The sequence below is a fragment of the Anabrus simplex genome, chromosome 5, assembly GCF_040414725.1.
Source record: "Anabrus simplex isolate iqAnaSimp1 chromosome 5, ASM4041472v1, whole genome shotgun sequence".
Classification (NCBI taxonomy): domain Eukaryota; kingdom Metazoa; phylum Arthropoda; class Insecta; order Orthoptera; family Tettigoniidae; genus Anabrus; species Anabrus simplex.
Window position 1 is genome coordinate 449542377 of NC_090269.1, and position 72089 is coordinate 449614465.

At 38.9% G+C, this 72089-nt stretch overlaps 1 protein-coding gene across 1 annotated transcript; it reads right to left on the minus strand.

Annotated features, from left to right (window-relative positions):
* Positions 1-456: 456 nt before the first annotated feature.
* Positions 457-36663, minus strand: LOC137501075 (zinc finger protein OZF-like). Its single transcript, XM_068227984.1, has 5 exons — positions 36581-36663; positions 35394-35480; positions 25425-25520; positions 23431-23504; positions 457-2381 (listed from the first exon to the last, which is right to left on the minus strand). Exons 2-5 carry the CDS (start codon positions 35460-35462, stop codon positions 1652-1654), a joined length of 969 nt encoding a protein of 322 aa, XP_068084085.1. The 5' UTR covers positions 35463-35480; positions 36581-36663; the 3' UTR covers positions 457-1651.
* Positions 36664-72089: the final 35426 nt, after the last annotated feature.

Genomic DNA, 72089 nt, shown 5'->3' on the forward strand with positions numbered 1-72089 from the left:
TATTATCATTATTATTATTATTGATGTTCCGGACCCCATAGGAAGATGCAAGACCGATACTTGGCGGTAAATTACATCTGCTGCCACTGTCATTACTGACAATGTGACCAGCACCATCGTCGCGCGAGACTTTTCGCGACACGAGTGATATACATCCGTGCATTATTGACCTTATTATAGAGGTGAACAACTGCACGGTCACTATCATTCCTATCGTTTATTTCAATGTGTTTAAATTTTTATTTATATGCCAGGAAAATCTACAGTAATCAAACATTTTGTTCTCCGAAGGAAAAGATGGATCTTGAAAACGAAACTACGAAAGATTAAACATGATAAGTTAATGATCAGAAAAAGAACATTATGAACAGTAAAATCAATTGGTCTCAACTCGTTTTTCACCCCACCGCCGTTAAGTTGATTTACCCCCCCCCCCCCGCAAAAAGGCGTGTTTCTTTAGTTTAAAGAAGATTCCAAATAACAATGCTCATGTCTCTTACCTTCAGTTCCGGTATATAATATCCACATAAAAAGTATTCACCTTTTTTTACTTCCTTTCACACGCCCCCCTTAAGTGAATTTTCCGGCCGAAGATACTTGTTTCTTTAATAGTAAAGGACCGTCTAAATACCAATTGTCACGACTCTAACATTTTCAGTTTTTGAGATATGTGTCCTCATAAAAGGAATTCAACTCCTTTTTACCCCCGCTCCCAGGATGATTTCTCCCCAAAAACGCTGTTTTGCTTTTAAAAGGGATCCAAATACTATTTTTCACGTCTGTAACAACTTTAATTCTTATTAGATTTAAGTATATTCACACAATTAATTCCATTAATTTTTCAATTTTTCACCTCCTCTCCCTTCATTGGATTGTCTAAGAATACGTGTTTAATTTTAAAGCAGATTCCAAATACCAATTTTCACGTCTGCAAAATCTTTCGTTTTTGAGATAATAGTATCCTCATACAAATAATTCAAGAAATTTTTCAATTCCCCCCCCCCCCCTTTTCAGGTGGATTTCCGAAAACAAATAACACGTATTTCTTAATTTTTAAAGGAGATTCCAAATACCAAATTTCACGTCTGTAACATCTTCAGCTTTTGAGATATCCGTAACATAATTAAAAGAAGTCACTTTTACACCTCCACACAAGTGGTTTCCAGAAAACTAAAAATACACGTTTCTATATTTTTAATAGAGATAAAAATACTATTTTTCACTACGGTAAATGTTATGTTTTTGAGATATATTGTAGAAATACTCATTCTAATATGTCACGCCCTTTATAGTTTCCCTTAATTGGAGTTTCCAAAAACAAATCACCTATGTTTGTTTACTTTAACATGAGATTCAAAAATACCAATTTTTACGTCTGTAATATTTAAGTTCCTCATGTATACAGTAGATATAGTTTTTTTTTTTAATTCACCCCAATTTCTCTCTCCTGTTTAAACCCCGTTAATTGGATGTATACATCATCTTTACAAAAACATGACGGTCCTACTGGGTGAGGTAAGATATGTGTACAAAGAGAGTATTTTCGTGAACGTACTAATTGCAACTGTTAAAGTGGAAACGCGTTTCTCAACAGTGAATTACCGTTTGAGATTTCAAAATAATACACCGAGTAAAAGTACTGCAGCACTCCTTACAAAGCCATGGATTCTTTTCCGGAGTGTCTTGCCATGTGGGTTTGGAGATTACTTCGACGTGTAAATGTACCAGTGCAAACTCCACACCGGTACGGTCTCTCTGCGGAGTGAATTATCATATGGACTTTGAGATTACTCGCCCGCTTAAATGACAAATTGCATTCTGGACAAGGGTATGCCCTGTTGTCAGAGTGAATGAGCATATGTGTCTGAAGATAATCTTTTCTAGCAAAAGCACTCCCACATTCATGACAGCGGTGCTGTCTTTCTTGGGAGTGAGTTATCATATGCAAACGTAGTGAATCTTTCCGATTGAATTTAGCACTGCATTGCTTACATTGAAATGATCTTTTATTAGAATGAGTCATATTATGCTTACGTAGACTGCTTTCGTGTGCAAATTTACTGTTGCATTCCTTACAACGATAAAAATTTGGTCGAGAATGATTTAAAACATGAATTCGAAGAGAACGCTTTCTAGAAAATGAGCTGTTGCAGTCATTACATTGGTACAGTCTTTCTGCAGAGTGAAGAGCTATATGCTCCCGGAGATTGTCTCGTTGAGCAAAGCTACTACTGCACTCTTTACAGTGGAAAGACTTTATAACAGAATGAATTAACATGTGTTTTTTGAGATTTAACTTGTTTTGAAACATCATATTGCATACTGTACACCTATGCGCACGTACCCCAGTTTCCATGGTCGATACGACAAAAATCTCCACTCTGGAATAAAAACAAAACTAACTGCAATTTCTGAGGAATATATTTCAATCACAATTCTAGAAGAAAAATCAATATAGATACTAATGAATATGCAAATAATGCTTAACCAGCACAGACAAATATTGTTATTTGTGTTTTGGAATTTCCGAAATGCAGTATTTATCCTATCTTCCAGATGAACACCCCATGAGATACAAGCATACGGATGAAAGCTAACTAGCTGCAGTAAAGTACAATGGACAGAATTAGATGTTTATAACACAGCATACTTAAGCATGGAAGATCCTAATGGTAAAGGGCGATAAGAGCCTCTATAGCTAATTTCACAAATCTACTTAAAATACCAAGTCATTAAAGGCTCAAATAATGACATTTCAACTCAAATTTTTAAAATATTTGTCTCGCGCATGACGGGAATGAATAAGGTGCATACTGCGATCTCACATAAAGGCAAATCGATGACAGCCATCTTCCCTGTTTTTATTCATTGAGTTTTCAAGCAGGAATTTGAATATTCTTTGTTTTGGTGATGTTGTCTTGGACTATGACTGTTATATCTCTTTTTATGAATACCAACGTAATTCAAGAACAGAATTCTTATGCCCTGTATGTCCCCATATAAACTGAAACAGGAACTGTCTGTAATCGAGCCGGAAAATACACGGCGTGTATCATTATTCTGAATTTGTGCATTGTGTACATTGATGCTTTTCTTAAAATATGCTATTTGTTCGGGTCATCGACCCATGTGGATCTCTTGCCCATACTGGCAACATATAATATGAACCTGCGTGTAAGTGGAATGGTGGTAGTGTGGAATGTTGTGTGTGAGGAAATGAAGATTAAGGACGTCAGAAACACCCAGTCCTTAGGCCAGGGATCTTAATCCTTACAATTAGAAACCCCTGACCCGGCCGGAAATAGAACCCGGGGCCGCCGGGTGAAAGGCAGACGTGTTGCCCCCTACACCACGGGGCCGGACGGACTGTGATGCTATATTTCCTGCTAGCGAGCTCGCTGCAGCTTGCTGAGGCACGACCACGATGTCACGGAACATGCAACCCGCACGTCACAGAAAATAATCTTGATGCCTTTATATATCTCCACTTCGTGCTGGAATATCAATAAATAGATAACAAGACCGTATAGCTGGTGATAACAAATAGCTAGTGTTCAAGTTTCAAGTTGATCGCCGTATTACTTGAGGAGATTTGAGATTTTAAAATATCAGGCAATATTAATGATGTCTCCGCTCGGGGTCAAGCTCCGGTATACAAGACGAGCCTAAAATCTCAAACGACAATGCAACCGACAGCAAGGATGGTGATGGTTTGCTGCACGAGATTTTGTTACTAATCTTAGTTCGTGAGTGCCAAGTTCCAAAATTCGAACTCAGAATTTTAACTGTGACAGCGGTACAACTCTACATTCTAAAGTTTTCCGTCCTTTCTAAAGGACTCATGTAGGGAATTCGAACACTTAAACATTCTGTGTGGCATACTTATAAACAAAAGTGTCATATGTTGGACATTATTAATTTATGTCGCGTAATTTAGTGCGTGTCATTTAGGGTGCAATTTACAAAATGGTTTTGGACATAACATCATTTCATGAGAAAATGAGTCATGAACACATAAAAACTTTCAAGTAGTATGTATGCTACTCAACCCGTGTCAGATATTATTCAAGTGAATGCCACTCGTCTATGGGTTGTCTTCCTGTGAAGTCGAATTCTTGCATCTGCCCAAGACAACAATGGATACAAGTGTATTCTCATTATGTGCGGAGATTTGTTTAGCGGCAAGCTGACACGCAAGCTATCAAGTTCAAAAGATCTGAAGTTTCTGGAGAAATATATTTTACTAGTCACAGCCTCAGCTTTCTTTAGCGGGGACCTCCCCGTTTCATTAGACCTTATACATGAATTTTAACCTAATTAACTGACGAAGATAATGAACATATTCTCGAAACATGTACTAGATATCATGTAAATATGAAATGTAAATACATTTTTTGACACATAGTATTGACTAGGTTGTGATTACGTTAATACGGACCCAACACTGGCCATTACGGTCAAGATGATTAATAATCATGCAGAATGTTGACGTGTAATTTAAAGTCGTTTACACAACAAAAGCAAGTGGTGAATTAGTGTTAATTAAGGCTATAAGAATTAGTGCTGACATTATAATCACTTGAGCAGTTCTAAAAATCTACCATTAGTGACGCGGTAAACTCAGAAGGATATGTTGAAAGTGATCACTTATTTGTAATTTTATGTCAAGATTTAAAAGTGAATTATTAATTCATGTGTCTATGAGAAGTGCATTGAAATAATCCTCAAGATCAATTTTGGAGTGAGATAGCGAAATTAATGTGGCTTTCGTCAAATGAACATTATGAAAAGTAACATATTGTTGTACTAGATTAAGACTTAGTTGTAATCACCGAGCTCGATAGCTGCAGTCACTTAAGTGCAGACAGTATCCAGTATTCGGGAGATAGTAGGTTCGAACCCCACTGTCGGCAGGCCTGAAAATGGTTTTCCGTGGTTTCCCATTTTCACACCAGGCAAATGCTGGGGCTGTACCTTAATTAAAGCCACGGCCGCTTCCAACCCACTCCTAGCCCTTTCCTGTCCCATCGTCGCCATAAGACCTATCTGTGTAGATGCAACGTAAAGCAACTAGCAAGAAACAAAGTTGTGAACATCTCACATTGTAAATTTATTGCAATTATTACCGAAGTGGTAAGAATTTCTCTGTTGTATTTTAAGAAATAATTTGTGAGATATGTGTTTTTGGATAACAGTGTTACAAAATCTTGTCTCTCAGTTTCAGGTAAACTTCCATCATGGATACCAATTATATAATTGAATATGTGTTGAAGGGCGGCCTAGAAAGCCACGAATAACGGCCGAGAGGATTCGTCGTGCTGACTACACGACACCTCATAATCTACATGTCTTTGGGCTGAGCAGCTGTCACTTGGTAGGCCATGGTACTTTGAGGCAGTGGTGCCATGGGATTTGGTTTTTTATGTGGCAAAGAATTTCATTTTAAGGTGTTTTGGTAAAACCGTCCATGGAGCACGGGCAATTCGATGATCTTGGTTGAATCACCATATGACAACAGTTCCAGTTAAGATAATGTTATACATTCATCTCCTCTTGTACATAATATGTAGATTCCTTTCATTTTTGTGAGTGTATATTCATGTAAATATTATTTAGTAGATGCGATATGAACCATTTTGTTTTAGTTTGAAGGAAATTTCAAATAACTCCAGAAAATTGATATTGATGATAAAGATATTTCAAATTCATCAAAAAATACTAACCCACTACCTAACTACACTTTCATATTATAGATTCTATAAATGATGTCATATCTAAGTGTTGATTGTTTATATTAACTGTGTATGGAGTCGGAGTTAGGATTACATTCGACTGATTTTTAGTCTTATCATGTATGTACCTTACTGAGTACGAATTTTGGCCGTCTATGATAATTAACACAATAGGGTGGGATCTTCATAATATTTGATGACGATGGGTGCATACCTGAGATTATAACGGGTTATTAACATAATAGACTTTCGAATACAACTTACTCATCAGGTGATTTAATTAAGAAAAGTAGCCTACTTTGACGACAGGAATATTTATGACTAGAGATGGGAATTATAGGCACGAATAGGTTAGAATGCAAACTTATTTGAACAAGGCGCAAGTGAAATCTAGCCACTCTACAGATGTGTCGGGGAGTTGCATAAATTTTAGGGGTTCTGATAATTCAGATCGATAATATTTATGCAAATCTCACCGCGGAACCATCATGCGGGTAACATACACTTGTGCCTTGTTCAAATACATTTGCATTCTAACCTATTCGTGCCTATAATTCCCATCTCTATTTATGACCTTCAAGTATATGAAAGGATTAGAGTCTTCCAGAATAAATAACTTACGCCAAGTTGTGAATAACGTAAGATAACAGTATTGTGAGACAATATGTGGATCTTCTTAACCTGATTATTGATATGCCAGACATAGATATTAAAGTCTTTGTGATAAGCCATGTGTGTTTACAGTAAATTATAGAGTTGTTGATAGTACAATTAAGCGAGGAAGACGAGATGGTATCGTCCTATTGAGTGAGAATTCACCCGTGATATATAGAGGATCTTCAATGAGATTATGAACATATTCCTCCTGCAATGATATTTATCTCTGGTACAGAGACCGCCAGTATGATTCACGACTGTATATTTCAGATGGCTACCATATATTTAAGGCTGGAAAATATGACCATCTTTACATGATACAAGGAGTAATTAGGATATTTTTGGTTTAATTAGAAGGGAATTTTCAGAATAATGCTTTGTCGAGATGTATAAACAGTAGCCTAGTTATTTTTAGTGTGCTATTTGTCCGTTTATGGGTGAAGCTGATTTCTGCCTGTGGTGCCCCTGCTAAGGTAGAAGTTCTTATATTCCCATTAACTAACTCGGTAGAAGTTCTTATATTCCCATTAACTAACTCAACATCAGAATTTGGCAATGAGATATTCCTTGCAACCTCCTGGCTCATTACACATCATATACAATGATGTCATCAAGTTTATGCAACGGTTCTTTTCAGAAGCATCAATCAAAACACCTCGGATCCTGTATTAGAACCTGTTAGATCAATATTGAGAGAATTAGTAGATCAAAATGCCGGGTGCTACAAAGAATCTCATCTGATAACAACATTGATATTGTTGTAATTCAGGAAACTCACACTGAAAATGGAGATCAAATAAGTCAAAGAGGTAAAATGGAAGGCTTTCACTTCATGGGAGAAACTTATCATGCTTAAGTATGCAACGTATGTTCAATCCACTACTGAAAATGCTTACTTGTTTCCAGTCTCAGACCATGAAGACATACATTGTGATTATTAAAGTAGGTGAATTAACAATAATTAATATGTATAAACTCCTTCCATCACTTGACCTTCACAGATAATATCAACTGTTCCTCATTCAGCTGCATATCTGGGTGATTTTAACAGCCATTATACCCAATGGAAATATAGTGAAGTAGATGAAAATGGTCAGACACTTATTGACTAGGCAGATGATAACAACTTATAATTGGTATTTAATGCAAAGGATAAAGGAACCTTTAAGTCAGCTGTCTGGAAGCAGGAGTACAATCCTGATTTATGTTTTGTGTCAACCAGTGAAGAAAGGCAACCAGTTTCAACATCTCAACTAGTCCTAACAGACTCTCCATGCATTCAACATCGCTCAGTCTTGATAGCAATTGGTACAAACATTCCCATTATATCGTTTCCATGATGAAATTTTAAGAAGGCTAACTGGAATGTATTTGTTGACAATCTGGACAAATGTCTTGCACTGATTCCTCCTAAGGCCAACAAAAATGAACGTTTTGTTGGTGCAGTTATTTGTGCCACAAAAAAGGTAACTCCTCGAGGATACCATAAGAAGTACATCCCGGATGGAATGATAGATGAGAAAATCAGTACCAAGAATCCTTGAGAAGTGGAAATCTTGAAATTGTAGATGACCTACTATATACTCATGATACAGCAGAAAGGGCTAAATAGACTGAGACAGTTGAATCTCTTAACTTCAAAACAACTAGTAGAGAAACTTGGTCCTTGATGCCAAAATTAGGTGGAAGCAAGAAATTAGTTTACAAAAAGAAACACATATCACCCAATAAAATAGCAGCTCACATATTTTCCACATCCAAATTTTCAGGAGGTAAAGTCTATACAAAACAGATCAAACAAGAACTCACTACACCTAAAAGGGCCTGTTCTAATCAATCTGATTTCTCATGCCCTTTCACAATCTCTGAAATAACAGCCACAATGCAACAATTAGAATCTGGCAGGGCTCTAGGACATGATGGAAACTGTCCTGGGCTCCTCTTGAAATGCAGAAAATATACAAAACAATGGTTAACAGAATTCTTCTTGGATATCAAGGAATCAGGTATTATACCACACAATTTGACACAATCTAAAATTATTGCAATACTAGAACCAGGGAAACAAGTGACCATCTAATAAACTATAGACCAATTGCACTGCTGAGCAGACTCCACAAACTTCTGCAAAGGCTTCTGTATAATTAGTCCAAAGATACTCCAGAAGATCCCTGTAGACCAAGCTGGATTCTGCCCTGCTTGAAGTTGTGCTGACCAAGTTCTATCTCTAAAAACTATGTAGAAGCTGGATACCAGCTGAAAATGAAGGCGTCTGTGGCCTCCCTAGACATAAATATATTCAGCCTACGACACAATTTGAAGGCACAGATTGTTTTTTCTTTTTTGCTAGTTGCTTTATGTCGCACTGACACAGATAGGTCTTATGGCGACGATGGAACAGGAAAGGGCTGGGAGTGGAAGCGGCCATGGCCTTAATTAAGGTACAGCCCCAGCATTTGCCTGGTGTGAAAATGGGAAACCACAAGAAACCATTTTTAGGGCTGTCGACAGTGGGGTTCGAACCTACTATCTCCCGAATACTGGATACTGGCCGCACTTAAGCGACTGCAGCTATCGAGCTCGGTGGTTGCTTTCTAAGTTGATTAAAGTTGTTCAATGTCACAAAAGCATCTCTCTCATTAACAACATGTTAGCTGGAAGAACTTTCTCTGTCACCATGGGAAAGATTACTAGTGTTACCAAAACATTTCAGAAAGGTCGTCCACAAGGTTTAGTACTCGCACCTCTCTTATTCTATCTTTATATAGCAGATATGCCATCAACAAAATCCAGAAGATTTGGTTACACTGATGACTGGGCTATACCAACAGAGCATGCAACTTTTGAGACAACTGGAGACGTTCCAACTTCTAACTTAGACACTCTGAGTAACTATTTCAAGTGGTGGATGTTAAAGCCTAATCCTATGAATACACAAGTATCATGCTTCCACTTGTGCAATAGATCAGCCAACAAAAAGCTGAAAGGCAACTCTGAAGGAACTATACTCAGTCATAACCTGTATCTAAAATACCTCAGAGTCACTCTAGATAGAACACTGTCTTATAGAGAACAACTGATCAAAAACAGCTGCCAAACTGAGAAGCAGAAATAACATCTTGCATGAGCTGGGGGTCATCAGCAGACAGCACTTGGCCTGATTTACTCTACAGACGAATACTGTGCCCAGTATGGATCAACAGTGCTCATACAAAAAGAGTCCATGCTGCATTAAATGAAACAATGTGCATCATTGTTGGACCAATGTGATCGAACCCCAATTATTGGCTGCCTGTTTCGAGTCATATATCACCTCCACTAGGTAGAAGAAAGAGTGCCCTTGTTTGCGAATATCGGAAGATCATTGACCTACAACTGCCTGTTCTTACTGACATTTTGAGCATCAAATGGAACAGGCTCAGATCCAGACACCCAGCCATACTCACAGCAAAAGCTTTACATAATGATGGCTTCATCATGAGCAACTCATAGAAACAACAGTGCCTAGAAAGTTCTTCCCCCCCCCCCCCCCCCAACAATGCAGACTGTTACCATGCTTGACATGCAGGATTCGATCAGCCAAGCTCAGTTTGGTACTCTCTGAATCGCATCTCTACAAGCCATTGTAGATGTACTGATGCCATTTTCAAATGGGGGAAAGTACAATCCCCAAGATGTGACTTTGAGGCTGAAAGCCAATCTGTTCAGCACGTAGTGATGATGTGTACCATTTGAGTCTACACTGGAGATTTCCATGACTACCTGAATGCTTCAACAGAAGCTCAATATTACATAAGCCATATGAACTTATCTTTGTAGTACTCAGGTCTTTATTTTGTATTATGTTCTTATAATTTATATTTACTGATATGTATATGCCATACAATAAATAAATAAAATAATGTCTGCTCATTTCAGGTGGAATCACTGCTATTTTGGCGTTACAGGTCAAGAAGATGTTAATTTGGGTATGTCATATTGTTGAAGTTTAAATTAACAGTGGCTCCAGTACTTATTTACTCACTATTGGCTCACATATTTTTTTGGCTACCAAATAGTTATTCCTTGCTATTGGCTAATATTTAGCATGGCCGTCGTCATTTATAATGAATCTTCATTGGTGGCCTTATTCACTTAATTCTCATAGGCAGTCTCCCTTGCATGTCAAATGGAATGGGGACCATTACTCCCATAGGTCCAATGCACCCTTAAAATGTTTTCAGCTCAGTAAATTCTGTGATGCACAATGCTACCCTACTTACATGAAGCCTCAGTGAGGACATCTCATCTAACAGGTTAGGCACCACCAAATGACAGTGTAGTCCTAGCTGCCTGAGCACAAAATGAGCCATGAGTCAGAATTTGCCCGATATGCCCACACTCATTCCTTAGCAACTGGTATTCCTACTCCCAGGACCACTTACTAGGCCACTCAGTCGTTTCCTTGGTCCATGAACTAGGATGTGACTAGAGTAACCACCAACATGAAACATAAAATACGATGTCATGAAATCCACTGAGTGGTCAAAAGTCATGGGAAAACCCTGAAAGTGATGTTAATAACGAGATGGTTCTCTGCAAGCACTCAAACTGGCAGAAATACGGTGAGGCATTGACTCTAAAATGTGTTGGAATCATTCTGGAGGGATCTGGACCAAAGGATCTTGCAATGCTACCAACAATTGCTCTCATGTGGTTGGTGTGGGGTTCATGGAGTGTACACCAGCATCAACAGCATCCCATATATGCTCATTTGGATTAAGATTAGGGGATCTGGAGGGCCAATCCATGGTCGTAACAACACTGGAGGTCTCCTCTAACCACCTGCCTGCCACATGGTGCACTGTTCTGTTGAAACATGGTGATGATGATGATGCTTGATGTTTAAAGGGGCCTAACATCGAGGTCATCGGCCCCTAATGGTACGAAATGAAATTTAAAAAGTTCAAATTAATCCACTGACCAAAATAAAATAAAAAATGTCATGAAGAATGAATGGATGGACATAAACCTAACAAAAACCAAAAACAAACAAACAAAACAGTGGATCAGACTCAAAAAAGATCGTAAATAAAGGTATTACTGACGAAGGAACCACTCATAAAGCACAATGATGCTTGATGCCTGAAGGGGTGCAAAATCCATGTCTAAGGCCCCACAGAATGGTACATGTCGCGAGTAAGTAGAACCATGGTATTTGTCATGTTGGGGTACTAATCAAAAGAAGCGAAGACTCACAGTGTTCCACACAAGATGGTACAACTCACAAGTATTGTACGTCATACAGGTAACGCAGACCTATGGTGTTTCTCACACAATGGCGCCACTCAGAGCCAACACAAACCGATGAGTTTCCTCACCTAGGTGTATTAGTCATGGGTGCCGGTACCATGGGCCCCGTGGTGTTCCTCACATAGTGGGTACTAATCACAGGCAACGCAGACCCACGGTGTCGCTCATATAGTGGTACAACTCACAGGCAACGCCCAGACCCGCGGTGTTGCTCACATGGGTACAACGCACGGGTACTGGAAAACCCCCAGGCTAGGCTCTATACTGCTACTAATCAGAAACCTATTTCGTACCTAATATAGTGGTACTACTTGCAAGTACAGGCAACCGATGGTGTTCCCCGCGTGATGGTACAAATCAAAAGTAGTTTCATGGTTCTAATTCAATCATCCCTTGGTCGCCCCTTTTAGTCGCCTCTCACGACAGGCAGGGGATACCGTGGGGGTATTCTACATGTGCGTCCTCCACCTGCAGGGTATAATGTGTTTGGTCTGCAAGAGGTATTTTATTTCCCTCAAGTCCGCCAGCAAGCCGGTTAGGACCCCCCTATCTGCCACCTAGGACGCGCCACGTGGGAGTATCACCTCTCCCCCTGCTACGCCAGCGTAGTAAGTTCGTGGGTTGAAACATGGAATTTCCATCAGGGTACCCTAGGGCCAGAAAGGGATGCATATGGTCTGAAAGAATGCCCATACAATGTTAACTTGTCTGTGCTCACTGCAGCTGGACAATGCGGCCTAATTGCGACTACGAGAACCCTGTCCAGACCAGAACCGAGCAACCTCCCATCTGGAAATCACCTTGTTGACACACACGATCCATAACATCATGGGGCATGCGCCTCACTCTCACGTGCTCATCAGCTCGGTATAACTGGAACCAGGATTCATCGTCCACTGCCGATGTTCGCGGAACCATGCACGTCGTTGAGCTCTGAGTCGAGGTATCAGCAAAGGGACATGAGTTGGTCGTCGGCTGGTGAAACTTATGCGGTGCAGTTGCCTCCTTACAGTGCTGGTAGAAGTGGGCTCCTGTCTCCCAGCATTCAACTGGACAGTGATCTGACTCACAGCAGCCCATCGTTTACTCAGTATGTTTCTGCGGAGGTGGCATGATGTTTGTTCGTTAAGCCCCTGTGGTCTTCCCATGTGGCAGATTATGCTGGTGGTAACATTCTCTCTGCAATATTGAAGATCCACCCTTGAGACTCTTGACTCAGAAACCCAAATTTGCGTGTAATATCCGCAATGCGACAACTCATTCACCGTTAATCATCCAATGTTCAAAGTCTGTTAACTCGCGACGTGTTGCCATCTTCTTCACACTCTTGTCTGTGTGAGACTGCTCACCTACGCCACAGCTCAGGGGTCATACACAGCATATTTCCTAATGGGACACATCATCTCGTGACTTTTGGTCACTCCGTATAATATACTGGGAATTTAAAGTTTAAAACACATAAAGCAGCATTTGCAGTTTGCCATGGAGTCAAGGAGTACATAAGGAGATGCAGTCAGTTAACAGCAGAAGTAACATAAGATATTTAGAAATCTAACTCTTCCAGAATCTGGGGAAAATCAGAAATGTTTCCACAATCTGGAAAAAACAAATATGTTGATGACCGTATGCATGATCGTAAAAATGCAAATAGATCATTTCAGCAGCATTGTAGTAGGTGTCCTCATGAAAATCCATATCGTTTACAAAAGTCAGTCAAAATTCAGGGATGAACCCTCCAGTAACTATAATTCAGGCAAGATACAAGACGGTACTTTACTGAAAAAAAAATGACAGTGGCTCATAGATGCATTTTTGGCTACAGTAAACATAACATGCTCAGGCTGGATCCAAATGCATAAAACTTAATGGTAGAATCAATGACATTGGCAATGCATTGGTCTGTTTAGCTGTACTGCAGTGAGAGCTGGGTGGATTCAGAACTCTTTAAACATGTTACAAATAACACATATGAAATGACTGGTGTGACAAGAGCTGTAACATAAAACGCAAACAGTTTATTGTAACCATTTTGGAAACACAACCGTTGTTGAATGAGGCCATTGCAATTACATTGCTGCTCTACTGTTGCATTCTTCACAAGCATGCTTTTACAGTTACAAAACAGTGATTCGCTATCATTGCATTTCTTGAAACTGAGATTTTTCCAATATGACTAGAATAACTCACAGGTCAGGTAGGCAATTCCGGAGAGCTGCGCTGCTATTAGCTGATGCGACTGACCTAATATGGAGAAGTAATTCAGTGCTACGGCAGATTCAATGGCTTGAGTATTGCAAGGCACAGTTACTCGAGCATTTCTTGAATCATATATTTAGTTATTCTAAATACTCCATTCAGTCATTTCATAGAGAACTAAAGGATCATTAGATGCCATAATATTCAAAACGAATATAACAGCACGACTTGAAATCCACCTCTGTAATGACAAAGAAACGCTCAGACGATGGAGTGCTCGCCTTCTGAGCCCAACATGGCAGCTTTGATCTTTGCTCACACCGGTGGAACTTGAAGGTGCTCAAATATATCAGCCTTGAGCCAGTATATTTACTGGCACATTAATGAACTCCTGCATCCTGCATCTCTGAAAACTTATCTGATCAAATCCAACTTCTTACACAATAGAATGTTCTACACATTGTTCATAAATTTCAGAATTTTATGTCTCCAAAGAAAAAAACTGTTATTCATTTTTGTGTGCTTCTTTTTCTGGCTTAGGTGGTTGGTAAATTACATTCTTGGTCACACTATATTCTTTATATACCCAATGTTTATGCTGTACAACTGTGAAATGCATAAACAAATTCACTGTATTTATTTTATATCAGTTTATATTCATAAGGGATAGAATCATATAGATCACTTGCTGGCTGGTGAGATGTTGCCACGGTTGATGCACTACCTCATTTGTAATTTGGAGGAGTATATAATAAAATTAAAATGTGTATATCCTATACGTATAAGCGCATTTATATTTGTCTATGAAAGGTTAATCATCTAACGACCGGGCGAGTTGGCCGTGCGCGTAGAGGCGCGCGGCTGTGAGCTTGCATCCGGGAGATAGTAGGTTCGAATCCCACTATCGGCAGCCCTGAAAATGGTTTTCCGTGGTTTCCCATTTTCACACCAGGCAAATGCTGGGGCTGTACCTTAATTAAGGCCACGGCCGCTTCCTTCCAACTCCTAGGCCTTTCCCATCCCATCGTCGCCATAAGACCTATCTGTGTCGGTGCGACGTAAAACCCCTAGCAAAAAAAAAAAAATCATCTAACGAGTACCGAGCGAGTTGACAGGGTGGTTAGAGATGCACAGCTGTGACCTTGAATTTGGGAGACAAAAGGTTTGAGTCCCACTGTTGTCAGCCAAGAAAATGGTTATCAGTCATTTCCCATTTTCACACCAAGCAAATTCTGAAGCTGTATGTAAATTAAGGCAACGTCCGCTATGTTTTAGTATGACATTTAAAAAAACGAAAAACCGGGTTGCCATCAGACATAATTGCTGGACATATCCTGCTTTTCTGCTTTCTGTCATTTGTGTGAACATCTAGCAGCAATTAAAATGCATTTGTTACTGTCCAGTATTCTCTATTATTCACGTATACCGAGGGAGCAGTCTGGTGTAAATTGATTTAAAAATTAAAATAAGTCTTGACTAAAGAAATACAAGTGTGTTTCCATGCATTGAAATATGATGATAGTCTTTGGAGATAAAAGGCTGGATCTCAATCATGATAAGAGAGAACATCCACTGATTAATCCACGTGGACAATAAGAAATTAAAACATATTTAAGTAATTGGAATTTGTAAATAATGATGTTATTGGCCTTATGTTCCACTAACAATTTTTTTACAGCTCTTTGAGATGCTGAGGTGCTGGAATTTAGTCCCAAAGCAATTCTTTTATGGGGCAGTAAACCTACTGACACAACACTGAAGTATTAGAGCACCTTCAAATACTACCAGTCTGAGGTAGTATCGAACCTGCCATGTTGGCGTCAGAAGGTCAGCACCTTAACTGTGCGACCCACTCAGCCTGGCAATTTTTTTAATATGTTGCAATATTCATTATTTTCAGACGGTGGTTGAAGAGTGGACTTCAGCCTCCAGGTGGCCATGGCTGGTCCATGGTTTGACAGCTTGCACTCTGACTGAGGAGGGATGGCCACAGCACTACACTCTGACCGAGGAGGGGTGGCCAAGGCTATGCCATGTTTCCTAAGATTCTGCATTCAGGAGATGTACAGGTGATGGTCCTCATCGTCGGCTGTCCTGATAATGGCCTTCCATGCTTTCCCATTCTCCTGCACTGAGACAAATGCTGAGACAGTTTCAGGTATCGGTCAAGGCCACCAGACTTCTCACCTTCATTGAACATCTCCTCCACTCTACCACATCACCCTAGCTTGAGAAACTGCATTACCATCCGGGAAGCCCCACCGCTTCAGGGACAGAATGAAAACTGCTGAGTAGCAGTAACAGTTATTTTCAGGCAGCTTATTGATCAGTCTGTAAAGTATAATATAATCTGCAAAAAGCCTTAGTGATTACAGTTCATTATTCATATCAATCATATATGTAAGGATACATAATACTGCCTTGCAGAATAATGCTCTAATTAATTCCAGGATCAGAAAATGTTTAACCTCCTCGAATTCTCTTAGTTCTAATTTTCCAGAAATTAAGTCACTCATCCAATAGGAATAATGTTTCTGGTAGTCTCCCAAGATCCATCCTATTAAAAGCTTTGGATATGTCAATAGAGACACAGTATATTTGACCTCGTTAATTTAAGACATCAGCTATACCTTAGTGAAATCCTAGAAGTTCATTCTAACTGAAATAACCTTTCATAAACCTGAAATGTCTTTCATTAGACCAGTTAGTAATTTTTCAAACATGCCTAATCGTATGTTGTCATTGATATTTTCATGACCCGTACTTATAGACATGATACTGTATAGGCTTTTGGGCATATGCCGTGTCAAAAAAATAAGGTGAAATTCTTTACATTTTGGACTGTGCTCTGCGTCATCAGAAGAAATCTCGACTGTCCAAGAGAAAGGCTTCTTAAACAAAGACTCCTTAAACTTAGACATTATAATAGAAGTGAAAATAGTATGTTTATTCACCACTAGATGGCTCCCAGGATGTGGCAAAGCGCTAGGGTTCGATATGAAAGCTGATTGCACCATCAGAATCAGTCTAGGAGTTTCACATAACATATGACATTGACACAAGCCTGGAATGAAACATCTGGCGATGAGGAACATACAAATTTGGAAAACACCGAGAAGAAATAACAATAGTGAAGGGACAAGGAAGGGAACTGCCTACATAAATTCTTAATGCCTGGCAAACAGGTATTAATTAATAGCCAGTGTCCTTGTTGAAATTGTTAGGATTTCTATGTATTTCCACAGCTTCCCATATAATCCTGGACATATAATGTCTAGTGTGGGTAGGAGCTCAAGCATCTTGGAACATGACAACATGATCCGATGATACTGTACCATTACGTTACATTAGCGGCCGTAAATGTCATGGAAACAGTGGACAAATATGGCGTACAATAGCTTCAGGCAATGTGCAAATGCACAGAGTAGAGATATAGTAAATCGATATTGACCAGTCGCAAAGAAAAGAGTCTCAAGATTAAATAATGATGGACCATAAAAAAATTTGAATGGAACCGATTCTTGACTACCTTGAAAAAAGTTACGATTTTAAGAGGATCAGCACAACCTACTGAAGGAGAAGAAAGAGATTAGCGCAACATTAAATATTAAACTAATAATATACAGACATCGTTGAAGACTTTAACTGCAAAAAAACGGCAGGAAAAACGAAGATTTGAAGAAGAATATTTATTATTGCAACAGTCAAATTCAGAAGCAAAAAAGAGACTACAGCCGAGTTGAACATTGCCGAAACCAATATTATAGCGGCCCATTTATGCGAAGGAAGATATAATTTATTGTTTCCAAGTGGGAAACAATATCTGTTTAGGCTAAAGAATTAACGAAAAATAGGCCGAGTTAAAGAAATTATCAAATTAAGAAAGATATTTACGACCAATACGAGAATCACAAGGCAATTAATACGTATTGAATAACCTACTATTCACCAGAGAAATATGCATTCTACCATGTATTTGTTGTTTTGTCATTTCATGAGAACTGGCGACAAGATGGAGTCAGCCTAAACAGATGGATTGATCGCTCAAGATGAAAATAGCTCAAGCCAAGATTCCCAGCCGGAGCCGCAGATGACGTAATCTTTGGACTGCAAGGGCTGCATGTTCCAAGATGTCCTAGACCAGGAGAAATCCAGCAGCGAAATCCCGTTACGAGATAAGTATTATGAGTTGCATCATATTGAATTTGAAATTAGTTGATGAAAAATATTTCGTATGAGTGCAGGAGTGTTAAAAGTAAGAGATTTAGTGCCAATGAACGGATACTAGAGTATAAATGCCAATTATTAACCGATGATATGTGCCATTTTCTGCAGTATAACTATGGTGCTTATGAGATAATTTTAGGTTAATGGAAACAAGATCAGATTGAGCATTTGTGCATGTTTAGTGCCAATCCATGCGAGCAGACCGTGAAGCGTTAAACCAGTTGTTTTTATAGAAAATGCATGCGAGATACGAGACGTAACCTGATATTTGAGGTCAATATGAGTTGCAGACATGGCCAGTACGATAATTGTATTGTAAGGAAATGTTGAAATAATACGGAGTTGCAGTGTGTGAAAGAATATTCAGGCTATTAAGTATTTCTACCGTAACACAGAGGTTATTTAAATGGAGTTAAATGAATATGTTTTTTTTTAATATGAAGGTATATAAGGGAAATGGAATAATAGTATGGCAAGGTGTTGTTAGTATGAGAGATACGTTTTCTGTTCGTCGCATGAGTAAGGGATAGCTGATTGAATTGCGAGTTCCTGTGTTATATGTAATATTTATATTAGAATTAGCACTGCAAGTGAAGGATTCAGGCCATGTTAAGTTGAGTGTATGACTTGAGCCAAACATAATATGTTTCGTAGTGACTTTCAAGCTGAAGGTATTGATAGGTTATCATTTAGACTTTCACGGCCCGTGTAACTATTCATGAGTTCTATTTTTGTGCTTATGCCGTGTAAATAATTATAAACACACTCAACGTTTCAAAAGGAACCTTGCCTTTCTTCATAATCGGACGTCTGTTAAGAAAAAAGATGTAAAAGGAACTGCTTACCTACCTTACATACATAACACGACGGATCGTATTGCTAAAATCTTACGTAGGTACCATGTACGAACTGTTTTTGGAACATCAGTTAAGATTAGGCAACTCCTGCGACCAACTAAGGATAGTTTGCCTAAATTACAACAACCTGGTATCTACAGAGTTCCCTGTACTTGTGGCAAGGTCTATATTGGGCAGACTTCAAGAACGGTGTGTACTCGCATCAAAGAACATACCAGATGTATCAGACTCAACCAACCTGATAAATCAGCTGTTGCTGACCATGCCCTAACACCTGGTCATGATGTCTTGTTCCAAGAAGTGGATGTTCTTGCCCGCATAAAGCAATATCGCCCAAGAATTATCAGGGAGGCGGTTGAAATACGTAAACATCCAGATAATTTCAACCGCGATACAGGTTACAACCTCAGTGAATCATGGCTACCTATAATCAGAACCATTAGAGAGTAATGCTTTGCTGCTACTATTCATTGTCTCTAGCATTGGGCTAAAATGGCATCCCCTTTACATCTTGGGCACCATTTGAAGCTTCCTTGTTGCTTTCTCCTAGCAACCATCAATACGTCGTTTCTCTTCTCTTTGTCTCCTGATGAAGAAAGGCAAGGTTCCTTTTGAAACGTTGAGTGTGTTTATAATTATTTACACGGCATAAGCCCAAAAATAGAACTCATGAATAGTATTGATAGGTTACTTGTTTATTATACGTTACGTAATATAAATATACAAGGATAAAATGGAGTCTAGCATATATATATATTTGAAGTTCAGCGCGTCAACGCTAATATGAAGAACGGTTTTCTTTGACAAAATCTTGGCACAGCGAAGAGATATTTGAGAATATAAGTAAATACATTGGCATATGATTAGGAATCCGTGGCACGATTTTCGCAGGTTAGACTGATTTACTATTATATCTATGGCACTCTGTAGTAAGGATATTTGGTTTATTATGTACATATGATGGTGTACAGTTTTAATTTACTCAATTTTAGCTATGATTGGAATGTTAATAACTGTATTGGTGTTTTTGAACCCAGATTTAAACAACGTAATACTTATCTCGTGACGTGATGAGTCAGAAGTGAGAATCCAAACAAGTATCCAAATAAATTCAGACAAATAGACCAAAAGGAAAGATGAAAACCCAAGTGATGCCCCAATGACAGTCCCAAACAGTAATAACAGGAAGATATTCCACTCCGCCTTGATGAATAAAGTTTTGGTCCCTACCTTTCCCCATAAATCAACTTAAATACTGAAAATATGAAATATTATTGAAGGTTAACGTAAATGTAAACAAATATAATGGTAATTTAAAGATTTTCAACTATGTTTATCTCAGAAGTCAAGAATTTAAGAATGATTTTTGTGATTTTGTACGACTTTCTTTTCTTTATTGCCGATAGATGCATTGATATTCCACTTATAATATATTAGCATGCTAATAAACTAGATATAGTATTACTATTGCGTTTCTATTCTTAAAGTAATTTATAATTCATAGTAATAAGATAATATATGGATGAACTGAATTTGTTTATGCCGAATACTAAGAGTTGATCAGGCAATTACCTAAATATAAGGGGACTGATTGAACATATAGCTACTCTTCAACGGAACCTACGACTTCTCTAGAGTATATGGGAATATAATGGAAGTAATTTACCCTGAGAAACGAATATGCACCTTATTGTTATTGCTCGTGTTCATACATGATATCCCCATTTTCATGTAAATTATCCATAAATGATATAATACAGAATCTAGGTATGATTCTTGACCCTATGTTGTGAATTTCCTAGCCGGAGCAATGTTTAAACAGGTCTATATTTAATTAACGCTCTAACGCGGCGCAATAGAGGAAGTCACCGTGGGAACATTAATAAACCAAATGGTGCAATACAGTGTGCCCAGCTACTGCCGATTTGTCTGGTTGGTTGGGACGAATATTACATTCATGTTCCTTGATATGGTTACCAACGGACCGGCATGTTTGGCCGATGTATACCTTATTGCAAATGCAGAAAATTTCATATACCCCAGGATGTAGAAGTGGGAACAATTTGTCCTTGGTTTACTCAGACTGTGAGCAATTTTAGTGCTGGTGCCAAGCACGGTTTTTATATTGTCTTTGCGGAGGACCTTGGCAATTCGATCTGTGGTGTTGCGAATGTAAGGCAAGTAGGCAGTTCCCTTCACTTCTTCCTGCTGTGAGCTTTGCTTGGGTCATTTCCCTGGGATGCAGGGCTCTATGAATCTGCAAATCGCTGTAACCATTAACCTTGAATGCAAATTTGAGCATGTCCATCTCCACCTGGATATTTGATGGCTCACAAATTCGTCTCGCCCTCTTGGCAAGTGTTCTGAGAATGCCTTGTTTCTGTGCTGGATGGTGGTGAGAATCTGCATGAAGATAATGATTTGTGTGGGTAGGATGGATGTTCTAGTAAGAAAGAAACCGGATGGCTCCTTAGGACATACCGTCTATCATTATCCATTCCCTGGTGCCATTCTATTTCACAACTTGGTTGCCTTCGTCATGCATATATCTGTGTAATGTTCAATATACAAGTGTGACTAACAGACTGGTAAAACTTTGGGATTTGTCTGTATATAAACTTTTAACACTCGACATATCACACCTGTATGCTTGATAAGACTCAAAGTATTTAAATAACATCATCTAACCTGATAGGAGTAAGGTGTCTTGAACTGTATGCATATATTGTCACTACCAGTCACTGTCTAGAAGAAATACCTAATGAGTCTCCCAAAATTACCTGTTAAAAGTTACTGATTGCTATGTGCACTGCACAGCTGAGCACGTCAATCACAAAGGATTGCAAGTGGTTTTCATTGTACATGAAGTCTTAGTTGACTGTTCTGTAATATGAATTATTGACTGTGTGAGCAAGATTACTGGATATTCATATCGGTAGATGAACAGTTTACCACCTGAGTCCTTTCATGAATGTGAGAGTGTATGTTTGAGGATAGATTGTAAGTTAATACATCTACAGGCAACAGTTGTAAAATGAGGTCAAGAGTAAGAATGGAAGCCAATATAGTGAGCAATGACACTTATGTTACTTTGAAGGAATTAAATCCCTTTCATTATATTACAACATCAAACAATGTTGAATTAGCTGACAATCTATCCCTGCAGGTAATTGCAGGTACTAAAGTCCTTAATTATGAGAAAATTGAGAATGCTTCAGAGGAAGCAGTAGCAGATCACATTTCATATGACAAAAATACACACATACATACATACATTATCATTATAGGCTGTTATGCCTTTCAGCGTTCAGTCTGCAAGCCTCTGTGAATTTACTAAACGTCACCACAATCCTCGATTTGCTACTAGTGTTGTGGCCTCATTTAGTTCTATACCTCTTATCTTTAAATCGTTAGAAACTGAGTGTAACCATCGTCGTCTTGGTCTCCCTCTACTTCTCTTACCCTCCATAACAGGGTCCATTATTCTCCTAGGTAACCTATCCTCTTCCATTTGCCTCACATGACCCCACCACTGAAGCCGGTTTATGCGCACAGCTTCATCCATCGAGTTCATTCCTAAATTAGCCTTTATCTCCTCATTCCAAGTACCCTCCTGCCATTGTTCCCACCTGTTTGTACCAGCAATCATTCTTGCTACCTTCATGCCTGTTACTTCTAACTTATGAATAAAATATCCTGAGTCCACCCAGCTTTCGCTCCTGTAAAGCAAAGTTGGTCTGAAAACAAATCGATGTAAAGATAGTTTCGTCTGGGAGCTGACTTCCTTCTTACAGAATACTGTTGATCACGTCTGCAAGCTCACTGCATTAGCTTTACGACACCTTGATTGAATCTCACTTATTATATTACCATCCTGGGAGAACACACAACCTAAATACGTGAAATTATCGACCTGTTCTAGCTTTGATAAAAATATGACAACAAATACTGCAGTTAGAGTGAAGAAATGAAGACATTTTTCATGGCTGGTGACAGGAGAAACTTGAAAGAATACAGACAATCTACGTATCCATACAAAATTTCCTTTCAATTGCTCCTTTCGACAAAAGAAAGCTATTTTGTTTATCCTATTATGTGCTCCATTTCCTGTATCAAACTTTCTATTCATGACTTGACTCATCATTTTTTATTTCCTTCCTATGCAAAGAGAATTCCAACTATCAATCAGACATGTAACGATCCTTCAGAAATACCTGATTTATATCAGATACAACTTAGACAGTTTAAATACAACCATACCTAGAAACAGATTAACCATGCAAGTTCCTGAATATTTTACTTCATTCTCACCACTAGATTTTAAGGTTATTAGAGTTAAAGGTAACCTAGTGGAGAAACAAAGTGATGAAAATGGCCAATTCACACACACAAAAGCACCCACAACTGGGAATGGCAGAGAATAGGTAAACAAGATACTCCATATTGTACAGGTTTAGTAGTGTACTTACTTGTTTTCTTCTTTGGTATTTGGAAGAGGTTGATTTTGTTCGATGAACATTTCCTGCTTAATATCCACAGAAGGCTATAAGTAAGAAATAAGGAAAGAAGGGTAAAATATATATATATATATATATATATATATATAAGAAGCAGCTAACATAATAAAAGTCATATTGGCACAATAAAATTATCATTAATTTTCATTCCAATGTAAAAATATAAGAAATAGAAAGGAAGTGTTAAATCAAATCATAATTATATGGAGAGATAGGAAAATGAAGAGGAACACAAAATGATATAACACTAGAACAGGTAACAGAAGAAAAGGAGAAACTTGAAAGAATACAGACAACCTACGTATCCATACACAATTCCCTTTCAATTGCTCCTTTCGACAAAAGGAAGCTATTTTGTTTATCCTATTATGTGCTCCATTTCCTGTATCAAACTTTCTATTCAGGACTTGACTCATCATTTTTTATTTCCTTCCATTGCAAAGAGAAAATTCCAACTATCAATCAGACATATAACTATCCTCAACCTAGCAAAGGTCTCCATATTCATGAACTGCCTACCACCATTCCCAAATGGTTCCCCAATCATACTTTCCAAAGGAAATATTTCCATTATATTTCTTTCGAATGACAAATATTTCTAAAGAAATTACTTTCAAATAAGCAATTATGCAACAACAACAAAGGTTATGCAAACTTTTGATGTGTCAATTGACCATATTACTCAATTTCATTGCAACTGATAACTTTGATACACAATATTTCATTTAAAATTACAGCAAAAAATTACGACTTTTAAGTTCTTATATATTACAGCAGGATTACTATTATCTTAAAGTTTACTGCCTTCACTCATCATTCTACCAGGTCTCAATGCAATTGATCTGGTCCTCCCATATAGTTTCTTGTCAGATGAGTCTCTGCAGGATCGACTGCAAAGATGAGGATGAATCCCAACACATATAGTAGTAAACTAAATTGTACATTAAATTTTACTTTTTTTTTTGCTAGTTGCTGTACATCGCACCAACACAGATAGGTCTTATGGTGACGATGGGGCAGGAAAGGGCTAGGAATGGGAAGGAAGCGGCCGTGGCCTTAATTAAGGTACAGCCCCAGCATTTGCCTGGTGTGAAAAATGGAAAACCATGGAAAACCATTTTCAGGGCTGCCGACAGCGGGATTCGAACCTACTATATCCCGAATACTGGATACTGGCCGCACTTAAGCGACTGCAGCTGCCGAGCTCGGTGAAATTTTACTTAGTGAAGACATACATCAACTCATGTTATCAAAACTTCAAGAAACAAGTTATCCACAATTCAAGCTAATGCAGCTACTGCACACTGCAATTCCTGCAATATACCAGCTGCCATGCACCATGCACATTGCAAAGAATCTTGGAACTCTATCAGCTGTCATATGATATGGAGCAGCAGGTCTTGGAAAAATGTCAGCTGCCACAAAACACATAATAACAAATTAGAATATTATACAGGATACCTAACAATCCTATGAAAGCTACTACATTTTAGAGCATATTCTGATGATGATGCTTATTGTTTAAAGGGGCCTAACATCTAGGTCATCAGCCCTCAGACAGCATATTCTGAGTGTCCTAAAACAAGGAGTCACTCATTGAAAGCAGATATATAATTTTCTAACAGTGTACAACACAGCATCAATAACTGTAAAAAATGAGAAAAAACACAGAAACTCTGTGCTCAAAGATATTTACCCAGGCAAAATTATGTGTAACAATGATACCAGCTCCTATGCAATATGTAATGGAGGTCTTTGAAAATATACCATCTGCCACATGATACCTAGTGTGAGATCTAGGAAACACTCAAAGCAAATATGAAAATTTGATTATAAAATTCATATTTTCTCCAGGACATTCAAACTGTATGTACTGAAATGAAGGGTCACACAATGAATTCTGTTCATTCACTTCAGACAATGGCTTCTCAAATTATGTACATTACCTCAAATGCATTTTCCTCTGCTGACCCTGGTTCTCCTAATTCTGATTTAGTTTCATGTTTCCGAGGTTTCATTTCTGAAAGAAGTTGAGATTTTTCCTGTGGAGAATAGTATATATTAGGCATGCACTGCACACACATCTACCAATGTAGTCACTAACAAATCAACATTAGAATTCATCACCTGTGAGTACATAAGTTAATTTCAAAATTTCACTGATATTTAGCAAAAATTTCTGCAAATAAAAGAACCTTAAACCCAATGGGTATAGTTCAGTACAAAAAAAGCATCATATAAGACTGTTCAGGGACTTTTTATTGTATTACTGATCAGTCATAACGCATAAGGAAACCTTTAAATTCCTACTGTGACATCATGAACAGTGTATATAAATATTGTTGTTGTTGCTTGTTGTTTAAAGGGGCCTAACATCGAAGGTCATCGGCCAATATAAATATTAATAATTATCCTACTTATCCTAATTTTTAAAAATTCAGACCACTGAACTTTACTTTATAGCAGCAAGTCAACCATGAAATATCTCTTCCATCTCACCTGTTGAATGTAAAGTCTCCAGCTAAAAGACTGGATGGATCCTCAACAAATCTACAACCAACTGCAGCAGAGAGATCAGGTATTACCAAGGAGGCATACTAAAGAAATGAAGAGTGAGATAGTGCCCCATTCCTTTTGTTTCCTAGCCACAAAGAGATATCACACATTAGTCTGCCAAGACCACTGATTTTCTTCTTTAATATTTGTTTTACGTCAAACCAACAAAGGCAAGCCCTTTGGCAATGATGGGATAGGAAAGACCTGGCGCTGGCAAGGAGCAACTGTAGCCTTAATTAACGTATCGAAATGGGAAACCATAGAATAACATCTTCAGGGCTGCCAAAAGAAGGGTTCAAAACCACTATCTCCCATATTAAACCAACCATCTTTGGTCTCTCATTGGTCCGTATTGACTAAGCTCATAGTTGTATACTCCACACTTTCAATATTTTTATAAAGGTCTTTGATATGCTTAGTACTAATACATGTTTTGCAACATCACCAAGTTTCACATATATAAAATCAAACTTTCTCTATTATAATATCATCTTAAACTAACTTACATTAACGCTCATAAATATTTCAAATTGCTGCAAGCATTAAAACATAGACTACTGTTGTTGTAATGACTAAAATGTTAACTTAACCTCACAGAAAACTTGCAAGATCCCTTGTGAAATACACAACAAAAAGGCTTAATATACACAAAGAACTAAATGTCACACGGTGGTCGTCTCCAGTACCAAGGAGCAAACGAACTAAATGCTGCTGCTGCCATCTGTCATGAAGTCAGTGAAGTCAGGCCCCCTCACACCAAATTTCAATACTGGAGCAAGCTCTATTCCCCTTCACCTTTTAATACTTGCAGTCTTAAAATATGTGATGAACTCTACTGCCCCTCCATCTTCTGATTTACCCTTCAAACACAGAACATAAAAGACCATGAGCTTTAAATGTTCCCCACATTGTACTGTAAGGCACAATGCCAACAGCTGGTCTCTCAAACTGATCCACCTATCCTCGGGCTTTAAGCATGAGGAAGAGGTAACAGCTAAGAAGACCTGCAAAAGTTTTGGTGGACAGGGGGATGGTCTGAGAGGAGAGCCCTCACCCCCAAAAGGTCTATAACCTGACCTAAAGGGATCTTCACGGAGAAACTGTGAGGTTATGTTAAGGCTGATAGGTTAGGTTATATTAGGTTATGATATCATGACCTTGGTGAAGTCATGACATTGGACCAATCAAAAATGCTGACTCAGAAAAATTCAAATCACCTGTTGTGGTCCTGAGCTGCCCTAGGAAATATTACGAACATCAAGGCCACATCAGGGGAAAAATTGCCTACACCCTTGCCAATTACTACTATATTCATGTATGGCTATTTGACACCACATCAAGCAACAATCACACATTACTGGAAGCCTTCTCTGCAGCTCAAGATCTTTCCATTCTTCCTCTAGCAGCCTGTCTACCTACCCATGTCCATGCCTTATTCAGGTTCTGTGTCTCGTGGAAGCCTCCAAAGCTGTCAATCAATGATCTATACTTTGTTCAGTTTAGGATGACTTCCTGATTCAATTCAGACTGTTCAAGATCATTTTCTACGTCCCTGAATCATTTGTCAGAAACTTTATGTCTAATTTAAAATAATTTCAAAATCTGTTTTGTTGCCCTTTTCTCATCAATTTTAAACAGATATCAATAAAAATGAATCTTATTTCCCTGATTGATTCAATCAAACTTCTGCTTTCCTAGTACAACTCTCCACTTCCTCATAAATTTTACTGGCCATCTATGACTTTTGGAAGTTTGTATATTTTCCTGAAATTCCTCTGTTTTTCTTAGTTCCGACAGTCCTGTCATTTGGATGCATTCACTAGCATACAGACACTCTGTTTCAATCAATGTGTTTTAGTGACTTAGTTCAGCTTGCCTTGAGATGGTTTTCACTTGTATAAAGCAGGTGTCCGACCAAAAGTAATGGCTACTTTCTCTTGCCTGGTGTAGTTGGCTTCTTTCTTGCTAGTTTTTAGCTGTATGATATTTTCTGAGGTACTGGACGCTGTCAAATCTATGTAACTTACCATGCTCTGTCTGTGATGTCAGTAATATACTTGGTTTTTCCAAAGGAAATTTGGAGTACTGCTTCATCTTCCTTTTGCTATAGTGAATTTATATGCTATGTAGCTGTGTCAGAGTTTCAAGGCAAGTTCGCAAGATGATCTGCAAATGCCAGGCAGCTGATCTTGATGCCTTATTTTTTTGACCCTCCAATGTATACTTGGTTGAGCAGTTCCTTGTTGTCCAGTTTTCCCATGGTGCAGTTGAAGAGAACTGGAGACAGCCCATCACCCTGTACAACATCTCTTTTGATTTCAAACTTGCTCGAGAGTGGTCCCGTGACTTTAAATTTTGAACTCGCGTATGATAATATCTGATTAACACAGATATTTTGGTGTCTACATCAAACTCTACCAGGATGTTGAGCAGCACTTCCATGTCAACTAAATCGTAGGCTTGTTAGATGTTTACAAAGATAACTACCAAATTTTTGGAGATGTAGTTTTCCAGTACTCTTCCCTGGCTCCAGATATGCACCACTCATGATTCTACTTTTCTAATGCCCGCTTGATATTCTCCAATCTGATGATCTATATCTTCCACTGGTCTTGTCTCAGCAGTACTTTGGATAGTGCCTTATATTCTAAGGTGACAATGAAAATGCCAGAATATTATTAGGATCGGTTCTACCACCTTTCATATGTAAAGGATGAATCAGAGTAGCTGACCAATCTTCAGGGATTACTTCTGATTTCCAAGACTTTTTCAATTTCTTGCCTAAAAGTTGTAATTGTGATTTCTCCACTACTTTTCAGCATCTCCACTGTGACAGAATCTTTAACTGCAAATTTGTTGTTTTTCAGTTCTGTAATTACTTCTTAGAGATCTTCTCATTTGGTGGGACTGAATCTTTCCTCCCTTGTTCTGGACTTTTCCTAGACCATTTATCTTTGGGGTGTTAACAGTTTAGTAGTTTCTCTGAGTATTTGGCCATAATCTCAAACTTTTGATCCTTGTTTTTCACCTTCCCTTTGAAACTCAAGCTTGATGATTGACACCCATTTAAGTGTTGGTTGGCAGTTGTGTAAAAGTTTCCAATAATGTTATTCCCTCGACGATTATTATTCTCATACATACATACATACATACATTATCATTATAGACTGTTATGCCTTTCAGCGTTCAGTCTGCAAGCCTCTGAGAATTTACTAAACATAGCCACAATCCTCGATTTGCAACTAGTGTTGTGGCCTCATTTAGTTCTATACCTCTTATCTTTAAATCGTTAGAAACAGAGTCTAACCATCGTCGTCTTGGTCTCCCTCTACTTCTCTTACCCTCCATAACAGAGTCCATTATTCTCCTAGGTAACCTATCCTCCTCCATTCGCCTCACATGACCCCACCACCGAAGCCGGTTTATGCGTGCAGCTTCATCCATCAAGTTCATTCCTAAATTAGCCTTTATCTCCTCATTCCGAGTTCCCTCCTGCCATTGTTCCCACCTGTTTGTACCAGCAATCATTCTTGCTACTTTCATGTCTGTTACTTCTAACTTATGAATAAGATATCCTGAGTCCACCCAGCTTTCGCTCCCATAAAGCAAAGTTGGTCTGAAAACAGACCGATGTAAAGATAGTTTCGTCTGGGAGCTGACTTCCTTCTTACAGAATACTGCTGATCGCAACTGCGAGCTCACTGCATTAGCTTTACTACACCTTGATTCAATCTCACTTACTATATTACCATCCTAGGAAAACACACAACCTAAATACTTGAAATTATCGACCTGTTCTAGCTTTGTATTACCAATCTGACATTCAATTTTGTTGGATTTCTTACCTACTGACATCAATTTAGTCTTCGAGAGGCTAATTTTCATACCATACTCATTGCACCTATTTTCAAGTTCCAAGATGTTAGACTGCAGGCTTTCGGCACAGTCTGCCATTAAGACCAAGTCGTCAGCATAGGCCAGGCTGCTTACTACATTTCCACCTAACTGAATCCCTCCCTGCCATTTTATACCTTTCAGCATATGATCCATGTAAACTACAAACAGCAAAGGTCAAAGATTACAGCCTTGTCTAACTCCTGGAAGTACCCTGAACCAAGAACTCATTCTACCATCAATTCTCACTGAAGCCCAATTGTCAACATAAGTGCCTTTGATTAATTTTAATAATCTACCTTTAATTCCATAGTCCCCCAGTATAGTGAACATCTTTTCCCTTGGTACCCTGTCATATGCTTTCTCTAGATCTACGAAACATAAACACAACTGCCTATTCCTCTCGTAGCATTTTTCAATTACCTGGCGCATACTGAAAATCTGATCCTGACAGCCTCTCTGTGGTCTGAAACCACACTGGTTTTCATCCAACTTCCTCTCGATGACTGATCGCACCCTCCCTTCCAAGATGCCTGTGAATACTTTGCCTGGTATACTAATCAATGAGATACCTCGATAGTTGTTGCAATCCTTCCTGTTCCCTTGCTTATAGATAGGTGCAATTACTACTTTTGTCCAGTCTGAAGGTACCTTACCAACACTCCACGCTAATTTGACTACTCTATGAAGCCATTTCATCCCTGCCTTCCCACTATACTTCACCATTTCAGGTCTAATTTCATCTATTCCTGCTGCCTTATGACAATAGAGTTTATTTACTATCCTTTCCACTTCCTCAGGCATAATTTCACCAACATCATTTTCCTCCTCCCCACGAGCTTGACTGTTTGCAACACCACCATGTTGATTTTCTTTTACATTGAGAAGATGTTCAAAATATTCCCTCCACCTCTCCAGTGATTCCCTGGGATCTATTATGAGTTCACCTGAATTACTCAAAACACTGTTCATTTCCTTTTTCCCTCCCTTCCTAAGATTCTTTATTACTGTCCAGAAAGGTTTCCCTGCTGCTTGACCTAGCCTTTCCAGGTTATTACCAAAATCTTCCCATGACTTCTTTTTGGATTCAACAACTATTTGTTTTGCTCTGTTTGTTTCATCTATGTACAAATCCCTGTCTGCCTCAGCCCTTGTTTGGAGCCACTTCTGATAAGCCTTCTTTTTACGTTTACAGGCTGCTCTCACTTCATCATTCCACCAAGATGTTCGCCTTTTCCCATCTTCACACACAGTTGTTCCTAGGCATTCCCTTGCTGTTTCTACTACAGCATCCCTGTATGCCACCCATTCACTTTCTATATCCTGAACCTGCTTACTGTCTACTGTTCGAAACTTCTCACTAATCATATCCATGTACTTCTGTCTAATTTCCTCGTCCTGGAGATTTTCTACCCTTATTCGTTTGCAGACAGATTTCACTTTCTCTACCCTAGGCCTAGAGATACTTAGTTCACTACAGATCAGATAATGGTCTGTATCATCGAAAAATACCCGAAAAACTCGTACATTCCTAATGCATGTTTAATGATATACTAGATCACAAAGTTTAATTGAACCCATTATATATTCAACTTTACGATACTCTACAGTTTTTCTGCGCGGATTGAACCTAGTAATCAATGCAGGCACGTTGGAACCAGGACTATAGCTTGGTCTCAATTCTTCCTAAAGTGGGTTCCAAGGAGCAACTAACAACCATGTGAATTTCCTTATGCAATATGATTATTATTGTAAATATTGTTACTATTACCACTAAGTCTCACACTTCCCAAGAAGCTAAAAGGCTTAAATAGAGCACAGGTATACCTTATAAGTTCATTAGGGAATGGGAGGCTGTTTTGTGGTAAATCATGTAAAATTTTGGTAACAACTCTAAACAAAATACAAATAATTAAATCACTTCCGACAAGACAGAGGGCTGAAATTTGGCACAGTTGTCCTTATTGGAGTGACTGCTAAATATACGATTCCTAACTCCACAATGCCCACAACAGTGTAATCTACAGTCTGTTTTTCAATGAAAACGTAATTTTGCTGGGGGAACTGGTTAAGTAACATACATACATTAACAATGAGAAACTGTTAATAACAATTACAGAGTACAGACAAACAGAGTTACACGAGCAATGACCGTTTGCTCGCTATCTCACTCATGCCAACAGCATTGGACTCGGGAATGGCATCTGGTCATAAAACTCAAGTCATCAGGAAATGGCGAAGAAGGGAAGAACTGAATCAATAGTAATTTCACTGTGCTCGGGCAGTTGTGTCCAATGACCGCATTAAAAAAGTATATCCTGTCATCGCAAGAATGGATGAATATGGGGACATAAGAATGGAAGGCTAGACATCTTGCCCAAATTTACCATCTTAAAAATTCTACTCTTGGTAAGGATATTTTGAACATAATCAAGAAGAAAGGCTATCAACCTACTCATCCTTTCTATCCAATCCTAGTTAACTAACAGAGACTACTATTGAATATGGACAACCTACAATGGAGATATGAGGCCTGGGACTGCCGGAGAAACAACTCAAATTCAGACTTGTCAATCATACCCAGAAAGGCAGAAGAAACTACTCTATTGTGAAATTAAAGAAGAAATATAGAATAGGCAACAAAATTTATGAAAAATAAAAAGAGAGGGGTGGGAAAATACTGAACAAACAAACAGGACTTGTAAGTTGTTTACATAAAAGACAAGATTTGCCGTACAAACATAATTAATTGGGCATACATGTAAGGGTACAATAAACTGATTGGCCTCAAAAATGAGAGGCAGAAAACATCAATAATTGGATGATGTTATTTTTCAAATGGCTAAGTGCTAACTTTCAATAAATGACATTTTGATGCCACCTACTAAAGAGGTCAATGAACTATGTCTATGCAGGGTTTTGGTGCCCTTCTTTTAATAATGGCAGTAGAGAATATGAAATCACAAAAATGCATCCCAAAACAACTTATATGGTAGAAACCAAAGAAGGAAAAGTGGTGATGCCTTGCGATATGAAGCAGAACAATATCAAGGAAGAAAAAGGTAAAATAGGGCATAATTGAAGACCTTGGTGCAAGAAGGTGTTAACTCACTTTTTTAAATTTAAGTTTTCTTTATGCAACATGGCAACTCAGTCTCTTTTTTATAATGTTATAAAAATCCTCCAGATGTGAGCAGAGGCTGAGATATTTGCCTTGCAGGAGGTGTTATATCTGAAAAGTGCTATTGGTTACATGGAAGAAGTTTTGACATTTGGAAGAAGGTGTTAATTCTGGAAATGAGTCAATACATTCTTGCATCAAGGTCTTCAATTGTGGGATTGAGTAAGAACATATAACCAATAAAACAAATTTGGTAGCTCCTTTTTGGAAAGTGCTTGACATCATCTAAGAACATAAAGCTCAAACAATCACTACAAGCACACTGTAAGCCAAACAGAAGCAAAATGAATGAAAACACTAATATGCAACACCATGAACACAGAGAGTTTTACAAAGAAGTCCAGCTTAATGGAGGCAGGGGGCAAAATAAATATGCGAGAAATCACAGAAATAGATTCTCCTTCTAATTCAACTTAGATTTGATAAACTCAGTTTGGCAAATTAATATCCTCATGTCCTACACCCATGGCACCAAGAATACTTCAGCACCTTCTCCCATACAAAACCACTTACATTCATACCCAAAGAAAGTTCTCTTGTGGAAACATACATGAACATATATTTTCCACTATGTTATTCAAACAGAAAAATATTTTCATTCCAAATCACATACAGACAGTGTTACCAAAATCAGGACAATATATCTTCCAACAAATAGGATTAAAGCCCCTAATAAGCAATACACTCGTGCAAACATGCATTCGAGTAAGAACCTTGCATCGTAGGTAACATGCAAGTTAGATACGGGAACAAATAGCCACATGATATAACGACAAAAGTCCTACATCACAGTACAAGGTGATCATGACTCAAAATGAGAAATAACAATTTCTCCAGACACTACCGGAAGAAAACACCCACAAACTACATCAGATGGTAAAAAAAATGCATGGTTTACTTGGAAAGGAGCATGATTTTAAGTCTTACTTACAAGATTCCATTTACTGCTGAAGGCCACGGAGAAACATTAATATGTATGTCCACGTGAATGCACGGGGACAAATCTTTTACTCAATAGAAATTGCCTCAAGCCCAAAACAAAATCTGCTAACAATGCTTGACTTTGATTCTCATTGATTTATGAAAGACTTTTGCTGGAAGTAATCAGAATGATCCTACTGCCAATTAGTATGTCTAAGTAGAATTACAATCCAGAATGTATAAATACCACAATAGGAGGGTAAAGGTAATTAATGTGATCAGAAAAAATTGGGGCTAAATGGGAAGTGCTCAATAGCAAGCTTGAAAAATTGAAGACCAAACTTAATAATGTTATATTCAGTTCATGACAAGGATCTTAGGAAAACTACCTTTCTCAGATACTACGAAACACATCTGTAGGGTAAGTACAATCCAAATGGTGAGGTGAAAAGGAAGATAAACATGACTTGGATGCGGTGGTGGACACAGGTTTATGTGCACATAGCCATCCATTGAGAGCATTCCGAACTGATCCTTAGTCTCTTCTGTCAGAGTACTGTCCTACTATTGTTCCGACCTGTAATTAGGCCCAACACCAATCATTTTTGATGCTTTCATGTGCAGTTACTTCTTTATAAATATGATATTCCGAGTCCTTCCAGCCTACACTCCCATACTGCAAAGTCTGTCTGAAAACACAGTGCTGTAAAGAGAAGTTCTTTCTTGAGGAATACAGATGGTTGTTGCTACATCTCTCTTCAATTCGACATACCATATTACCATCCTGAAATAATGTACTTAAAATGAACCACTTCTTTTAGTTTTATTTTCCCTAATACACATTCAGTATCATATTTTTTTTCCCCCTTCAGACATCCTTCAGTCTTGGAAATGCTAATTACCATTTCATACTCAAGAGACCTCCTATCCAGCTCCAAGATATCATATTAGAGACCTGCCATTATGATCAATGCCACCACATAGGCAAAAGTCCTTTCTGTATTTTGACACATGTCGATCCCTCCTTGCCATTTGAGCCATTATTCATTATCCATTATTAGATAATATTTATGACCGGGCGAGTTGGCCGTGCGCGTAGAGGCGCGCGGCTGTGAGCTTGCATCCGGGAGATAGTAGGTTCGAATCCCACTATCGGCAGCCCTGACAATGGTTTTCCGTGGTTTCCCATTTTTACACCAGGCAAATGCTGGGGCTGTACCTTAATTGAGCCCACGGCCGCTTCCTTCCAACTCCTAGGCCTTTCCTATCCTATCGTCGCCATAAGACCTATCTGTGTCGGTGCGACGTAAAGCCCATAGCAAAAAAATAAAATAAAAAATAATATTTATGACAGTCAACTTACAAAGTTTGAGGGCTCTTCTATATCTGAAGACCATGCTGGCTCACATTTGACAAACACAGGTTCACCCATACTTGTTGACAAAATACCCTGCAAAATACAAACAATGTAACTCTTAAAATTAGTGCAATATACATTAAATCTGGGAATCACTTAAATCATGGACTTAAACTTTGTGAATTCCATAATATCCCCAGATATATGTGCTTAGTCCATGTCACTGAGGGTGATTTAATTTTATGAAGAAGTAAAACTACAGCAGATAAGCTTCTTGTCTTAACTCTCGTCAGAGGAAATGTTGGAGTTCAGTGAAACAGTACTAACAGTTCACAAAAGAGAGATTAATTGTAATTCAAACGATGTCACAGTGTGCAACAGAATGTTGCCAACTCAGGGACTATTTTCACACTGGCTAGTGCTAAGAACATTGCAAAATATGAGACATGTCTGGCTAGCGACAAGACCATTAGCCCCCAGTTAGAGTCACGAAGTGGCCCTCAGAATTCTACCATCCACTTGTGACAAGACCAACTGATAGTTATGTCACGGAAACTGCACACACCATGAAACGTGACTTTCAATCTCTTGGTCTGCGGTATGGGGCTGACATTTTCCAACATGGGATGAACAAGACATTAAGCTACAGTTAGCCAGGTTCAAACCCAGAAGTTAATAAAGCACTCTTTCCCAACTAAAACTGCACTAAATTCTGTGAAAAATAATTAATAAAAGGAGTCACACATTGTCACGACATTTTAACTACCAGGCATAATTCCTGTTAACTTGTATCACTGCCGGACAAACAAGTAGCCTACTGCGTTAACAAAAATGAGCATTCTTCACACAAAATTCATATATTGATAATTCGCCATAATAGTGCAAAGCAACAATAAGTGCATTTTTTTTCTTTTTTTTTGCTTTGTTTACTCCTCTTGGGGTATCTCACTGTAAAAGTGCGAACATTGTCAAGTGTGTAACATTAGACCCTTGAAGTAAAATACATTTGTTTTACACTGGAGTGCTTCCTTTTTTAGGGAAGTCAGTACCAGCATCATCTGCAATTGCACGACTTTAAACTGGAAATTGAAAGATATTTCATACAAGTGCCCGTCACTGTAAGACCACGATATCTACAACTATCGCGGTTTTGCGTGGGCATAATTTGGTATATTTAGAAAACTCATTTTTACTGATATCGTAGACTTGCAGCGGCAGAACGATTCGTCAAAGTAAAACGAAACTTTAAATTTCACGATTAAGAACGTGACCTTGTAGCCTAACATATACTGCACCAATTCCCCGCGACTTCTAAATAGCATGACGGTCAGTTCGAGACGGAAACATTTCCTTCGTACAGAACATTAAACTTTACCGTAAAAACGCGCTGAAGAAATGGAAAACTTTGACAGTAACACTGCCAAACCAAATCGTATGCTTATCTCCCGTTATACATCTAAGTTGGCCAGAAGCATTATTACTGGTACCGGTATGGAAGGAAATTGAATAATCATAGGTAATCGTTAAGCGTGCAGTATATTAGCACCACATTTTCACGTAGCTGCCAAAATCTAAATAGGGCTCCTTATCTTATCCACAACGTACTGAACTTACCGCCGGTCAGAATACGGTTAGGTTAGGATAATGATACACAGTGACCGTCGGTTATATTTTGATACAGTTAGATTCAGTTATAGATAGTTACGATATACAGTGATACACAGGGAAACAAGAAGCTTCTCATTCACAAATGAAGATATTTTCAGAGAAATCCAACTGCTTCGGCAAGGAAAAGCAGCAGGAAGTGATCAAATTACTGGGGAGGTATTAAAGACAATGGGGTGGTACATAGCAAATATAGTAGATATAATACGCGACACTTGCGGATTTCGCCTTGCTAAAATGGGAGACAATTCGACGGTGGCGCTCCTAGTGACTTGACCTGAACAAATCGCGCTACATTCAAATATCAATGGAAATGTATATACGGAAATGGATAAATAAATTACGTCTAGAAAGAAAGTGTTATTGAGATATTAACTTCGAAGTTGCTAAAGCAATTCTGGATAAATGAATGAAGAATTGTTTAAAAGGTTATTATTCAAAGACTGAAATTAGACATATACAGGCGTGTTCAAATTATTAGACTAAAGAATATATTTTGAATAATCCTAAGTTCCATGGTACAAAAATAGGAGAGAAAAGTATAATACCTTATTATTTTTACTGGTTAATTCATTCTTGATTGATACTAAGACATTTCCCTTTCTGGCAACTCACAGATCAATAAATTTTATCACGTTTGGCAACAGTTGTCAGATTCCCTCCAAATTGTATGAGTGTAACCTTGCAGTGCACATGCTTTGACATTCCGTTTATGGTGTTATTTTATGTTTTTCAGGAACTTAGGCTTGGTTTTCATTTTGCGTACCTCTTGTTACCTTATCAAGACATTATAAAGCCTGTGAACTTGATTTTGTTTAATAGAAGGATAACTCTTCAAGCGTGAAAAATAAAGTGAGGTTATGGGAAGACAAAAAGACATTTCACCTAGGAAAGCTGCAGTTGTGGCTGCACTTATCGCTGAAAACTGTTATACGCAACAGGAAATAGCTAACAAAATGAAAATATCATAGAAAACCGTCAGCAGAATCAAACTTTCAGTCCAGGAAAGTGGTAAATACAAGGCAAAGAGAGAAAATAAGTGTGGACGCAAGAGGAAAATGACTCCTAGAACAATGAGACAACTTGTGAATATGGCAACACTGAATCGTAAACTTACGTCTACTGACTTGAGCCATCAACTAGAAGGTTTTGGTGTTGAAGTGTCTCCTGTGACATTGAGGAGGAGGTTGTTTGAATCTGGTTTAAAAGGATGCCGACCAAGGAAGAAACAGAAAAACACACCAGCAATGAAATCCAAGAGACTGCAGTGGGCCAGACAACTGCAAGAGTGGACAAGTGAGGACTGGGCAAAGGTATGTACAATTCTACGACAGATTAATGGGGGATTGCATTGCAAAATTAAGAGTTTGTGCTCCAAATTGTTATGCAAATTGTGATGTCCTTCGAAAAATACAAATTTGAATTTTGGAATTGTTGAGGTTTTCTGTGCTAATATTATATTAGCATCATTTTTAATTTAGAATTCTGTTCATATCCTTCAGCGAAGAATCTGTGTTCTCTGTGATGGAAGAAGGCAGCCAGTATGTTCGTAGGAGGCCAGGGGAAGCCTTCAAGTCCGAATGCGTGCAACAACTTGTGAAGTATCCCACATCAATTATGGTATGGAGTGTGATGTCTGTGAAAGGGCCTGGCAGATTGTATATTGTAGAAGGGACAATGAGGCAAGATCAATATAAAGAAATCCTTGAAAAGGAACTCTTTCCCCAAATAAGTGAGTGATTCCCAAATGAAGATAGCATTTTTATGCATGATGGGGCACCTTGCCACAAAGCCAAAAGTGTCTCCAAGTTTTTGGAAGAGAAGCAGCTGAAAGTGTTACCCTGGCCAGGGAATAGCCCTGACATGAATCCTATTGAAAACTTGTGGGCTATTGTCAAGCAAAGGATACGAAAATTCACTATAACCACCAAACAAGATCTGATGAACAAACTACAGGAAATTTGGTACAACGACGAAGAAATTAAAAACTCATGTGAAAAGTTAATAATTACAATGCCAAACAGGATAAAGTTGTTAATTAAGAACAAGGGCATGCACACCAAGTATTAGATGTACAAATGTAACATGTAACTTATGTGGATGTAATCTTGTAATAAATGTAAATATTTAACCAAACATGTCTTTAGTCTAATAATTTGAACATGTCTGTAAACAAGAAGTGAAATGGACTGGTGTGAAACGGCTTGATCTTTCATTTATGCATTACTTTTTTAGCGTTAGCATTCCTGCCTGAACTCTTACGGTTGGATTTGTCTTTTTTCTCATTTAAAAACATTGTATCATCACATTAAGACACTTGTCAATAAAAATATCGGCACATTCCTTACACATATGATGCAATGAATTAACATTTTTAATAGCTGGACAAATTTCCCCTTAACATGAAGCCTACTAACAGAAAGATATTCCTTACACATATGATGCAATGAATTAACATTTAATAATGTTTTTTGTTTTACGTCCCACTAACTACTCTTTTACGGTTTTCGGAGACGCCGAGGTGCCGGAATTTAGTCCCGCAGGAGTTCTTTTACGTGCCAATAAATCTACCGACACGAGGCTGACGTATTTGAGCACCTTCAAATACCACCGGACTGAGCCAGGATCGAACCTGACAAATTGGGGTCAGAAGGCCAGCGCCTTACGCGTCTGAGCCACTCAGCCCGGCGAATTAACATTTAATAGCTGGACAATTTTCCTCCTAACATGAAGCCTACTAACAGAAAGATAATCTATAAAATCCCGGCTTTAATCTGAGAAGAGGGATAAAGAAAGAAAAGTATGAAAATGTTGTCGATAGTGATGCTTTAAGGAATATTTATGTACATTTAGAGCAAAAATGTAACATACCCTTGGCTGTATTGTCGAGGATTTCTAAAGTCGCTGGCCTGGAAATGATCTGAACAGATCTTATAATTCTTATATAAGCGTAACGTCCCTTCTTTCTTGAACACCTTATCCAAATCGCTTCTGTGACATTTCAAAACCCACAGATCACACCTACAACAACACTTCGGTATTGAAGGTTAACTGCTGCACTATAGAATAAAATATGGGTATTACATTTTATGCCAGTTAAAATATGGGTCAAGCAGGTCAGAAGGTTATGAAGTACTATAAAAAACTCTGTCACTGGAAGAATATATATGCAAACACAATATTACTTACATGTTCTTGTCACGAGGGAACCTGAAGAACGACCGCGCATTTTTCTCTACTTCGTAATTACTGCAGCCAAACACAGCACATACCTATCCCCTCATGTGACAGGAGATATCCAGGAATGACACACACTACTATTTATTTATGTCAACTCACTGAAAACGCATAAATAACACGAAAAACTTCACACAAAAATACACGTGCTCTTATGAGAGAATCAGTACTGTTCAGGTCTATCCGCTAGAGTGAGCTCCAGTAGCTGTCCCTCGATATCTCGCTCAGTGTCGCGTATTATCTCTACTGTATTTGTACATAGTGCCTTATTTAAAATTTATCTTTGACTATGTCATAAATAATAGTGTAATATCAAAGGAATGGAAGGAATCTATAATAATACCAATTTATAAAGGACAGTGTGATAAAAGGAAACCAGAGAACTACAGACCAATCAGCCTGACCAGTATAGTTTGAAAAATACTGGAGAGTTTAATAGCAAAGTACATCAGAGGGATATGTGATGATAAAAATTGGTTCATGAGGAGCCAGTATGGATTTAGAAAGAAATTTTCTTGTGAGGCACAACTGGTAGGATTTCAGCAGGACATATCAGATCAGTTGGATTCAGGAGGCCAGTTAGATTGCATAGCCATAGATCTTTCCAAAGCCTTTGATAGACTGGAACATGGAATATTATTAAAGAAATTGGAGGGAATAGGATTGGACGTAAGGGTTATACGTTGAATAAGAACATTTCTAAATTCAAGGGCTCAGAAAGTCAAAGTAGGAAATAATGTATCACAGGAAGAGAGGGTTTGGAAGGGAATTGCACAGGGTAGTATAATCGGTCCGTTACTTTTCTTAATATACGCAAATGATTTAGGGAACAATATAACATCGAAAATAAGATTGTATGCAGATGACATAATGGTTTATAGGAAAATAAATAACATTGAGGATTGTTCAGAATTACAAAGGGACCTTGAGAGTATCCAACAATGGGTTGAAGAAAATAATTAACTGTTACAACATTTACAAACAGGAGCTTTAAAACTGAATTTGAATATACTTTGGATGAGGTAGTTATCCCAAAAGATGGCAAGTGCAAATACTTAGGTGTGAGATTTGAAAGTAATTTGCACTGGAAGGGTCATGTGGATGACATTGTTGGGAAAGCGTACAGATCGTTACATGTCATAATGAGGCTACTTAAAGGATGAAACAAAGAATTAAAAGAAAAAAGTTACTTAAGTATGGTTCGTCAATTATTGGAGTATGCAACCAGTGTTTGGGATCCTCACCAAGAATACCTAATAAAAGAACTAGGTGGTGTGCAGAGGAAAGCAGCAAGATTTGTAACAGGGGATTTCAGGAGAAAGAGTAGTGTATCAGAAATGTTAAAGGAACTTGGGTGGGAAACTTTAAGTAAGAGAAGGGAGAGAACTAGACTTATAGGATTATATAGAGCCTATACAGGAGAAGAAGCATGGAGAGAAATCCGTGAGAGGCTTCGGTTGGAAAATAATTATATTGGCAGAACTGACCACAAGTACAAAATTAGAAGGAATTTTAGCCAAAGCGATTGGGGTAAATTTTCATTCATTGGGAAGGGCGTGAAAGAGTGGAACAATTTACCAGGGGTAGTGTTTGATCCTTTTCCAAAATCTGTACAGATATTCAAGAAGAGAATGAACAGCAACAGAGAAAAGAAATGAAATGTTAGAGGGCATTCGACCAGTGCAGGATATTGTAAATAAAAAATGTCTGTGGTTAAATTAATTCCATCCCCTGGTCTATGGAGTTTGGACAGCCCAAGTACAATCAATCAATCAATACTGATCTGCATTTAGGACAGTCGCACAGGTGGCAGATTCCCTATCTGTTGCTTTTCTAGCCTTTTCCGAAATGATTTCAAAGAAATTGGAAATTTATTGAACATCTCCCTTGGTAAGTTATTCCAATCCCTAACTCCCCTTCCTATAAATGAATATTTGCCCCAGTTTGTCCTCTTGAATTCTAACTTTATCTTCATATTGTGATCGTTCCTACTTTTATAGACGCCATTCAAACCTATTCGTCTACTAATGTCATTCCAAGCCATCTCTCCGCTGACAGCTCGGAACATACCACTTAGTCGAGCAGCTCTTCTTCTTTCTCTCAATTCTTCCCAACCCAAACACTGCAACATTTTTGTAACGCTACTCTTTTGTCGGAAATCACCCAGAACAAATCGAACTGCTTTTCTTTGGATTTTTTCCAGTTCTTGAATCAGGTAATCCTGGTGAGGGTCCAATACACTGGAACCATACTCTAGTTGGGGTCTTACCAGAGACTTATATGCACTCTCCTTTACATCCTTACTACAACCCCTAAACACCCTCATAACCACGTGCAGAGATCGGTACCCTTTATTTACAATCTCATTTATGTGATTACCCCAGTGAAGATCTTTCCTTATATTAACACCTAAATACTTACAATGATCCCCAAAAGGAACTTTCAACCCATCAACGCAGTAATTAAAACTGAGAGGACTTTTCCTATTTGTAAAACTCACAACCTGACTTTTAGCCCCGTTTATCAACATACCATTGCCTGCTGTCCATCTCACAATATCTTCGAGGTCACGTTGCAGTTGCTCACAATCTTGTAACTTATTTATCACTCTATAGAGAATAACATCATCCGCAAAAACCCTTACCTCCGATTCCACTCCTTTACTCATATCATTTATATATATAAGAAAACATAAAGGTCCGATAACACTGCCCTGAGGAACTCCCCTCTCAACTATTACAGGGTCAGACAAAGCTTCACCTACTCTAACTCTCTGAGATCTATTTTCTAGAAATATAGCAACCCATTCAGTCACTCTTTTGTCTAGTCCAGTTGCACTCATTTTTGCCAGTAGTCTCCCATGATCCACCCTATCAAATGCTTTAGACATGTCAATCGCGATACAGTCCATTTGACCTCCAGAATCCAAGATATCTGCTATATCTTGCTGGAATCCTACAAGTTGAGCTTCAGTGGAATAACCTTTCCTAAAACCGAATTGCCTTCTATCGAACCAGTTATTAATTTCACAAACATGTCTAAAATAATCAGAAAGAATGCCTGTAGGGGACTGCCTGTAGGGGTGAAGTACAGTGGGGACTTCGAGGGCCCTGGGACCACTACGGTAGCTGTGAAGGCCCTTCAGGAACTCTGAAAAGTGGTGGCAAAAGGGGCTCTGGTTAAGACGTAGCAGGTCGTTATGCTACTTAGGTTCCAAAATTGGTAAAATATAAATATGTAAATAAATACAATGTTAATTTTAATCTTATACCAGTTGTATAGTATTATTAGAAGTAATTTCACATACTGTATATGAGTTGACTATGTTTGTAAGTACAGGAGATATTATAAGTAGAATTTTTTAAAAATTATAAATTTATTAAGGATGATGTGTGTGTTTAATAGAAAAAATTATTAGTGTAAGTTGTATAATATTGTATTATAAGAAAATTGTATTTGTCTCTTGTTAATTTAAAATTTAGTGCTTGACAATAATGTATTTTAGTGTACCATTTGCCACCGAGGTAGACACCTCATTTGCAAATAAAGAGATTTGATTTGATTTAAAACAGAGGAAGTCCTCTCTAAACTGTTCCCAATACGATATTGCTTATTCCTCTTGTCGATTAACTTTTGGACATCGTAATAAAAACGCTACGCCCAGTCACTCGTTTGCGGATTACAGGGGCTTGTCACTCGCATGGATCCAACGCTTCCGAGAGCCCGGCTCAGATTGAATACTTCAGTCCTCCACTCGCCGAGAGCGCTGTTGTACCTGAACGTGACCTCTCTGAACCCCACGTGACATATACGGCAGCTCCTATTGGTAGAAACATCTCCCGATTGCTGTTGGTAGATTTGAGTTTGAGAAATTCCCGTCCTGCTTGAATGACGCAATCAGTTGCAACGCAACTTGGACCACGTTTGTGACACTTGTAAGGCACCAGTGCTTTTTCTTCTTTGTTATCTTCGTTATCTGTTTGAAGAATTACAAAATATTTGTGGTAAGAATCCTTATTGTACTTATTTTATGAACCTCCTGAGGCCAGAACATGAAAACATACCACACCAAGGCAAATTAATTTCCGATAAATTGAAACGTAATCGCCTATGCCTAAATTTTCTATTTATTTTATTTTATTGTTTGAATATTTTTGCGGGATATTCCATTATATTTTTAAACAAATTCCTATTAAAATGGTACTAGGCTGCAGGAGTTTAAGTACCGTACCTAAGTTATTAAGTTGATGAGTGATACCTGCTTCTGTCCCCCCCCCCCCCCCAAAATCATCTTTTTTAATTAGCTTTTCGCATGGTGGTTGATATGATAGTTATATTGTGACGGCTGATTTGCTACAGGTTACCGTTACGGTTAGTGACCGTCGGTTATATTTTGATACAGCTAGATTCAGTTATAGATAGTTACGATATACAGTGATACTCTGCCAGCCTAGGTCCTGGTCCATATTAATTGAAAGAAACGTTATTCCAGCATAAAAAGATCCGACCGACGTACGAACATCTATGTAAAGAATGTTCCAGTATGTGCCAGACTCTACGAGTGCACTAGGCGGAGTGAAGTGACGTCACCTGTCGCTTGAAGCTCACCTCCCCTAGAGATATTTCTCGAAAGAATTTTTCTTTTACCAGCTTTTTAACACCTTAACCAATTTCAACGGGACAAACGCTGAATTATAGCGGACGTCATAAAAGTTAATCCCTGTGAATTTCGAATTAATTCATCCCATGGTTGTTGAGTTATAATAATTTAAAGTTTCAACGAAATTACGTAATCACGGTCACATGGCCGAGAGAGATGCTACCCCTCCCAGCGCTGGTATCTATATATGCCAAGGCCAGCCAGCCAGCAAGCAGTACAAGGACGAGTAGACAGCTGTGTGAGTGAGACAGAGGAGAGACCGGCCCGCGTACAGTATGTTCGCGCAGTCACGGTGAAAGTACTTTCCGTCGTATTTCCGGAACGCGAAATTATATCGCCGACAGAATTATAAAAGACGTCGCACTATGTTTAGTATATCGCATCGCGACTACAGTCTAATCCTAAAGACATTTAAGAATATAATACGAGTGAACTTATTGAAGTGCAAACATTAACTATTTAACGTTCACAGAATATGTCATTACATGTAGACTTATGATATTGAACTTCTGCAAAAACTAATGCGTAGAATCACCAGAACTCATTCCTTTTCGAGTATTGAACTGTATTCCTTTATTCATGTCACGTCAGTATACGACTCACAGTAATTTGAGTGAAAATTAAGAACTTTTCTGAGGTAATATAACATTATAATAACAGGATAAGCAGAAAATAATTCTTAGTGACTTAATGACTGTGTTCAAAGACTGTGATCATCGACTTGCCTTTTCAAGTGTGAACTGTGCATTCATGAACGTTTCAATAACGACTGTAAATAGTATTTCGTACAGGAAGGACTGTGATTCTTTATTTAACGTCTTGAAATTCAATTACGCCATAAATAGTGTTCAACAGTCAATGACAGTGTCAGTGTTAACTACTCGCACTAAGTGAATTTTTCGTGTGCGAAAAATCACACTAACGAGCTGCCATTCTACATGATCCAGTTCCAGCCGTCATCACCTCATCGGGAACGTCAACATGGTGTGTCAAGGGAACATCGCCGATCCTGATTCTCCACGGAACATTCCAGATGTCCATCCTTCGACTTTGTAGTAACATTTCTTGCCATAAGTGAGTAGTAACAAACTGACTAAATTTTTTTTTCATTAATTTGTGAACAGTGGAAACTTCAGTGCCGCGTGTGAACAAATATTTCAGAGTTCTCATAATTTCTCAGAAGTGATTAATTTAATTTCAAATTTCAGTTTCATATCTCGTAGAAAGACTTTAGGCTTTTCAAGTGTGCTATATATCAAGGGTGACGAACTGAGAACTGAAAACTATTAACCAAAATTTAATTTCTCATATCAACTTACAATTATAAGTGTGCTTACGTTTAGAAAGACTTTAGGTGGAAATTCAATACCTCATATTCTCACATATGAAAGACTTTGAAATCAGTAGTATTTATGCCATTTTCATGAACAGAATTCAGGAAGATTACTTTCAAACTTTTAATTTCAATGCCAGATTTGAATCAAAAATCATATCGCAGGGTGAAGAATTAATAAATTGTTTTGAAAAAGATGTTTTAACCATCTATTATTCGCTCTGCGAGTCTATCCTACTCTGTATCGGCTCCAAAACCAAGTTCCACTCCCTGAGGTCCTACTCATGCCCTTTGCCCACAACTTTTCCTGGTACAGTAGGTTAATATCAATACACAGTGACGGTTAGAATTCCACCAGCACTAGTTAGGTTAATGATCAAACTTTAACATGTTGGGCACGGGAACATAGAAAACACTTTTAAACACTGTAAGGTGCCAGGTTAGAAAACATACCACATGGAACTCAGAGGAACTTCCTAGTTAATAATCCTTTTAGCGTAGAGAGGTGCCCAAGCAGAACAATCAACATACACTCATTCAAAACACTGTACCAAAGTAACGGTGGCACCAAAAGAGAATCTAGATATAATGACACAGTAACGTAGTAGGCGACAGCCAGTTGACAGTTCAATAACAGTAAGAAACCCAGTGCACACCGATTATCCAAGATTGTGCACCCAGTAAATCCAAATAAATTACCACATAGAGTCACCACACGGAAGCAGTTAATGCAATAAGTAAATACAAGTAAACGGCAAGACAACTTACCTCAAAGGTGAGAATGTGGAAGGTGCCTTAGGATCGTTGCAATCGTGGCCTTTATAAAAAATTTCAAAGTAAACCTTAGATATTAGTGCACGACCTTTATCATGAAAGGATAAGCCGAGGATTTTTAGAAATATCGGAATTTAATTAAAACGCAAAATGAACATTACACGACGTCAAATAAAAGAAGAATAAGTCAAGGTTTTTTGAAACCAAAGATCAAAGGATGGAGCAAATAGATAATTAATTACTTTAAATCGCAACCACCAAGGAGAGAAATGAAGCCAATCTTTAGCACGGTGTTATTCTAGAACAACCTGCATTAATAAACAGGCCTCGGAAATCCAGCAAACGCCGAAAACGCGAATCAATGGAAATTCACTAATATACGGTACCGGCCTGGTACAATACCAAATAGGTTGGCACGAAGGAGCAGCTAAATACAGAATTAGGAAATGAATCACAGAAAATTCCACCGTCGACACCACCGAAGCAGTGGAGTCCAGGAAAAGGGTAATTCGGCAATACAATCACAACACTTCAGAAGCATAAGAGAGCAAGCAGATATTTCTGCTAAATATAATATTCCAAGCATAAAATCATAGGCCAAAAATTCCAGAATGGCATCACAAGCACTGAGAAGTAGTTACCATAAAGGTCCACAACAACTCAGTAAGAGCTTTCCTGGATACGTAGAAGTTACTGAAGAATACAATACGGTATTTCACGCACAGAAATCTCCAGGAGAGATAACACAGATTCCCCAATAAAAAAACAGATACCGGGGAAAGAATTAAGGAAAACCAATAATAATAATAATTCCCCAAAATACCAAGAACAATCAATTCCAACCGTAATCTGAGCCAGTCTCCAACCAACTCCCATTTATCGCGTAAAATCAACAATCACAATCAATATCATTAACAAGAATAGTCACCAAGACGACCGCAAACAGGGAGTCAGCGGGTGACAAAACACCGCTGAACGGATTGGTATTCATTTTTCTCAGTCCTTTTAGAACAATTTACCAGCCAGAGTGGTCTGTACAGAACGGCAGGTGTGACCTTAAATACAAGAACCAGCAGAAAATGTGTTTTAGGAAAGGGGTCAGTATGGACTAATGATCAAATAACTTCCTGTTACTAGCGAAAATGCCAGGTCGGGAAGAGAATCCTGAATGGTAATAATAACAGTACAAGCACAATTTACGTTAACAGATAGAAGAAATAATAAAAACATACCTAAATTCCCACCCAAAAGGGGTGGAAAACCACGGTAAACCCTGGACAAAATTAAATCTTACATGGCACGTCTGTGTGGTACAAAGAGAGGAATAAAACTGCAAGAATATAAGTCTACTTCACACAGACACCATAAAATTCTGTTGTTCTAATGTTTTGTTATTTCTGATAAGCCACTGTCGTTCTGAGGCTATTGAAATTAGAAGTAAAAATATAAACTGATTACAGTGCCCTTAATTATTTTCTTCTATTTCTTTTCATGTCTCAGACCATGCACAAAAAGTGTCAGATCTGTGGCATTTACACAGATAGCGAAGAGGTCCGGAAACAGGAAATCTTATTTCATCACTTCCCTATTGCTAGACCTGATATTTGCAGAGAATGGTTGGACGTTGTGGGGGTCGAAATGTTGCGGCAGCTTCCCCCGAAGCATCTGAGGAACTGCACTGTGTGTTCGAGGCACTTTCGCCGCTCCAGCTATCAAGATTGCTGTATAAAGTATCTGTCCCGAAAAGAAGTAATTGTTGTCGTTGTCATTATTATTATTACGGTATTAATGTTCATAGTACTGTGACCTATCAAATTATCCTGTGATACATTTCAAATTATGCTCCAGAGGTAAGTATAATACATTCATCAGTGCCATATGAGGGGAACATCGCTTCTCATAATGAAATTTATTATAATGCCTGTCATACCTAGTCTTGCCTTACCTGTAAGTTGAAATTTGTACATCTCTCAGAGGCAAATTGTAGGTGAAATTCTTAACATTTGAAATAGCTATTTAGGTCAAAATGAACAATATTTGTTTTATGATGTCATTTAAAAGCCTGGAGTTTCTAGTTTCCAAATGTGTAAGTATCATTGACCTGAGAGATATAGAACGACCGTAAATTGCATTTAAATTTATTGACCACTGCGTTCATGAGTTCTCTGCTCTGAGGGCGTGGTCTGGAACTAACATTCACTAGCTTTCCATACTCAAGCAGATTTTTCAACATAATTACATTTCAATACATCGCACTGGTGTTTCATCATGTAGTACCTTTGTGAACCAACAAATGGCATTGGTGGTCATATGATATATCTCTGGAAAAGAAATATTGAATCTTGCATAAATGCTGTGGAATCTAACTAGGCCTATGACTGCCATGTGCTGTGTTATTTGTATTTATGTTTATATCGAGTGACTAACTTCTGCTAAGTGAATAATGGGTAGTAATAGACATAGTGGCTTTAAGAGAAAGCGCCGTTTCTACCGAAATAAGTATACAATGCATAAACAAAATATTATTGAGACGGTAGTCCAAAATGAGAACAATGAAAATCAATTTCCCAATGTGAGTAGTGCTTCTCAGTCCGAACTTTCTACTTCGCATTTTGACAGTAATTGTGGTGATTCTCAAGGTATGGAATGTGTAGAAAAACGTATCTTTCATGGTATGTCCTGTCTGTATAAACTGTGGATCAAGATCGCTGAAGAACTTTTGTAAACGGAGGTTAGGTTGGGCTTTTGTTGTTGGTTTGGTGTGTAGTAACTGTGATTTTCAATCTGGACCTCAGTGTACATCAAGGAAAATCTGCCAGATGCCTAAAATTAATAGAAGACTTGTGTATGGGATGCGCCTCATTGGTTGCGGGCGAAGAGAAGCAAGAATTTTTTGTATATAATGAATTTACAGTACCTCCACCGCCCACACCTGCAGCATATACTGAACATGTCCAGATTCTGGCTGAAGTTACCACTGAACGTATCTCAAAGGAAGAAACGACTCAAAGAGGACAAGAAACTACAAGAGGGACCTACGTATGCATCAAACCAAACCAAACTCCATGGCACTACAGCCCTTGAAGGGCCTTGGCCTACACCTACAAAGCGACCGCTGCTCAGTCTGAAGCCCTGCAGATTACGAGGTGCCGTGTGGTCAGCACGAAGAATCCTCTCGGCCGTTATTCTTGGCTTCCTAGACCGAGGCCGCTATCTCACCGTCAGGTAACACTACCCCTACACCACGGGGCCGGCACTTATGCATCAGGAGGGTTTTAATTAGCCAAAGTAAGTAATTTCAATTCCAAAATAAACTTCCCAGATTCAAGTTTAATTTTCCACACAATGAATTTCTCCAAATTTTCCGTAATTCAAAAAATCATAATGTCTTCAAAATTTTAAGTTATAGAATACATTAATATGTCAAATTGAAGCTTTTTAAACGTAGAATGTTTGAACTAAACATAATAATAAATAAGACTAAGATACAAGTTCCAAATGAAAACAATATATCTAAATATTCTAAAATTTTGAGCACCATGAAAAATATTATTTTTAATAACACAATGTCAGTATATTATTATACTATCTTTAGTTCATCACATTATAAACATTATTAGGTTGCATTATGCGCAAAAATAATTGAAATTGAACTATTTTCCAAAAAGCTATGATTTTTGGAAATTTATGCAAAATTTGGGAGTTTTGACAATTATTTAGGAAACGGTAACTTAAGTGTGAAATTTTATAGTGTAAATATCTTCGGTATTTCATTTTACAAATTTCAAAAACATTGATAGAATATTACAGATTTTGGTGTAAAACGTGAATACATACCTTAAGATAATAGTGCACAAATGTGCACATATTATTCCTTGTAAAAATCCATCAATGGCTTTACGTTGGCTGAATTGCGATAGCGAGGTATTTAAATGAGCTTGCTATACTAACTTCCTCTCTATCTGAAAACCATTTGTACTGTTTTGTCCAGGTTAGTTTTAAGTTTGTTGTCTTTTGAATATTTTTCAGGCTGCCCATAGTTGCTTGAAGACCATCTTTGTTTTTAGACACTTTATCTAGGTCATCAGCATATAAGTACACTTTGGTTGAGTTAAGAATTAGTTATGTAACGTCTCCTGTGGCGATATTGAATAGAAGCGGACTGATAGATCACCCTGTAATACTCCACTGCCTGCTTAATAGGATCTGAAGTTTATTTGTCATCATGAATTCTTACTTTATTTTGTGAGTGTGCCGGAAGTACACCTCAAAGCCGCGCATTCAAAATAAGCGCAATAATGAACTCCTCTATCGGTCAACGGGTGTAAGCGATACCACATGAAGTTGGAACTTTAATCAGAAGATGTCATCTCTACAATATTGAGGAAGTGTGCCATTGTGAAGTTTTCTAAACTGATTGAATTTCTCCTTGCTTTGTTTGCTATACATCAAGAAATGTGGACATTTTTCCACAGATGTCACTATCAAACCTGTATAAATTCTGTGCTAACTTGCCTCATATTATCTTGAAAGGAATATGAAGGTTATATTTTTTTTTTTTTAGTTGCACTTTTAAGGCTTTCTGCCCCTTCTATAGTATTTTGTTTTATATGTAAGCATTTTTGTGAAACCTGCCCCGAACCGTTAAACTGCCATCCTGTCCTTGCCACGGCCATTACCACGCTCCCGTCTCCTGCTCCACTCTATACAGTGGCTTAATTAATGCCATGGATATTTGCACGCCGCTGGCCCCTCAACCTCTCCACAAGCCTGTGCCCTAGAAAAAAAGGATGATGGTCCAACAAATTCTGCCGCCTAGTTTTAATGTTTCAGTGCCCCCGCAGCCGCGCGGCGCCGTGCCGCGACTGGGTTAGAGGAAGGGCCTCCTCGGCCCCAGCGAGGACGACATGTGCACGGCGAGCCGGAGCCCTCCTCCCGGCCAAGGCTGATGTGCGGCGCACGACCTGCTACTTGCCCGCAGCCTGTATATGTTCACCGCGGGCGCGGCGTGCTTCAACACCACTGCTCCCCTCATAGTGCGGGCGAGCGGTATCTCAGGGTACTTGTGGGGTCCGAGCGGCCGCCTTTGGACGCAAGCTGCAACGGCCGGTCTGGCCATCCAACTTAATCAACATCAACTATATGGACATTCCAGATCAACTTTACTACCTTTTCTTGGGTATTCTACTGCAATATTTGGTGGACTTAGAAAATTTTCCTCAACTTTAAAAACTAAAGTTTTCCTTCTGAATTCAACTTCTACAAACATAAAGACTTTACTTCGCCTGTCACAACAAAAATTTTGAAACTGAATCAAACCACATTAAGAAAATCCTATAAATACTTCTGCAATTAATCTCCATATCAACATCTAAACTTGAAACTTGTTTCCAAACAAATTGCCAGTGTCACCCCTGGAGGAACTTTTGGGGGGGGGGAGGTCTGTACCGGGCGGTACACCTCCACGCCGCTAGTTTAAAAATGTGCGCCACTTGAAACTCCTCTGCTGGAGGAAGTCTGAACTTTATCTACGGTATTAATTTTCTACTTTATCAGAAGATGTCACTACCTGGAAATTTTGGAGTTTTTAAACTGTGTCATTTTCGACGTATTTTTGTTTTGCTTGTAGTAAGAAGTGTGAACTCTCTCTTCTAGAGGACACTACTGAAAAACTACAATGGTGCACCCTAGTGCGACGTGAAAGAACTATTTTTTGGAGAAATTTTTATTTCAAAAGTTTGTATCTTGTTAAATTTCTTTCTGTTATTGTTTAAGTTGGCTGTATACCCCTCTCTTTCCCCTTGTTTTGTATTTAGCCAATCCCGAATTTCTTTTATTAATTTCTGACCAATCGGATGTATCTTCCCCCAACTTGAATATGTTGCTGTATCCTACCCAATAAAGAGTTTGTGGGAGGGTGTTCTCATTCCCCTAACGCCTCGAACTTTCCGCGAGAGTATATAAACTGCTGATTTTAGGGTCTCCGGGCCACTTCTGTTCCATCTTTTCGTGTGTAAAGTACATAGCAGGGGGCGGGAAGCGCCTCTTTCTTCGGCGGCAGTCAACAACCAGGTAATTGCCGATTAATTACTTCTTTTCTTGCTTGCTCAGCAGTTTAACTCTCGGGGCGGGTCCGAAGTTTTTCCATTATGTAACCTTCCTTAAATGTAAAGGAACTTGTATCTATTCTATCTTTTAAACTACATATTGGGATAGAGAGTGCTTAACCCTCTCGAGCTCCCACTCATATTGTTTTGAGGTGAACTTGTTTTCTCAACCTATTCTTCCTTAACATTATGTAAATTTGTCAATTTCTAAAGTCACCTCTTTAGTATGGGATTAGCCCTTGCATCAGTGGCCTAGAGCCAAATTAGGTTTTGAAACAAATACATTAGGAGTGCAAATCGCCTCCTCTCAAATTGTTGATTTAGAGGTCATGTAATTAACCTTCTTGTCATTTAACAGACTTCAGTAGGTTGGGTATTTTACCCCTGTGTATATGTCCTGAGAGGACAGCTTGAAAGTAGAATTAGGTGTGGCCTTTGGCAGGCCTGAATTTTGAGAGCAAGTTGCTCTTTTCCCGAAAATTTTGTTTTCTGCGCGCCTCAAGGAGGCCTTACTGTGTATTTTGGAGCAAGTGCTCCTAGGTATGAATGGGGTTCTCTCCTCTCTGTTGACACTTGTGTTTGGGATAAAACTGAACTGATTGCTCAAGGATTGTGATCGCGGGGCTCGAAGCCCAAATCCTGTAAATACTGTAATTGTACTTTTGTTGCCTTGCTACTCTGTACCTGCCATATTTGTTATTTCTTGATTTTGAAAAGAAAATATAACCTTGTTAAATTTTAAATTCACTTTAATTTCGTAGCCTGAGACCTATTCACCACCCCGCACCTTCTTTCACCTCTAACTACCACGGAAAACTCCGTAACAATAATAATAATAATAATAATAATAATAATAATAATAATAATAATAATAATAATAATAATAATAATAATAATAATAATAATAATAATAATAATCTATATATATATAAAATAAGAGTTTTGTCTGTACATTGCTCAGAATTTGAAAATAATGGTATTTCTGTATCGACCATGTCCACAGTAACAAGAAAATGCAGTTTTTACTTTTCCGTAATGTCTGTCTGTCTGTCTGTCTGTCTGTCTGTCTGTCTGTCTGTCTGTCTGTCTGTCTGTCTGTCTGTCTGTCTGTCTGTCTGTCTGTCTGTCTGTCTGTCTGTCTGTACACGCATCATGAGAAAACGGCTGAAGATAATTTAATAAAAATCGGTATGTAAGGTCGGGGAGTGAGCCGCTACAATCTAGGCTATAAATCATTTTATTCAAGCTGAGTCAAATGGTAGTTTAGGGGAAGGCCTAAAATTCAATTCTCAAATATTTATATTATTAGCGGTCATATCGATAAATACTACATAACTAAAGTTATATAGAATTAAATTTCTGATCATTTAGGCATAATGCATTTTTACCGTACTGGTTATGATAACACAGATATTCATGAATTTGGATTTTTGTTGCTAAGTCCATAACAACGCCGAGCCCCGACAAAATGGGTAAACAGAATTTAATGAAAATCGGTATATAGAGTCGGGGAATAAGAAACTACAGTTTAAGCTATAAACAATGTTATTCACCCTGGGTGAAATGGTAGTTTAGGGGAAGTAACCTACAATTTAATTTTTAAATACCTATGTTCTTCGTCCTATGGAAAAGTACGACATAACAAAAGTTACAGAGAATACAATTCCCGATCATTTATGTTTTATTCAGTTTTTACCGTACCGATATGATAAGAGTGGTATTTTAGAACCGGAAGACAATTAGTAATGTGAAGGCCTACAATATCGAAAGTGCGTAACAGTGATCAACAATAACATTACACTGCCCGTTGTTTGTTGTAATGTTCTTTGTCTCTTATGCTGACATTCGACTCCGGTAGATGGGATTACTGCTGCGTACCGAGTATAACAGTCTAACTGAATACTGGCGGGAAATAGCTGAGGAGTCAGATAACTTTCTTCTGTAGCATGCCATTCCTGTGGTTCATACACTGACTGACAGAGCAAATGCAACACCAAGAAGGAGTGGTTCGAAAGGGATGAAAGTTGGGGAAAAAACAGAGACGGCACGGACGAATAATTGATGTTTATTTCAAACCGATATGCAGTTTACACAATGCGCACGGCATCGACTCAGTAGGATGTAGGACCACCGCGAGCGGCGATGCACGCAGAAACACGTCGAGGTACAGAGTCAATAAGAGTGCGGATGGTGTCCTGAGGGATGGTTCTCCATTCTCTGTCAACCATTTGCCACAGTTGGTCGTCCGTACGAGGCTGGGGCAGAGTTTGCAAACGGCGTCCAATGAGATCCCACACGTGTTCGATTGGTGAGACATCCGGAGAGTACGCTGGCCACGGAAGCATCTGTACACCTCGTAGAGCCTGTTGGGAGATGCGAGCAGTGTGTGGGCGGGCATTATCCTGCTGAAACAGAGCATTGGGCAGCCCTTGAAGGTACGGGAGTGCCACCGGCCGCAGCACATGCTGCACGTAGCGGTGGGCATTTAACGTGCCTTGAATTCGCACTAGAGGTGACGTGGAATCGTACGCAATAGCGCCCCAAACCATGATGCCGCGTTGTCTAGCGGTAGGGCGCTCCACAGTTACTGCCGGATTTGACCTTTCTCCACGCCGACGCCACACTCGTCTGCGGTGACTATCACTGACAGAACAGAAGCGTGACTCATCGGAGAACACGACGTTCCGCCATTCCCTCATCCAAGTCGCTCTAGCCCGGCACCATGCCAGGCGTGCACGTCTATGCTGTGGAGTCAATGGTAGTCTTCTGAGCGGACGCCGGGAGTGCAGGCCTCCTTCAACCAATCGACGGGAAATTGTTCTGGTCGATATTGGAACAGCCAGGGTGTCTTGCACATGCTGAAGAATGGCGGTTGACGTGGCGTGCAGGGCTGCCACCGCTTGGCGGCGGATGCGCCGATCCTCGCGTGCTGACGTCACTCGGGCTGCGCCTGGACCCCTCGCACGTGCCACATGTCCCTGCGCCAACCATCTTCGCCACAGGCGCTGCACCGTGGACACATCCCTATGGGTATCCGCTGCGATTTGACGAAGCGACCAACCTGCCCTTCTCAGCCCGATCACCATACCCCTCGTAAAGTCGTCTCTCTGCTGGAAATGCCTCCGTTGACGGCGGCCTGGCATTCTTAGCTATACACGTGTCCTGTGGCACACGACAACACGTTCTACAATGCCTGTCGGCTGAGAAATCACGGTACGAAGTGGGCCATTCGCCAACGCCGTGTCCCATTTATCGTTCGCTACGTGCGCAGCACAGCGGCGCATTTCACATCACGAGCATACCTCAGTGACGTCAGTTTACCCTGCAATTGGCATAAAGTTCTTGGTGTTGCATTTGCTCTGTCAGTCAGTGTACATTTTCTGATACTGCTGGTACTTAACACACTGGTTCATCATAGTATGCCAGCTATTTGATACCTACTCTGACGCGCTGTTTTGAATGAGCAGTGTGCGCACTTAAGTCAGAGGCCCGATAGCTGCAGTCGCTTAAGTGCGGCCAGTATCCAGTATTCGGGAGATAGTGGGTTTGAATTCTACTGTCAGCCCTGAAGATGGTTTTCCGTAGTTTCCCATTTTCACATCAGGCAAATGCTGGGGCTGTACATTAATTAAGGCCACGGCCGCTTCCTTCCGACTCCTAACCCTTTCCTATCCCTTCGTCGCCAGAAGATCTATATGTGTCGGTGCGATGTAAAGCAAATAGCAAACAAAATTAGTAGTAGGAGTAGTAGTATGAACTGATCTAGAACTACAATTTAGGCCTATTCCAAATTATAGTACCACAATTCACTAAATAACTCAAAATCAACCCTAAAAAGAGCCATTTCTTAAGAAAAGCTTCTTCCTCTTCACTTTTATTAAATCTACATTAATTTTATTCCAAATTAGCAGCGAAGATGTGGTTTCTTCTCTGGCTTGGAGGAAAAATTGCCTCCACGTCAGATAGTTCTCTCCCCCGCCAGTGTAGTGAATTGAGATTTTCCGACTCATCGGGTACTCCCAGGAAACAGATAAGTAAACGAGTAAAGTTCAGTTCTCAAATATTGATATTATTAGCGGTCATATCGGTAAATAGTACATAACTAAAGTTATATAGAATTAAATTTCTGATCATTTAGGCATAATGCATTTTTACCGTACCGGCTATGATAACACAGATATTCATGAATTTGGATTTTTGTTGCTAAGTCCATATCAACGCCGAGCCCCGACAAAATGGGTAAATAGAATTAAATGAAAATCGGTATATAGAGTCGGGGAATAAGAAACTACAGTTTAAGCTATAAACAATGTTATTCACCCTGGAACTATCCACTATTCGACTCCCCTCCCCCCCCCCGCCGAAAAAAGACGAAGATTGTTCACGGATGTCTGCGTCTTGATCATTCCAGCTCTGTAGCTTTGTACTGTTAGTTCGGCAGCATAGTACTGTTCGTTAAAAGTGAGAAAATGTGTGGTTTTTCATTTGATCGAGTATTTGGTTTGAAAGCATTGCTTTTAATCGCGCCATTGCTACTGACGTCACTGTAATGACCCACGTTCATTTCAGTTGGGAAAACCACTAAGAGAGTCTTTTTGAGAGTCTATAAAGGCAGGCGGAGAGTGAGTGTCTGCCATTATAATGAAAACTCCCCAACCTGATTGTGACTGACGTTAGGCAAGCTGGCCTACCAATACAATGAAAATTCCGTAACCCAGTGTTCGTATGAGAAAAGACGTTGGTGACTTCCCCGTCGTGTTTCTAGGGCAAAGTTATGAGCTATGCAACTTAATACAATATTGCTCACAAGGTTTACACTACCTAACCTAGAATTCTGTATTCCGTGGCTAAGCACGGGTACGTCAGCTAGTATGCCGAGCAACTTGTAGCCGGCTGCTAGGGACACACACTCACACACACGTATTTGCACTGTAGTGGCGAATTAATGTAATTTCGTCACTTTTGTTTTTCATTCACCAGGCATCTTGATTTTTGTATGCATTGTTACATCACGCATGATACCATTGGATTGCATTATTGGCTACTGTTCGCGTAATGCCAGTTCTTGGTGTGGTCTTGGTATTGCTATGTAAATGAGTTTTTAATTTTTGGAAGGTCAGTGGGTTAGGTAATTTTAATTGGCTTTGATTTAAATTTAGCCACTTTAGATTTCTTGAGGTATTGTACATATTCTCAATTTTTATCATGTGTCTCCTTCATCTTGCAAGCAAAAAGCAAAGCAAAGTCACTTCCGTAAGGCCATGAAGGCCCTTGGAGGAGTGGAAGTTAAAGGCTTCCACCATTGTTTTCCGCAGCAGATGATGGGGTAGAGTGGTTAGCTTTACGCCTGGCCGCCTTTGCCCCCAGGAATTGACCTAATACTAATTTCTGGTGTAGTTTGGGTGAACCTCAGGGCCATATGCACCTCCAGAAGTGGAAATCTCGTTTCTTAAATTGTACGACTTCCTGACGGGGATTCGAACCCACGTCCTTCCGGGCGAACCTAGCACGTCTTTACCGCCTCGGCCAGGCAGCCCCCTTCATCTTGCAAGACCTCTAGTTTTGGTTTAAATGATGCACCGAGGTAAATTAAATAAATACTGTTATTATGTCAAAGGTAAGGCCAAGTAAATTAAATATTCTTATTGTGAAAAAGATAAACTGAGGTAAAATAAATATTATTGTATAAAGGTAAACCGAGGTAATAAAAATATTCTTATTATGATAAGGATAACCCAGGTAATTTAAATATTCTTGTTACGAACATGTAAACCGAGGTAATTTAAATATTCTTGTAATGAAAAGGTATGTAGAAGCTGCAATCTGGTCATGAAATCTACAGCATTCAGACACCTTCCAAGAAAACAGAGAAAAAATGGATATCTCCCAACCCCATCTTAGGAGAGTTCCAGATTGATCATGTAGCGGTCTCAAAACATGCGGAAAATGCCAAAGTCCGGAGGGGTGAAATTTAGATTCAGATCACTTCCTCTCCAAGATCAAAGTCAAGATCATCCCAAGATCCCAGAAAAACAGAAACACAACCCAGACAACAGAGTTTGATAGAGGAAATGCCAGAATGCACCAAGATTTTGCGACAAAATTAAACAAAAGACAGTACCAGGGATGGAAAAAGTTAAAAGGGGCTATGATTGTTTCTGCAAGAGTCACGGTTCCTCTAGAGAAAAGACAGAAAAAGAGGAAACATTCATGGTGGTCATCTCAATGTGATGATGCAATCGAAGAACGCCGAAAGGCGTGGGTGAATTGGTGTTCCCAGAAAACACCAGAGAACCAGAGGAAGTTCCAGGAAACTAGGAAAAGAACATCCAAGACTATCAGGAATCTGAAGAGAAAGAATGAATAGGAACGCTTGATTCAGATCGAACAGGATTTTCAAAAACATGACACTCGGGACTTTTATAAAACATTCAAAAACACCTTGAGTAGATAAAATCGATCAAGCCTCAATTTCAGAAGTAGCTCACAGTCATGAGGAGAATTGCCGGATTCTGGCAGACTACTTCGCAAAACTCCTCAGTTGTGAGCCACCGCCTCAAAAATTCGACTGCAGTCACAAGGAACTAAACTCAGACTCGGAACCTCCGACTGTGGACAAAGTCACGAGAATCATCAGACTTTAAAGAACAACAAAGCACCTGGGAAAAAAGGGATTATTGCAGAACTTTGGAAATATGCTCACAACAGAGCAATCGTTGAAGTGACTTGAATCCTACATAATATCTGGGAAGAAGAGAAGCTGCCAGATCGATGGACATCAGCGTTAATGCACCCTCTTCACAAGAAAGGAGATAAGGCAGACGTCAGCAATTCTTCTTCTTCTTCTTCTTCTTCTTCTTTCGGTGCCTATCCGTTTCGGATGTTGGCGATCATGATGGCTATTTTCGTCTTGGTTGTGGCAGCGCGGAACAGTTCAACTGATGACATATTGCACCAGCCTCTAAAATTGTCAAGCCAAGATATTCTTCTTCTTCCAGGACCTCTTTTGCTGTTGATTTTCCCCTGGAGTATTTTTTGGAGTAGGTTGTATCTATCTGTGTTGCGCATTATATGTCCCAGATACTGCAGCTTGCGGCATTTCACTATCTTGATCAACTGAGGTGTTGTGTTCATCCTTCTCATTACTTCCACGTTTGTAATTCTCTGGGTCCAAGATATTCTCAGGATCCGCCTATAAAGCCATGTTTCAAAGGCCTCCAGCTTCTTCTCTGTGTTTTTATTTAAGGTCCATGTCTCTACACCATATAAAAGAACAGAAAATACATAACAGTGCAGAAGTCTGATTTTAGTCCCTAAAGTTAGATTGTGGCTTTTAAACACATTACTCATTTTCTGGAACACACTTCTTGCTTTTCCAATGCGTACCTTGACTTCTTGTGAGCAATCCCAGTCTTCATTTATTATGGTTCCAAGGTATGTATACTGTTTTACCCTTTCTATACTCTTTTGATTTATAACCAAGTTTATTCCGGAAATATTTTCCTTACTTATAACCATGAGTTTTGTCTTTGCGGTGTTTATTTCAAGCCCGTATTGGCTGCTGACTCTTACAATTCTATCCATTAGTGATTGTAGCACTTTGATAGTATCAGCAAATACAATTGTATCATCAGCATACCGGATGTTGTTTAATCTCACTCCATTTATCAAAATTCCTTCTTCTATATCTTCCAAGGCTTCTCTAAATATGTATTCTGAATACAAATTAAACAGTATAGGTGACAAGATACATCCTTGCCTCACTCCTCTCAGGATTTTTACTGCTTTGGTGTGTTCTCCTTCAACACGCAACACCGCTGTTTGATTCCAGTACAGCGTCTTGATGATTCGCTGATCTCTTTCCTCCATTCCAATATTTCTCAAAATATCCATCAATTGTTCATATTTTACACAGTCAAAGGCTTTCTGGTAGTCTATTAAACAAGCAAATACATTCTTATTTACATCTCTACATCTCTGAAAGAGGACCTGCACACTGAACAAGGCTTCTCTCGTACCTACTGCTTTAATAAACCCCAAATTGATTAGGGGCTATCTGATCTTCACACAGTCTGTATATTCTTCTGTGTATCACTCTCAAGAACACTTTCAAGAGATGATTCATCAAGCTTATTGTGCGGTAATCTCCACATTGGTTTGCGTTTTGCTGTTTTGGCAAGGTGATGAACTCTGATTTGAGCCATTCCGATTGAATATTCCCGGATACATAAATTCGATTGAAAATTTTGGTCAACCATTTTACATGATGTTCATCCATCAGTTTTAAGAACTCTGCTTCTACTTTATCTGGTCCCACTGCCTTTCCGTCCTTCATCTGATTGATGGCTGTTTGAACTTCTTCTTCTAATATATCTGTGCCACTTATTTCATTTGTATTTTGTCAGCAATTACAGGGGGAATATCCCTACTTCCAGAGACATATAAGATCTTTTCAAAGGCACTGCTAGATAGAGCAGAAAAACAATCGGAACCGCAAATTGGTGAGTATCAAGGAGGTTTTAGAAAGGGCAGGTCATGTGTGGAACAGATCCTGAAACTGAAGTTGATCACAGCATACCAGAGACAGAGGAACAAGAAATTCGTGCTCACATTTGTGGACTTCAAGAAGGCCTACGATTCGGTAGATAGAGAAACACTGATCCGTATCCTAGAAGAAGTCGGACTAGATAGGAAGACCAGAGAGCTAATTAAACAGACTGTGACTGACACTACTTCCAAGGTCACGTTCAGGGGCATACTATCAGAATCCTTTAGGATTAAAACAGGGGTCTGACAGGGAGATGGGCTTTCTCCCCTTCTATTCAACTGTGTTCTTGACAAGGTCATTAGAGTGTGGCGCAAGAAAATGCAAGGAATAGGTGGTATACGAAGGGGATATTAGAATAGAGGGATTGTAGTCGACTGCCTAGCCTTTGTGGATGACATTGTGATTCTGTCAGAGCCAATAGAGGAGGCACGGAACCAGATTGCGGAGCTCCAGGAACAAGCAAGTAAGGCAGGCTTACGGATCTCCTTCGAGAAGACACAGTACATGACCAACATCGAAGCAGCACCCAGAGGGATGATAGTGGAGGGTGGTAGGATTCGGAAAGTAGAGAAATTTAAATATCAGGGAGAGTGGACAGATAACAACCTGTCAGAGAAAATTGTAGGGGGTCCGCTGTCTGTAATTTCTTTTTTGGCCAATTTTTCAGATATTTATCCGTTTTAGGTCAACTCAAGACCGAATCGGTGGTTTTTACTTTTCGTGTCTGTTTGTCTGTTCCACCATGACGTCGAAACGGCTGGATAGATCTCAACCAAACTTCATATTTAGAGTATACTCATCCCGGGGAAGGTTTCTATGTGCATATCGTTTTAAAATCCTTGAATAGATGGGGGGTTTATAGGAAAACCACAATGGTTTTCCTCCATTTTCTCTTATAATTTTGATTTTTTGTATACTCCGTTTACCGTACGTGAAACGTCTCTTCATTATAAACAACTTTCGTTATGTTCATAATTTACCTTACTCTTCACATGACGGAGAAATTTACAATTTTTTGCTGGAATCATGCTCTGCATTGAGTGACCGACAGACCGACAACGAACCTATAGGTTACCATGGCAACATCTCTGACTGCATGCCAGCAGGGAAGTAACTTATTGCCATTTTCCTCATCATTAAATTCGTGGTTGTTCCTTGAGTAGAAGGCAAGAGAGGCGTCAATCGGCCTATCTGCGGGATATTGGCGGAATATCGTTGGATGTTATAACCGCCCTTGAATAGATTAAGTAATAACACCATTAGTCATCTTCTTATTATTTGTTTACCTAAGAATCACTGCACCTAAATTTCTCCTCTGCTACCGCTTTATTATATCCATAACTCACACCAGCATGATTTATTAAGGGGCATTTGATTTTCCAATACATTCACTTGGCATTTACATATTTGTCGTTATCCGGCTGTCCTCAGTTACAATCCATTTTCTATTAATTTTCAACTTTCTTAACTGTATTATTTTCTTCCTTAATTACGCAGTATGTACGCGATTGCTAGAAACTACTGGATGTATTTCGACCATGATTCATATTTAGAATCCACCTGTCCTTGATACGTTTTAGGGCAAAAATTGTTTCTAAATCCCTGAACTGTCTGGGGGGTTTATACGAAACCGAAACAGTGATTTTTCACTTCCACAAAATATACACAACCAAACTTAATGGAAATCTACCTACCTTGATGGAAATTAATTTCTAAACCTTTTTTCTCATGTGCATCATTTCGATACGAGGATTAATAAGGGAGATATCATTAACGGGCCGTTTTTCGGTACAAGTCCCATCGGACTTAACTCACGAGCGGGTGCGTGTAAAGCGTATTCCTTACAACTTGAAAACTACTGAAGATATTCGAACCAAACTTTATATTTAGCATCCACCTGTCCAAAGGTAGGTTTTAAAGGTCAATAACATTTCATGTTCCGGAATGGACGGGCGGTTTATAGGGAACCGAAATGGTGATTTTACTCTTCCACAATATATACAGAACAAGACCAAACCTGACTGGAAATCGACCAAACGTGATGGAATTCCACCTCTAAAACTTTTTTCATGTGCATTTTTTCGTCAGGAGGATTAATACAGGAGATATCATGAATGGTCAGTTTTGCAGGTTAAGTCCAGCGGACATAGCCCAAACGGTGTTTTCAATGGAGCAGATTCCTTATCTATATAAATCAAATCGTAACGACTGTGTGCTTCTACATCGACTATATTGGCGAAATTTTCGTACACCTTTCCGTTTAAGGGGTAATAATGACCATCCGCATAATTTTTGGTTTAGTTTCCTGGAAGTCCTAATTTTTACCCGCCTCGCCCAAAATCCAGATTGCGGCATAATCTGCCAGAAGAAAAGGGATAATTGAAATTTGACAAAATTATACGTTTTAGCCTATAACGGACGGAAAACATCCAAGATCATTAAATTTTTCACTTTTTATCCCCGAAGAATATCGAAATATGCAGGCAATTTTAATGATGGTGCAGACCTTCGGAAGGTCCTATCACATAACGGATTTCGCAATCTCCGTTCAGTTTGGAATGATCTACAACCTTGGTCTTATGACTTTTTGCCGTATCTGTATCCCTTTTACGTTTGATTTTTCTCTATTAATCGATGTTAAGTAAATTTGGACTTTTCACACGCATAATTCATACTTTCAATTACTTATATGAAATACAGAATCATCAAACTCTTCACGAAAAATGGCCCACCCAGTAGCCATATGTGAGCCAAATGCTATGTATGTAGGTGTCACATAATTATCCGAAAAGTAATGCAATGTGAGATAATCTTACAAAATCTTTACCCTGTTCCACGTTTCTAACTCAATCTGGCGCAAGAATAATATCATAGGACCAGCCACTCAAGCCACTAAATCCGGCGTCTTATGGTATAATCCTTTGTCAATATGGCGTACGTTTAGCAGCAGTTAATCTGTAAATGAAGGTCTGCAATATTGTAAACACGCATATACTTTCGTATGTCGATTTATATATATTCACTGATGTCGATTTGTAGCGATCGAGAAAGGGTGTGTCTGCTATTGTAATCAGTACTCCCCACACCGACTTTGACTGGCAGTAGGAGAGGGGTCCTTCTCCAACTCCTGTGTAACTGTCGTTAGTAAGGGAGGCCTACCATTGTAATGAATAGTTCACTTCTCGAATTTACTTGCAGTTTTGTTTAAAACTCCCTTACCCGATTGTGTTTGGCAGTAGGCAAGGGTGCCCGCCATTATAAACAAATGTCTCATCTAAAATGTGACTGGCATTAGGCATAGTGGCCTGCTATTTTTATGGAAACTCGCCAACTTGGTGTGACTGGCAGTAAGCTGGCCGGCAGTAGGAAAATGGGCCTGACATTATAATGATAACGGCACAACTCAATTTTGACTGGTGGTGGGGAAGTTGCCTGCCATTATAATAAAATCTCCTCGACTGTAATCTGTTTGGAAGTAGGAAATGGGGCCGGCCATTGTAACGAACACTCCCTAATTGATTGTGACCGCACAGTAGGCAAAGGGACCTGCAATTATAATGTAAACTTCCCAACTCGATTGTGAATGGCAGTAGGCAAGTGAGCCTGCCGTTATATCACAAAGCCGTAACAAACACTTTACATATGAAACAACGTATGGGGACATCCCCATGCTCTTTCTCGGATAACGCCAAGAGACATGCAATTTTAAAACAATCTTCTTTACTGCATGTACACTATTTACTTCGATGTTGAATACCGTAGCGATCACGGGTACATTTGCTAGTCGAGAATGAACAAAATGTACTTGGCATACGTGCTAATTATGAACACCTATAAGAAGATGAAGATCTCACTCAATGCAAAACTCGGACATTAACCAGACAGTGACCCGTCCAGAAGCCTTATATGCAGCTAAATGTTTGAACCTGGTAACGGTAGGATTGGGCAAGAAGTTAGAACTGGTGGAGCGAAAAATTCTGAGGAAGATACTGGGAGCCCAAGGAAAAGGGGATGGATCATACAGAAAGAAAGCAAACCAAGAACTGTACCGCAATATATAAAAGACCTCAGACACCATCCGGAAGAGGAGAGCCATGTTCTTTAGACATATCTACAGAATGGACCCAGGAAGACTGAGGTGTTCTGAGACCAGGAAAACTGTGGCACGCTGGCATCAGGAAGTGAAGTAGGATATGGCAGGAATGGGAATACAAGGATCGGAAATAAGCAACAGGGTAATTTACAAGTCGAAATTAAAAAACAAAATGAGTTTCATAGGAAAAACTAGTTTGCGGACCCAAACACCATGGACGTAAGAGAGAAGGTTGCAGAGTGAAAGAATGAAGGTTTACTGGGCGCAGATCAAAGCCCAGAAGCAGCTGAAATCGAATTAACGTGGTTCACAGTTGGCCGAAACGAAAGAAAGAAAGAAAGAAAGAAAGAAAGAAAGAAAGAAAGAAGAAAAGGTAACTGAGCTATTTTAAATATTCTTATTATGAAAAGGTTAAACCGAGGTGAATTAAATATTCTTATTATCAAAAGGTAAACCGAGGTGAATTAAATATTCTTAGTATCAAAAGGTAAACCGAGGTGAATTAAATATTCTTACTATGAAAATGTAAACCGAAATAATTTAAATATTCTTATTATTAAAATGTACACCGAGGTGATTTAAATATTTTTATTGTGAAAAGGTAAACCGAGGTCACCGAGCTCGATAGCTGCAGTCGCTTAAGTGCGGCCAGTATCCAGTATTCGGGAGATAGTAGGTTCGAACCCCACTGTCGGCAGCCCTGAAAATGGTTTTCCGTTGTTTCCCGTTTTCGCACCAGGCAAATGCTGGAGCTGTACCTTAAATAAGGCCTTGTCCGCTTCCTTCCCACTCCTAGCCCTTTCCTGTCCCATCGTCGCCGTAAGACCTATCTGTGTCGGTGCGACGTAAAGCAACTAGCAAAAAAATAATAAACCGAGGTCATTTAAAAATTCTTATTATGAAAAGGTAAACCGAGGTAATTTAAATATTCTTATTACGAAAAAGTAATCCGAGGTAATTTAAATATTCTTATTATAAAGGTAAACCGAGGTAATTTAAATATTCTTATTATGAAAAGGTAAACCGAGGTAATTTAAATATTCTTATTATGAAAAAGTAATCCGAGGTAATTTAAATATTCTTATTATGAAAAGGTAAACCGAGGTAATTTAAATATTCTTATTATGAAAAGGTAAACCGAGGTAATTTAAATATTCTTATTATGAAAAAGTAATCCGAGGTAATTTATATATTTCTATCATGAAAGTGGTAAATCTAGGTAAAATAACCGGGCGAGTTGGCCGTGCCCGTAGAGGCGCGCGGCTGTGAGCTTGCATCCGGGAGATAGTAGGTTCGAATCCCACTATCGGCAGCCCTGAAGATGGTTTTCCGTGGTTTCCCATTTTCACACCAGGCAAATGCTGGGGCTGTACCTTAATTAAGGCCACGGCCGCTTCCTTCCGACTCCTAGGCCTTTCCTATCCCATCGTCGCCATAAGAGCTATCTGTGTCGGTGCGACGTAAAGCCCCTAGCAAAAAAAGGTAAAATAAATATTGTTATTATGAAAAAGGTAAACGGAGGTAATTTAAATATTTATTTTATGAAAAATGCGAACCGAGGTAAATTCAATATTCTTACTATGTAAAAGTATACCGATGTAATTTAAATATTCTTATTATGAAAATAAACCGGGCTAATTGGAATTTTTCTATTATCAAAAAGGTAAACCGAGGTAAATTCTTATTAGGAAGAGGGTAAACCGAGGTAATTTATTATTCTCATTGTGAAAGGGTAAACGGAGGTAATTTAAATATTTCTATTACGAAAATTGTGAACCGAAGAAAATGAAATGTTCTTATGAAAAAGGTAAAATTGAATGAATTGTTAAATTCTGTATAGTGTGTGAACCCACTGCTGTTATTCATTATTTTATAAAACTTTGGTGATGTAATTTTCTCATCAAATTCTTTTTATACAGATTTCCTTAGTCGTTTAAACTATTAGTGGTGTTTTACATCACATTAGCTAAATTATTCTTTTTCCTGTATTTCATACCGTCCACTCTCTGTTGCACTTGTGACCTTTGTCTTTCCTCGCATCCTTTCCTCTTGTTCTTGTGTCGCAAACTTCCCTTCCTAATTGGTACGCTTGCGTACTTCGTTGATTGGAGAACTTTCTTGTGTTAATAGCAGCGGTCGACATTGGCTGTTGCTAGCAGTGCTCTATTGTGGTTGATGCCAAACCGTTGATATCACAGATAAGCCTAACTCTCCTCGTCGATATTTAAATGTTGCTACTATCAATCTCTAGACATTTGGAAGTCAGTTTGAAGACTTGATGCAGCCAAGAATAGCATATATGAGCCAGTGTCGAGTATTCCGGGTCAAGTACCAACTACAGTTAGACAGTATTGGCTAAATGTTAGGTACCGGGGAAGTCATCCCGGAATTTTTTTACGATGTTTGCAGTCTATTTGGACTTACAACATTTCTCATGAAGTTACCTATGCCATAAAGATGCTAAAATGTTCTGTTTGCATGTATAGGAGGTTGCGTATGGACCTTAGCATATTTGACTTCAGGCAGTTTGTTGTAAGTCATCTTTCTAGATGACAATTTGGCTAGCAATTAATTAACTGTATATCTTCACGTACTCATTTTCACCATGACAACCTACAACTGCTGCTGGAAGGTATTTAGCATTTAAATGCCGTGCTTGTTACTTCTTTCAATCTTTACTCTTTCGATTCCAAGTGAATGTTTGATCGTCAGAAATATTATTAAAATTCTGAGTTTATTCAAAGCCGTTACTTGAGTCTTCACCGATTTGATGTTTTACTCAAAGTTGTGGAATTACATACAGAAGCTCTTACCTAACTTTTAACTTAAGGTTGATGAAATCTCTGATATGAAGAGCATTTAATACTGAATTTCCGTTCACTCTCTGATTCCAGGTAAAAGTTTGGAACAGAAAATTGTTGGAGTAAATGCGCGAATTCGTAACATCTAAAGCACAAATAAAATACTTGATTGCATTGCAATGTATGACAAGTGTATTTAACCGGAGCTAAACATCTTGACGCTTCGCGCGTGCCAATCACATGTTTGTTTGGAACATGACGTTGCCTTGTAACATTGCTGGTGTATACTACAGAGCAGAGCTGCGGCGGGTCATGCAAGCAGCCTGTATATCCGCATGTAAGACTAAAAAGAAATACCCTGAACGCGCGGGTAAATGTGTCATATTTGGGACTTCGAAGACAGTTGACAAGGATGGGGATAGTTTTATGAATATATAGAAAAAATAATGTTAAAACATATAAGCCCTTTACGTCTTTGGGCTTTTTCAACTGTGAAATTACCAGCGTTTCGCCCCAATGTAGCAGTGGGCTCGTCAGTTGGAATAATATATTTTTTCCAAGACGCTGGCGCTGGTGTGCCGTTGAGGCACCACTTACCCTGTTCTTACTCTCAGTGGTTCGAATATTTTTGTTTATTAAATAACATGGTAGTAATCAGTTTTCCGTATTGCGCACAGTTACTTGCCGTTTCAAAATTCGTTGCCGATGGACTTAAATATATTCTTTTTCCTTTCGTTTAGAGAAACATTTACATAAGAGAACATGTTCTAATATCGCATGGGCGTTTTAGTTGATAACTAGAAACAACTTCACATGTGTCTGTAATTGAATCTTAATGGAAATATATAAGAAAGACACACAGGTACTAAGAATAATAGATGCAAACAACATATGTATCATAGTATATTTACCTATTTCAGGTGTACTGCTACAGATGCGTGTGTTCCTTCTCCGCGTCTGATTATCATCAGTTTCACCGTCATATTCTATACTTACAATTGGACCCATTTAATTTGGAAAATCATCATCTTGCAATTCCTTTCCGTGTGTTTTGCAATAAATCATGCCTTTCCTACTTACGTTATTAACTGTATCTTTCAGAAGCATTGAACGACTGAACATCTCAAGGTAGTGTTTTCTTTTTGACTTAATTTATATGTGCCAAATCATGTTCTTTTTTTTTGCTAGTTGTTTTACGTCGCACCGACACAGATAGGTCTTACGGTGACGAAGGGACAGGGAAGAGCTAGGGGTGGGAATGAAGCGGCCGTGGCCTTAATTAAGGTACAGCCCCAGCATTTGCCTGGTGTGAAAATGGGAAACCACGGAAAACCATTTTCAGGGCTGCCGACAGTGGGGTTCGAACCTACTATCTCCCGAATACTGGATACTGGCCGCACTTAAGCGACTGCAGCTATCGAGCTTAGATCTTTCAGTGCGAGAAGAACAATTTCTAGAATCCAGTGCTTTTGCCTTTTCAGCTTCCCTGCCTGCTCATGATAAATGCGACACACTTACTAAACGCGCTTCAGCAGTGAAATATTTGCAATTAAGAAGATTTCATCTGTCAGCGATTTTCATCAAGGGTCTATTTTTGGAAGAAAGAAATGTACATACCTCTTCCAAACTTTACTAATATATCGACTGGATCTATCCCTTCTGTAAGTAGTGGGATTGCTGAGCAAAATAGTTGTTCTCAATATTCTAAACTGGCATAAAAATGTAACTCATTTAAAGACGGCAAACTAGACAGGCAGCGTTCTAATTTTCTTTACTGCGATCACGTCCTTGACCACTAGAATACAGGCATCTGTTTATAGTGCCTAATAGATATCACAGCCTTAATAACATCCTGCTAATCACTTACGATAATATGCCCTGCCAATGGATTAATATATTTTTCGACACTGAACTCAACGTTGCTGCTTTATTTAGGGAAATAGGTCGTCGTGGTCATCAGTCCTTCATGCGTATATGTAACTTCCCCTGGTTTTTATTACAAGGTGTCTGTGCCGTGTGGGCACTTCACATAATTAGTGCCAAATATAAAAGGAACTAGTCGTGGTGCTATGAAAATTGCGGCGCAATATTTGCCTGCAGTTGAAACAATAAAACACGGGAAAATAATCTCATTTGTGTTCGTTTTCAAATTCGTAGCAGGGAGATTTTCGGAACGACAATAACCTGCGCATCTATAACATGCAATCCACTCGGCATAACATATTATTTCCGCTTATATATGTTCAGAAAAATGTCCCAAAACTGAAGCTTTTCTCCCTGAGCTCATGGCAGATGCTCATACTGGCCAGTGCTGGGCTGGCCCACAAATATCGAGGAGGATTGCACTTTAATGTAGTACATATATTGATGTAGAATTGCGATTGGAATCTGTTCCTATGAAATTGTAATTAGATTCGTGTTTGTTTCAGTGAGGAGGATGTTATGCACACAAGTGGAAGGGTGCAGTGTTGTAATACGTGCGGTATGATATTCCCTGAGGAGATTAACCTCAAGAAACACATGTTAACTCACTCTAGTCAAATGCGGCAGCAATGTGCACAGTGTAGTTCTACGTTTTCTAGAATGTCGGGTCTGAGGAGACACATTCTTATTCATTCCGGAGTCAAGCCATACTGTGTAATATTTGTAATTCCAGGTTTCGGTGGCAGGGTAATTTGCAGGACCACATGTCCTTTCACTATACGATGACACCGCTCTCTTGTAAAGTATGTGGTATTACTTACAGCCACGCAGGTAATCTGCGGAGGCATATGTCAGTTCATACTGGATTCTGGCTGTACGAGTGTGAGGTGTGTAAGAAGAACTTTAACCTGAGAAGTCGGTTTGATAGACACATGGTATCTCATAATGCTGCAAGATCATACTGTTGTCTTATGTGCAGTAACACTTTCAAGAATGGTGCAAGCCATAAAACACACATGGTAAGACATACCCATGAAAGGCTGTACCAATGTGATGAATGAAACAAATCGTTTTCATTGCGAACCAGCTTCTCCCTTCACATTTTAACTCATAACAAGGAGAGGCCATTTAAATGTAATGAATGTAATAAGTCGTTTAAGTATAAGAGTAGCCTTCGTAAACATACTGTGTTTCACATTCAATGAAAGCGTTTAATCCTGTAAAGTATGTGACAAGACTTTTCTTCGCAAAGAATATCTGCACCACACGTGGACATTCATTCTCGAGAACGAAAGTATGAATGTGGCCTTTGCGATAAACGGTTTGCCTGGAGAGGTAACTTGATGACACATTAATTCCCACAAAAGGGTCGGACCATAGTATTGTGAGGAACACATTAATACAATTAAATACCGAAGCAATCTTCAGAAGCAGTAACTCATGGTAGAGGTCGTATAGTTGTGATATATATATCCTGGCCAGAGAGTAGGCGTAACCTACTCAGCAGTCTATCATGTTGTGTGTGTTCGTCCTAACCACCTAAATAACACGGTAACCCACT

Bases quoted from the DNA above. Each gene is read 5' to 3' on its own strand.
- LOC137501075 (XM_068227984.1), bottom strand. From the start codon at position 35,462: ATGGGTGAACCTGTGTTTGTCAAATGTGAGCCAGCATGGTCTTCAGAT. The intron at 23,505-25,424 runs GTAATGTACATA...TCTTACTTATAG, and splicing joins CAGAGGAAAATGCATTTGAG to CCTTCTGTGGATATTAAGCA. The intron at 2,382-23,430 runs GTAAGTACACTA...TTTTTATTCCAG, and splicing joins AATACCAAAGAAGAAAACAA to AGTGGAGATTTTTGTCGTAT.